At 50.4% G+C, this 69556-nt stretch overlaps 5 protein-coding genes and 2 pseudogenes across 5 annotated transcripts; 4 read left to right on the top strand and 3 right to left on the bottom strand.

The window, feature by feature from the left end:
- The first annotated feature begins 1133 nt into the window (after positions 1-1133).
- Positions 1134-5165, top strand: LOC112903823 (putative serpin-Z5). The gene is made up of 4 exons (XM_025973018.1): positions 1134-1145; positions 2395-2811; positions 4277-4396; positions 4495-5165. The coding sequence occupies exons 1-4, from the start codon at positions 1134-1136 to the stop codon at positions 5122-5124; spliced, it is 1179 nt and encodes a 392-aa protein (XP_025828803.1). The 3' UTR covers positions 5125-5165.
- A 266-nt stretch (positions 5166-5431) lies between these two features.
- On the bottom strand, positions 5432-12948 carry LOC112903822 (annotated as a pseudogene).
- A 3173-nt stretch (positions 12949-16121) lies between these two features.
- Positions 16122-26383, bottom strand: LOC112902708 (annotated as a pseudogene).
- An 18699-nt stretch (positions 26384-45082) lies between these two features.
- On the top strand, positions 45083-48036 carry LOC112903821 (F-box/FBD/LRR-repeat protein At5g56420-like). The gene is made up of 6 exons (XM_025973017.1): positions 45083-45187; positions 45286-45463; positions 45498-46241; positions 46541-46696; positions 46779-46997; positions 47666-48036. Exons 2-5 carry the CDS (start codon positions 45314-45316, stop codon positions 46971-46973), a joined length of 1245 nt encoding a protein of 414 aa, XP_025828802.1. The 5' UTR covers positions 45083-45187; positions 45286-45313; the 3' UTR covers positions 46974-46997; positions 47666-48036.
- An 897-nt stretch (positions 48037-48933) lies between these two features.
- On the top strand, positions 48934-50360 carry LOC112903820 (putative serpin-Z5). The gene is made up of 2 exons (XM_025973016.1): positions 48934-49383; positions 49557-50360. Exons 1-2 carry the CDS (start codon positions 48934-48936, stop codon positions 50358-50360), a joined length of 1254 nt encoding a protein of 417 aa, XP_025828801.1.
- Positions 50361-50907: 547 nt separating this feature from the next.
- On the bottom strand, positions 50908-53604 carry LOC112903200 (protein SINE1). The gene is made up of 3 exons (XM_025972427.1): positions 53496-53604; positions 51651-53081; positions 50908-51539 (listed from the first exon to the last, which is right to left on the bottom strand). Exons 2-3 carry the CDS (start codon positions 53031-53033, stop codon positions 51027-51029), a joined length of 1896 nt encoding a protein of 631 aa, XP_025828212.1. The 5' UTR covers positions 53034-53081; positions 53496-53604; the 3' UTR covers positions 50908-51026.
- A 9295-nt stretch (positions 53605-62899) lies between these two features.
- LOC112902158 (putative pumilio homolog 7, chloroplastic) lies at positions 62900-67058 on the top strand. The gene is made up of 6 exons (XM_025971087.1): positions 62900-63088; positions 63865-65518; positions 65601-65787; positions 66291-66454; positions 66562-66820; positions 66896-67058. Exons 2-6 carry the CDS (start codon positions 63954-63956, stop codon positions 67025-67027), a joined length of 2307 nt encoding a protein of 768 aa, XP_025826872.1. The 5' UTR covers positions 62900-63088; positions 63865-63953; the 3' UTR covers positions 67028-67058.
- Positions 67059-69556: the final 2498 nt, after the last annotated feature.

The raw sequence follows: 69556 nt of genomic DNA, 5'->3' as shown, positions 1-69556 counted from the left end.
TTGTGGATCCTAGGCATGCCTTGAACAGGTCGGGTTAGGAACAAAAGATCAGTAGTAACGCAAGCAGAATTCGTGGTGTGTATGCATAAACTTGAGGTCTGGTCACGGGATGCATGAGCTGCTCTGTAACACTACACCTAGTTGAGATTCTGATCTACTTTTACCTCACTATCTCCTGAAATTACAGGGCTAATTTTCGCAAATCACATGACACATAAGGCACAACCTGTAATAATAACACCCCGTAACAATGTTATTAAGAACACTATTTATATAGTAAAAATGCAAAATATCAATCTAAGTAGCGCGCTGTCGAGAGGTCCGAGTCCGTCGACTGAAGCTAGAGGGTGCACGACAACAGGAGCGCGACGCCAACCAACAGCAAGATCAGCGATGCTGACTCATCACTCGCTTTGGAGGTTGGCGCCGGTGGCGGCGGCGGCGTCGCCTCCGAGGACCCTGCGGTAATGGTACGCCCTGTTTCAGCAGGAGCATCTAGACCAATCTATACGGGCGAATCGATGCAACGCCGATCTCGGTGCCGGTAGACGGTGAGTTACCTGAAGACGGCTGCGACGTCGGAGCGGCGGTGGCGGCCGGAGGCTGCGGCGCGTAGGGAGGGAGCACCAGCCCTTGCACTGCAACACAGAGAACCGACAGATCGTCGAGCAGTCAGTCAGAGAACGCTCAGGTTTCGTGCGTCGCAGAGAGGCCGGAGGTGAAAACGACGAGAGGCCGAGAGGGTAGCTAGATCATGAGCGGCGGCGGCGGCGGGGCGGGGCTACTTACTGCTGCAGAGCTCGATGGGCGGGTCGGCCTGGCCGCAGCCGGCGGGGATCCGGAGCGCGTCGGAGACGCTGACGTCGTACCCCGTGGCGCGCCCGAACGTGCCGTCGGCGACGTAGCAGAGGCAGAAGGGGTCGGCGTCGAAGGCGGCCTCGTACGCTGCGCAGCACGCGGGCGAGGGCGCCGCCGCACCGCCGTACATGAAGCTCCGGCACTCCATCAGGCCGGCCAGCGAGTCGCCGCAGTACTCCTGCAGCTGCGCCTGCGCCGGCGCGGGCACCAACGCCGCGGCGAGGAAGGCCGCCGCGGCGAGGAGGAAGAGGAGGGGAAGCTCGCGAGACGACGCCATGGGATCGCTGGTTTCCGAGATTATTGGAGTCTTGTGAGAGGCTACGTCTGTCTTTTTGCATGGCATGATGGCGTGCCATATCTTATTTATATAGTCAGGATTTAGGGCTTTAAAATGATAAGAGTCTTGTAGAAATAAGGGAGGGAGGAAGGTTTTGGTTTCGGATTTGGAAGTGCAAAGACTCTGCGCCGTGCAAGAAACAGACAACCTCGCTTATTTTCGCGTCTTTTTCGCCACATCGTGATGTAAAAGACGCAATCCTTCACAAAATCATAATTGACTTTTGTTAGAAACTTAGGGCCTGTTTGGATCCACCTCCAAATGGCAAAAGGGCAAATGGTAAAATTTTTACTCCTGTCACATCAGATGTTTGGACGCTAATTAGAAGTATTAAATATAGTTTAATTAAAAAACTAATTACATAGATGAGGACTAAATGACGATACGAATCTATTAAGCCTAATTAATCCATAATTAGCAAAATTACGGTAGCATTTGCCCTTTTGCACTTTGGGGTGTTTGGATCCAAAAGTGAAAAAAAATGCAAAAGAGCAAAAGTTTTGCACTTTCTCTTTCTCTTTCCCATTCATCCGAATGCAGCCTTAGAACATGATCCAGCAAAGAGGTACTTGGGATGCAAATGTAGACTCAAATCAAGTAAACTGATGAAGCTAGTCCCAATCCTTTGCATCATGTCATACTATCCCTAACACACGACATTATTTTTCTACTTCCAGGCAGCGTGCATCTCGAGTGTGGATATCTTCCCAATGCCTATGGTCTTTATCATCATTTTGAAGATATGCTGTAACGTTCTCTCAAAAATATTTATAGGATATAAGTTTGCGTGTGTTTATAGCGTGAGCATATGTTGATGTACGTGCTTCTTCCGTTCTAAAATATAAGATATTTTTATTTATTCTAAGTTAAAATTATTTAAGCGTGACTAAATTTCTAAAGAAGAATACATATCCAACATCAAATAAATAAATTATAAAAATATATTTCATAATAAATTTTATTGTTCTCATTTTATATTTAAAATATTATTACTTTTATATAAATTTGATCAAATTTAAAATAGTTTAAATTAAATATCTTATATTCTAGGATGTAGGAGAGCCTCTGTATACTGTGTTTTATTTTTTTTGTTAGACAGAGATTATAGCCATGTAGGGAAGGAAAGAAACACCTGAGCTCCCGAGCGCCGGTCCCACAGCCACACTAAACGGAACGACTCCCCCGTCTCTCCACTCCAGCCGTCATGGCCGCCGCCGCCGCCGCCCGCGACGGGCAGACGGCCCTCGCGCTCCGCCTCGCCAAGTATCTCGCGCTGCAGCCGGCAGCGGACGACGACGCCGCTGCGGACCCCGGGGCCGCCGGCGGCCGTGCACGCGGCGCTGGCGCTGGTGGCCGCGGGCGCCGCGCGCGGCGCCACGCGGGACCAGCTGCTCGCCTTCCTCGGCGCGCCGTCGACGGCCGCCCTCGCGCGCCGCGTCTCCCAGCGCGTCCTGGGCGACGGCCGCGGATACCGCACCCTCGGCGGGCCGCACGTTCTGTTCGGGGGCGGTGTCTGGGTGGACGACTCCCGCGGCGGGCTCACCGACGCGTTCCGCGGAATCGCCGCCGAGTCCTACAACTCCCAGCGAGTGCAGACCGTGAGTTTCACCGACGAGGTTAGTGCAGTAGTTTCCCCGGCTGATTCAATCTGAATATTTCGTCTTTTTCCTTAATCCCGTTTGCAAAAGGAATCTCTTTTCTGCAAGTCTAATATCGGAATTTTCAATTCCATAATGCTCTAGAAAACATTCAGTAGAAATGCTGAATTTTGGTCTCTGAATTCTAAATTTCAGGGAACATCGTAAATCTATGCTTCAGTTTACAATTTTGTATGTCAGATAATGGAAAACGTTAAAGAGAACATAGGTGTACAGTCGTGCAGATACCGGTCAATTTCTCTTAACCCAGTCCTGTGTGCCACAATATTTTGGAAATCGTGCTAGGGACTTTATAATGTTTATGAAGATAGTCCTTTTGAATGTAAACACTTAGACCCTCCAGTTATAAATCTAACTAAGTAGTATTGGGATGAGATTATTTGATTTCTTCGTCTTTTCCAATTTCATCTCTAGAACAGTTGTTTTCTTACTCCTCCATTTTGCTAAAAGAGAAAAGAGATATGCTTCACATATGGTCCATTGTCAAGCCCCATTTGTACCAAACCCTTTGATTTTTATATAACTAAACAACTGCAAAAATACTTTAAAAGCCTTTGATGTACCGCTTGTAAAGGAGTTATACAAATGAGTTGCATGCATAACAATGGTCTTCTTCTTCATGTCTAAACTCGCAACTTGCCCCTCAATTGTGCAGTAGAAAACATGAATTACTATGTTATGTTGATCCATTCCTTTTTTTTTTGAGACAAATGTTATGATGATCCATTTTTTCCAGAGCCAAATGTTATGTTGATCCATAAACCATAGAAGATCTGATATTTTAATTTTGATGCCAGCTGATCAAACTGTAAACAAGAACATGAGGTGTACACAGATATTTAACTCAATTTATCCTGGGCTGTGAAATACATCTGTGTTTATTAGGTTGATCTCATCTAATATTTTGGACCTTGCAATGGCACCTGTCCAGGAAAGCGTGGGGCGTGGGCACTGAATCGACTATCTGATGATGGCTTACCAAGGCAGAGGCTAGGAACTACTATATCAAGATTACCTTTCAGAAAATCTTTCAATCTTTATGAAGATAACCTTTTAAGCATACATTTAATTTCCTTGATCTTAGGAGGGTATATCCTAATAGACTGGCATATCAAGATTTGATAGAAAAGTTGTATCAATTTTGCCTACCTCCCTCGAATTTACATTCTGTTTCCAGTCCTAAGACACTGGAGGGATACAATTAAACACATGCCATTTTTTAGAAAGATTTTTGTTCTTTTTAACCACTATCTTTTATCCATTTTACTATAAACCGCAGCATGATAATCCGGTGTTTGCTCTGTACCTACAATTTGGAGTTTGCCATAAACAATGATGTCTTATAGTTCTTTGCAAAAGTTATGTTCTGATATGAGTACAGTATGATTTACCATTCTTTTTGATATATTGGTGAGGTGTGAAGCCCATGGAAGCTGTCAAGACGATCAATGAGTCGGTAAAGAAGGCTACGAACAGCCTCATCGACGGCATCATCTGCGAAAGCGATGTAGTCGGCGTTGCGACGGACATTGTGCTCGCCAATGTAGTCTACTTCAAAGGGGTGTGGCAGCATTCGTTCCATCCCCATGGCACGTGGCCAGGAACGTTCTTCTGCCTCGATGGCAGCCATGCTGAGGCGAGCTTCATGAAGGCGTTCGGAACGATATTGATCGCGTGCTTGATGGGTTCAAGGTCCTCAAGCTCCCCTACATGCCGTGGAGGCTGGTGATGTGTGAAGAGGTTCAAGAGTTTCGCAGCTACGAGGCACGCTACTCCATGCTTGTCTTCCTCCCGGACGCGCGTGACGGCATCACGGCCATGTTGGACGTGGTCACCGCAGCACCGGCGTCCCTGCAGGGCATCTTGGACCAGATGACGGAGAGGACTGTCCGTGTCAAGCTGCCCAAGTTCGAGATCTCCTTCAAGTGGGATGACCTCGAGGTGGACCTCCGTCGGCTGGGGCTCTCGCTGCCGTTCTCGACGGAGGAGGCCGACCTGCGGGGCATGTGCGTGGCGGACGACATCATCGCTGAGGGGGACGAGCAGCAGCGCCGCCCTATGTCTCTGAGGAAGGTTGCACACATGGCGGTCGTTAAGGTGAGCGAGGCAGGCAGCGAGGGGGGTGAGCTCAACTCGTACCTGCGCGGCAGGCCTGAGCTCACCCCGGACTTTGTTGAGTTCGTTGCCGACCGTCCCTTCACCTTCCTCATCCAGGAGGAGTGGTCCGGGGTGTTCGTGTTTGCGGGGCACGTCCTGGATCCCACCAAGTGATCGGCGCCAGGATTCAACAAAGTCGCATCCATCTGCAAAGTGCTGAGCGATGAGGTGCTGCTTGCTCTTGACCTATCAGTTACTAGCTGTCTTGTAACATGGAGTTGTGTAACACACGGCCTCACTGGGATAATTTGGTGTTACTTGATTACCTCGCACAATGTTCGTCGTTTCGTCCGTGATCAGAACAGGCTGTGATGACTGCCTCTCTTGCGAATGTGCGTTCTACACATGGCTTTTCTTGTTGTTTTTCAGAATAATCTGGGTTAAACACTAAACTCAATCTTGTGAAGCTCACACACTTTTTTCAGTTCTCCTGCCAGAAAAAGCAGCTGCACAGTGAAATAAGTTCCGACATTTTCATGGCAGCATATTGTGTGCAACTAACCCCATCTTTACCTTTCAAGGTCTGGCCCTGCAACCAGCTGGTTTTGGCTAGGCAAATCAACGTGGAAACAAAGAAGAACACATTGCGATGCAAGACCAACCCTGGAGCAGGGTTTCATTTCCAGTGCGCACAGAACGCGGTGGGCACGTCCAGAACATGTGCAGAGCACGGTCACCACTTGCTGAAGGCGCCTGAGAGCGCGGTCACCGCCACCACGCAGAACAGCCGGCCATGCCGCTCGTTCTGCCCGAGCTCTCACGTACCGCGAGACGTACGTACGGATACACGTGCGTGTTACGCGGGTGGGTATACACACACGCACGAGCGGTCAACGGCCTGGCCGGCCGGCGACACCCTTATTCGTGGCGCATGCGCCCGCGTCACACCACCTGGCGGATGGCTCCGGCGGCTGCTGCTGCTGCTCCATCCTCCTCGTCCTCGACGGCGCCGCTCGCCGGCAGCTGGTACCGGATGCACCGCTGCTTGTTTACCGGGTCGTGGTGGTGCCGGCACTTGATCTCGCACACGCGCCAGCTCCCGCCGAGGCGCCCCTCCTCACCGGCGCTGCCGCCCGCCTCCTCCACACCGCCAGTTGTGGTCGCCGCCGTCAGCAGCGCCCCAGCGGTGGCGAGCAGGAGGATGATCAGCCACCAAACCCCAGCCTTGCGCCCGAACCCCATCGCTGCACACGCACACAAACAGACGGTCGAGCGCCACTGGTATGGTCGCCGGAGTGGAGGACGGGAGCGACGGAGGAGCCGGGCGGAGGCGTGGTATTTATGGACGCGCGCGCGCTCAATGCTCCAGTCGATTTGATCGTCAGCTACAATGAGCTCCTTTGCAGTGGCACCACGCCCTGCCGTCGTTGTTCTTCCGCATCATCACGCTATACGCTGCCAAAAAACATTTCAGAACAAAAACAAAAATGAACACTTGATACATGCATAGAAGTGTCGGCCTTTGGCCATTTGTGAGAATTATATATAAGAGATAAAAATAAGAGAAACTAATAACTGTCGTCCATGCCGAAAAAGGACATGGAAATCTTATAATGAACTAGGGATGCAATAATAGCCATTATCCAACGCCACGACATTTTTTGGTGATTGCCTTTTGCATTGTGTGAAATCGTGTGTTGTTCGTGAAGAAAAAAATGCTACATAGAACGAACTCTTTAGATACGATTTGAATCGAATAATATTATCGAATGTATGCAGAAAAAAAGCTACAAGAACACGATCGACAACGCGGAACGTTGTCGAACGTCATCTGTCAGGAATTACTCAAGATGTATCAGCGACGAAATCCTGAATCACTGTCCGAACGGCCACCGGGATCCTCACCGAGTGGTTGCAGTCAAGCTGCCGAACGTGTAGACGCCCTGCACCCGCGCGAGCGTCACTCTGACCGAAACTGTCGGTCACCGATGCTGAAACAGATCGAGCAACATCATAAGAATATTGCATTTGGTACTACTTGTTGTGACATTGCATTTAGTGTCTACTGTACATAGTGTGTGCTATGAGTGCCTGCCTGTGGTAACAATGGCGGACTTGATCATGGCCGGCGACCAGTCCGGGTGAACCGACATGAGCAGCCCCTCCACGGCGGAGACGCGAGCGCACGCCATGCATTTCCCGGAGGAGAACCGGTACGAGTCGCCCTTGGCTGCCAAGATGCTCACTCCGGGAGCAGCTATGTCAGGCTGTTCAACCACGGACACGTTTGATTTGATCAGTATATATTGTAAATATAAATATCTATATTCAGTGCGCCTGAACATGGAGATGGCATGCACCTTCAGTACGGCGGGGAACTGCGCGCTGGGGCCCCTCGACAGAACGCGGCTGAAACGAACCGGATTCCCAAATCGAGAAATCCGACCCACTGTATCATTGTGATAGTCCCTGAATGAAGCGCTATCACATACAGAACTCATTCCAGAAATAATATCATAGTCATACTCTACTTAAGATCAAATATGAGTTTAATTATTACATAAATCCATAGGATTTGTAGTACGGAATTTATTAAAGCCTCTCGGCTAGAGCGGTTCTGGCAGAAATCGTAAAGCGGTAGCTAGTCTTCGGGCCGTCCTTCATCTCCGAGACCCTCCTCCACAGGCGACTCGAGCGTAGCACGGGCTTCATTCATACTAACTGTCGTTGTTGGGGTCGAACTCTGGATCGGATCCTGCATTATACCAGGCTATCCCCAAGGTATGGGATAGGTTCACGTCACCATCCAAATGCAAGCTTTATTGTGGACTATACTAGGGGTATAACAAAGTTCAAGGGTAAAGCTGGGGTTTTCCTATGCATGTAATATATATATATATATATATATATATATATATATATATATATAAGTATACACATCTTCTTCCATTCTCGACTCGGGCCCTTCCGGCATTCCGGACTCCCGGTCAACGCACACCTTCCAAACCACCAAGTCGATACGAGAACTCCCTCTCCTCGCATCTCAACTTCCTCCTGGCAGGAAGTTATTCTAGAGGGAGGTAAAAGTCATGAGTAACACTAGCTAATAAGAGCAAGAGAGGAGTAGGGATGTCCATAACCGAGGACGCGGCTATACGTATAGTTTTCACCCTGCAGGGGTTGTACACGTGGACCCACTCGAATCGACACTAGCCAGAGATCAGCCGACTAATAGATGAAACACCGGTCTACTGAAACGGAACTAGGAGCCACGGCACCATCCGGCTTTTCCCGGATCTTGAGCGCATCCTCCCACAAGAGGTCGCCCCGGGACTGTGAGGCCTCCCATGCGTCTCGGGGAATGTGAGGTTAACACCTCCTTCCCCTGCACTGATACTCGATCCTCCTACCAGCTTGGTACCGCGCTATCTAGCCCCGGACTGGGCCCACCCTCATAATGGGTAAGTGGCGTGCACGCTTAACAAATTCCCACAAGTCATAGTTAATCTCACTCGGTCCTTAACTGCCGAAGCGGGCATCTTCGTCCTAAAGCGTCTCCACCACGATGGTCCGCGACTGCACCCTTGATGGGTGCCTCCAACACCTCAACCTCATAACCAAAAAGCTGTACCCGCCACAGGTACTCCGTAAGGTGTGCCAAGATACACACCCCAAGTCCTCGATCTACGATCAAGTTAGGTTTGCCCACTCCCGGCTAAAGCCCTAAGCACCAACTCCTGAATAGTATATCTTCACACACGCCAAGACTATCCATCCATTCCCACACATACACATTCAAGGATTGACAAGGTATTTCATACAGTAAACAAGTGTGATAGGATTGCAAGGAATATGGGTACATAAGATAGGCCATGCAGGTTCATCTCGATAAAATTACACAAATAGCGACAGCATATTTAGCAAGCAATGCCTAATAGGTATTCAGATCGTAGGGCATTAACCTGGCGTCTCTTCGAAGTCCTCCTGGGCTTCCGGGTAGTTCTGGCCGTCGGTCAACTCCTTGTAGTCAGGTCCTATTCGTAAATACGAGTAAGAGTAGGGACCAAAGTGCAAAAATGCACAAAACTCTTCAAATAAGATCCAAATCACAACAAAACCTACTCTAATGGGTGGTTTATGATTTTATAGGAATTATGTAACTGGTTTCATAATTTTCGGAGGTCCGGTCGATTTATTATGAATTTTCTAAGGATAAACCTATTTCTGAAATTAATAAAAGAATTTCGGAAAAGAAAATCATTCAGCAATGATGCGTGGCAGCACCAGAGCGTGCCACATGGCATGTTGACGTCAGCATGACGTAACAGGTGGGTTAGGGCTTGCTGATGTCAGCAGTAGAGCCTGCTGACGTCAGCGTTGACCGGTCAACGGTCAACAGTCAAAGCGGGGTCAACGGGTCCCACTGGTCAGCCTCACCCTGAGGCTGACGGGTGGGGCCCTTCGTCAGGCCGGAAAAGGGAAAAGGGAAGGGCCCGGCTCGGTTTTTGGGCCGAAAGAGGTGCTGGGCTGGCTCGAGGTCCAACTAGGCTCGGCTTAGACTTCGTGGGCTAGCTCGGCCTGCGGCTCAGCAGGCCGGCTCGGGCTTACGGCCTGGCTATGCGCAGTGGGCCGGCTCGGCCTAACAGACTGGCCCACGGTCTACTCTCCTCCCTCTCTCTCACTGGCGACACGGGCCCAAGGGCAGCGCCCTACGCTTCCCCCGACAGGTGGGACCCGCCTGTCGGTCACCCACCGGATCTGGTGTGGCCGCCAGATCCGGTGCGGCTCGGGCCAATATGGCCCCGTGTGCGTGTGTGCCAGGGTGTGTGTGTGTGAACGCCCGGAGGGTGTTTGGGGAAGTGCCTCAAAGGCTTGGCCGCGACGCGAACGCGACGTCGCGGCCACATCACGGGGTTGCCGCGCACGGCGAGGCCGTAGCGGGGGCATGGCGAGGCTTGGGGCGTGGCCAGGTCTCGCGGCACGGGTGCGCACGCACGCGCGCGGGTCCTGGCTTCCCAGGGCCGCGGCGTGGCCGTGCCGTGCACGGGGCACGGGCATCCCGGGCCCGCGGCACGATGTGGCGGCGAAGAGGCGACGGCGGCTGCGGGGTGCGGAGGCGGCGCGATGGGCTCCTGCACGAAAGGCGGCACGAAAGCCGGGAGGGAGAGGTGGTCCTACGGCTGGGCTACGGAGGGCTCATCGGCCTTGCTGGCAATAGGGGGATAGAAGGGAGAGGGCGGCGGCGGCGCTCACTGAGGGCTTGCTGGCGGGATCCTCGGCGCGGTGGTGGGCTGGTGCAGGCGGGTCGGGGCCGTGTAGGGTGAGCGGCTGCGTCGGAGTCATCGTGCGGGCGCAGGCGTGGCGGAGCTCCGGTGCGGCGACGGCCTTCCTCTCCTCGCGCAGCTCGACGTCCTCCACCTCCTTGCGCTGCTCCTTCTCCTTCTTTCCTTCTCCTCCTCCTCCTCTGGTATGGCGACGACGGAAGGGAAAAGGGCACGGGCGGCTAGGGTTTCAGGCGGCAGCCTCGAGGGGTTCTTATGGGGCGGCCCTAGGGTTTGCAGCGCGGGCCCGAACAATGAGGGCGGTGATGCCCGGCGTCCGTGCCACGGCCACGCGGCGCGCATCTGGCGATTGCAGGTGCGGGCCTAGGGTTTGCAGCGCGGGCGGCCAGGGCGCGGGGGAAAAGGGAGGGCGCGCGCGGGCGATTACGCTGGGCTGTCGCGGAGCGGGGCGGCGCGCGAGCTGGCTGGTGACGCGAGTGAGCGGGGGCTGCGGTGGAAGGGAAAGGGGAAAAGGAAGGGGCGCGGCGGTTACGGCCTCGTGTCGTGGATCGGGGCGAGCAGCGGAGGGGAGCGAGCGGAGCCGGGGTGGCGGGTGACTGCGGGAGGAAGGGGAAAGCTGGCGGGTGGGTCCCACTCGTCAGTTGCGTCGGGAAAGGGAAGGTGAGGGGTCGCGCGGGTGCAGCCGGTCGGTGGGCCGGGCTGCAGCCCGCAGGGGAAGAAAGGAAGGTGAGGAGGTAAGCTGGGCTGGGCCGCGTGCTCGTGGGCCGTGTTCCGCGGGGAGAAAGGAAAAGGGAGGTGGGCCGGCGTTAGTTGTTGGCCAATGATAAGTTTAAGAGAGTAGAGTTTGGATTTGAATTTGATTGGCCTATTCAAATTCAAATCCCACACAGTTGAATTAGCAAATTTGAAATTCAATCAAGTAAAATCCAACAACACTTTCAAATTAAGATAATTCATAAAAAGTTTTTGAAATTCACGATTTTTGCTATTTGAATACTCTAGGTGCCAACATGGAATGTTACAGCGGCGACCCTCGACGAGAGCACCCCGGAGCCGTGTATCCGCAGCACTGGCCGGCGACCCCGTGCTGCCGGCGTAGCAGGAGATCCTGCGGGCGACCTCGTAGTCCACCAGCACGCAGGGCATGTAGCCCTCGCAGGCGTCCAGGAGCTCGAGCATGTTGGTGGTGTGCTGCGCGAAGATGAGGCCCCTTCCCCCCGCCCCCGACGACGCGGAGGATGATGCCGAACACCGCGTGCGCCGGCGGCGAGGCGGCCGCCTCCACCGGCGCCGAGCACAGCACGACCTTGCCGGTGGTGTTCACCGACGCCAGCGCCGTCTCGCTGCAGCTGCATGATGAGTTTTGGAAATTAGCATTGGTCAAGATCTGCAAAGGCAAGGATAAAATTCGTGTAACAATTTCGTAGATTATTTACCTATGCCCATCAACCAACATCTCAAAATCGCTGCCGTTCGCCGCCATGGCGGCGTCGTGATAGTAAAGAGATTGCCCCTGCATGCGTGTAACTTTTAACCGCCATGGCCGATTCACAACGGAGAGGAGGATTCTAATTATAATGGCATGGAGGAGAGGTCGCTTGTGCTTATTACCACTAGCTTCTCGCTGTTGCCGAGCGATATGGCGGTAGGGAAGGCCCGGTCGATTGTGGCGGCGGCCACGGTGATGACCCACGGCGCGGCATTCTGCACGGTATGCGGCACTCCCCGCCCAGGCACGCCTTGTAGACCGCCAGCCGCGCGCGCGGGGCGCCGCCCCGCGCCACGCCGGCGCCCAGCCGCCCGTCGCCGTGGCACGCGGCCCGCACCCGCCCGCCTGCGGCCGTCGACGCCGTGTGCGTGCCGTGCCTGTGCCCGTCCCTCGGCGACATGTACTCGCCCGCGAGGTCTGCGGCGCTGGCGTTGCCGCCGGGGTGGTACCACCGCGCGCCGATGACCTTCCGGTTGCAGTACGTGGCGTTGAACGCCTCGCCGGCCTGGCACACGCCCCGCCACCGCCTCGGCACGGGGCCGTACCCGTCGTCGTCGAAGCTCCGTGACTCCGGCCAGATGCCCGAGTCCACGACGCCGATGATGACGTCCTCGCCGTAGCTGGCCTTCTTGAGAAGCCCCGATGGCTCGTAGTACTCGAGGCCAAGGAAATCCCAACTCCGAGTCGTCTGAACCTGGCGTTAAGTGTTGGGCTTCACACTGATAACTCCGGGAAATCCTGCATTGTTCATGTATCATGCATGCATCCTGAATCTTGGAAACAAGACTTGAACAAAGCTACTGGTGATTAGATCACCTGCAAGTTCATCGGCTTGGGTCTCGGTGAGCATCGCAGCGAACCCGGAGAAGCTGTGCTTGTAGCTGTAGACTATAGACCTGAGGGCTTCATCCTTGCTCCCAAGAAGGGATGCTAGTGCGGCGTGGTGTGACGCGGTGACCACGGACGGGTCCTCGTGCTGCTTCTCCCCCATGTACACGACGTAGAGCTGAAGCATTCCAAGAAATCAAACGACGGTATCGATCGGCGATCGAACTCGCTAGCGGAAATGAAGAAAGATCCAAGGTCTCCATGGAAGAGGAACAAGCATCTTACTTTGCTCGATGCATTTGCGCAGAGGGGCAGCAGTAGCAGCACTAGTAGAACCAGCATCGTCAGTGCAGAAGAGGAAGCTGGTCCTGTGTAGATCTTGAGCGTGCTCTTGTGATCTTGAGGAGTAGCCATGCATGAGGTGGAAGAAACTAACACTTTGTATTTTTCCTTTCTGGTAGTACTGCAACTAACCACAGTTCAAAGGATCATTATCTCTCACTCTTGTTCACACGTTCAGAGTCAGGTAGTCCACATGGACACACACGTTGTGTTGGTCTCGAGATTTGCGTCCCATTGACTGCAAAAGCTGATAGATAACGAGGTTTTAGATCTATGCATCGGTTTATGCCTCCTCACGTTCTGAGTTTGTACTTAAACAAAAACTTGGCTGCAGGTTTTTTATTACCAGAGCCGCTGCGTCATGTTTCGTTAAGAACTGATGCTTCCTTATGTTGTAATACGTTCGTTTTTATTAGCTCAAATGTCATTAACTTTGATAATCAGTATCTAAAGTTTTATATAGGTACCAGGGACCTACTGCAATTGTGTGGTTTGCACAGAGAACACACTGGAGACAGTTCAACATCTCTTTTTATTCTGCAACTTCTCTCAGCATTGCTGGAACATCATAGGCCTGAACATCCTCCCAGATATGGACATCCTTTATTCCTTAAGATAGCAGATTAATATAATGAGGATTTATTTATGGAAGTCATCATACTTATGGCTTGGAGTATTTGTTCAGTAAGAAATGATACTATTTTCCAGCAAGGTAGGCCTTCCTCGCAGAAGTGTATAGAGATCTTCAGGCAAGAGTTTGCAAATTAAAGCTAGCTTCTCCATACGGCCAAGAAAAAAAAAATAGTTATCCTAGAATCTCTCGGTGGTTTGAATCAGTGCTGTAAACTTGTAATCCTCCCCTCTTCCCTCTTTTCCCTTCCTTTCCTCCTTTTTGTACATACTCTTTTTTTTTCAATACATAAACAGTAGAGGACAAAATTCCCTTCTGTTTCAATAAAAAAAGTTTTAGATAGGTTAACGAAACAATGTTGTTATTATTATGTCCATATGAAAACTAATTTTATAATATACATACTAAAATAATATATTTCTATAAATATTGCCAAAAATTTTAACTTAGGACATACCTATACGGATTAGTATTTATGTGCGAAGGAAGTAAAACATTTGTTATTGCACTTAACTTTTCCTATTTCCTACTCAAGCAGGCACTCACTGATCAACTTAGGTGCAATTTTCAATGCTAATAACAAGCTCTTCGTATCTCCACCCTCTTGATCCAGGAGTGAGGAACATGGACAGCGGTGCCTTCACGGATGAGCAACCACGGGCAGAGCCAGAATTAAACTTAAGAGGGCCAAATCAAGCCAAGTCAAACAAATAGATAAAGGTATGGCGTTGGCAGTTTGACATCCATGAAAAGCTATGGCACCCATACAAAGCTAAGTATGACTAGAGGTGGTAAAAGGTCTTAAATTTTAGCCTAAATAATCTAAAGACCGGGCCCTAAAAGGGCCAAGCTCTAATCCTATACAATTTTAAGCTAAAAAATTAAGGACCAAGTTGGATTGTGAAGGCAGCATTAGAGCCACCCATAAGTATGACACACTTTTCTACACTGAACAACGATTAAGGTGCGAGCTCCAAATGATAAACGTGACAAGCAAGGGAAGGGAGCGCTTCCATATGCGCTCACGCAGAAAGAGATGCCACGTGACACAATTCGCCAAATAGGCTGAATAATAGTTACGGTAGAAGTATACATAGCATGATAATACCTATCTATATTTTGGCATAGCATGAATAACCATATTTGGCCGTGTTAACGGATGGTCAAAAGAGAAATAAATTGAGTATTTTTACCATTTTAGCATAAAGTTTATTCCCTCTGTTCGAAATTATAGGTTATTTTAGCTTCTAAATACATAATTTTTGCTATGTATTTGGATGTACACCATGTCTAATACCTAGCAAAAACTATGTATCTAAAAAACTAAATAAGCTATAATTGAAACAGAGAGAAGCTTATCTGTAGAAATAATGTGTGTAGTAAATATGACATTTAAATCAACCGAGCTCGGTCTAAATGATGAGAAGTTCTAATTGCAACAAAAAATAAGATCTAAATAATTATTGATTAGGTTAAAGAATCAATAATTAAGTAAATTAGATTTTATTTACATGAATCGTGCCCCCCCCCCCCCCCCCAAACACCCCCCGGGGGGTCCGCCAGTGCAACCATGCCCATGCACCCAGGACGTGGAGCAGTCTGCATTCAAATTCCAAAACATGGTGGCCAAGGCGGTTCCGGTCCTGGCAATAGGAAAAGCGTAAGCTCTGATCAACTCGCTCGGATAAACAAATCCTCCGGTTCCATGCATCTGGCTGATGAACATGTCTTAATTTTGGTAGCACTCTGCAGAAAGTTTATCATATATCCAATCAAATACTCTTGTGCCAAAACTATGTGCTGTTCATGAAAATGCTACTTAGAACTCCCTTGAGAAAATTCGAATCCAATAATATGTATCGAATGTCCGCACGTCATCCTTATTATTGGGAAAAGTTACAACGACATGAATGATGAATCAACATTTTACCACCTGCCATGAATTGTTCAAGATGCATCAGTGACAAAGTTACTAATTGTGACCGGCATCCTCAACAAGTGAACGTGGTAGAGTAAAAAATTTTAAGAACTTCTAGGTATGGTTTCTGTGAAGTTTGCATGATCCCTGCTTTTAATTTGAAAATTGTTCCAATAAACAGAGCCGAGTAATCTTAAGAAGAATTGTTCTTGATACAAGTAGTATACAACAAATGCTTTCTCCAGCTTATTAGCGTTCTAGAACCCGAAACCTCATTTTCTTCAGCGGTGTTGTCCATGGAATTTGCACAAGTTTTAGTTTTTGGATATTGCTCCAATAAACAACACTGAATGTTCCAAAAAATTTTTATCTCAGAGAGTTGTGCATCACTATTAGATAGAGCAACAGAAAGGTGTCCTTAGCATAGCCAGAAAAGGAAAAGAAAAGAAAAGGAGCACCTGGGGTACAAAATGCCGAATGTTCTAGACTTTTAAGAATAATTGTCAGAATACAGTAAGCATTTGTTCTAGCTTATTAGGGTTCTAGCACTTGAAACTCATCTTCTCCCTCGGCAGCGGTTTGATGTGTATTGGATACTTATCTTAGAAACTTGAGCTTTATGTACTTGCACAATAATAAACTGCAAAGACATCTCTTGTAGAACCATAAATAAGAATAATGTAACAATCAAAACGTAGTATTATAACTTATAAGAGCTCGGCGAGATGTTGTCAAGAAATGCTTCAAAACCGAACCTTATCGGAGTTTCTCCAATGTTTCGTATTACAAGAACATGAATGAACCAACAATGTGGGGACATGAATATTATTGGAGTAATTCACCAGCAGCAAATTCAAAATGCATCAGCGATGAATTCCTGGATTACGGTGCGAACGGCGATGGGGATCCTCACTGAGTGTGTACGGTCATCTAGCCATGTCAAGCTTCCGAAGGTGTAGCCTCCCTGTACCCTCTGCCTCGCTTTGAACGTTACCTTGAATGTCTTAGCCTGACGACCACCTTTCTTGAAGGTGATCACTGAAGGATCCACAGACATTGTCACACCGGCTGGAGCCTCAACAATCGCCTGGTAAGTCGCCTTCTCTGGGCCGACGTTAGTCACCGTACGCCAGACCATGATAGAGTCCTTGAGATCTGGCACGGCAATGGATGGGAGGTTGAGAAGGTAGAGCTTCCCGATGTCCTGCGTGCAATCTTGGTCGGGGCTAAGAGTGCAGTTGAAGAACTTGGTGTACTCCTTTGGGTTGATGTCATAGACCAGGCCCGGGTCGACGGCCCTTTCCGGGTTTATGTGGCCGCCGCCGAAGTCGAACGGATCAGCTACTTTCCTTGGCACTCCTTCAGCTTGGATGGGCATGCCGAAACGATCAGTCACCGATGCTGCAACGACCATCAAGAATACACAGCTAATTCTGATTAAGCTGCCTTTGGAACGTATTGTTGTGTGGTAATTTTATTTGGAAGCAATTCTGTAACATACCATGTTAACCCCTAGAGGGTTTGTTTAACAAAAATCATGCCAAGCCCTGACCCGCGCTGCAGCCGCCCGATGCCCGCCACGTGGCCGTGGCACGGACGCCGGGCATCGCCGCCCTCGGTGTCCGGGCCCGCGCCGCAAACCCTAGGACCGCCCCCCATAAAACCCCGAGATCGCCGCCCAAAAACCCTAGCCACCCTCGCGTCCCTATTCCATTCCGCCGCCGCCGCACCCGAGAGAGAGAGAGAGAAGGAGGTGGAGGTGAAGAGCCGCGCGGGGAGGAGGACGACGCCACCCGGAGCCGCACGAGGAGAAGGTCGCCGCCGCCCGGAGCTTCACCGAGCCGGCGCCCCGATCGTCTTCACCAACGCTGCGGTTCTTCCTGCACGGCTTCGACCCACCGGCTTCGACCCGCCACCGCACCAGGCCCTTCCCCCTTCAGCCCCACCGGTGAGGATCGCCGCCGCCGTCCCTTCCTTCCCCCTGTGCTGCCGGCGTGAGGCCTAGCGCCGCCGACGAGCCATCCATAGCCGGCCGTAGGACCCCCATCCCCCTCCGGCCGCCGTGCCACCTTTTCTTGCAGGAGCCCGACGCGCCGCTTCAAACCCCGCCCGCGACGCGACCGCGACGTCGCGTTCGCGTCGCGGCCATGCCGTTGAGGCATTTCCCCGAGCGCCCTTCGGGCGCCCACACCCGCACGCGCGCCTCGGCGCCCACACGCACACACTCATGCCCCTTCGCCGCACCGGATCCAACCCGCCGCAGCGGATCCCGCCGTGACCGACACCTGGGCCCGTCCTGTCAGTGTGGAGAAGAAGGGCAGACGCCGCCAGCCCGCAAGGTGGAGAAGGAGGAGGCCCAGCCGCGAGGAGAAGAAGGAAGAAGGCCCGACCCACGGAGGAGGAGGAGCCAGCCCGCGAAGGACCCGAGCCGAGCCGGCCTCACGCCCAGCCAGCCCACCTGCCCGGCTCGGCCTGCTGAGCCGCAGGCCGAGCCGACCCCGAAGCCTAGCCGAGCTTAGCTGGGCCTCGAGCCGGCCCAACCCCCTTTGAGCCCAATGGAAAACCGAACCCTTTTCTTTTTCCGGCCTGACCCGTGGGGCCCGTCTGTCAGCCTCGAGGTGAGGCTGACCGGTGGGGCCCGCTGACCATGGACCCCTGACCGTTGACCGTTGACCGGTCAACGTTGACCGGTCAACGCTGACGTCAGCAGGGCCCACTGCTGACGTCAGCAGACCGGGACCCCCCTGATGACATCATGCTGACGTCAGCATGCCACGTGGCATGCTCTGGTGCTGCCACGTGTCACTGTTTGGTGATTTTCTTTTCCGAAATTCTTTTATTAATTTTAGAAATAGGTTTTTCCTTGGAAAATTCATAATAAATTATCCGGACCTCCGAAAATTATGAAACCAGTTTCATAATTCTTCTAAAATCATGAACCACCCGATAGAGTAGGTTTTGTGGTGATTTGGAATCTTATTTGCAGAGTTTTGTGCATATTTGCACTTTAGTCCCTACTCTTACTCATATTTACGAATAGGACCCGACCGCGAGGAGTGGACCGACGACCAGGACTACCCGGAGACCCAGGAGGACTTCGAAGAGACGCCAGGTTCACGCCCATCTACGATTTGAATACCTATTAGGCATTGCTTGCAGATATGCTATTGCTGTATGTGTGTATATATATATATATACCTCGAGATAAACCTGCATGGCCTCTTTTATGTACCTTGCTCCTTGCCAACCTATCTTGCTTGCTTAATATATGAAATACCTTGTAAATCCTTGAATGTGTATGTGTGGGGTGTGGATGGATAGTCTTGGCGTGTGTGAAGCAGTTCTCCTCAGGAGTTGGTGACTAGGGGCTTAGCCGGGAGTGGGCAACCTAACTCGATCTTCGGATCGAGGGCTTGGGGTGTGTATCTTGGCACACCCTACGGAGTACCTGTGGCGGGTACAGTTTTGGTTACGTGTTTGAGGTGTTTGGAGCGCCTGTTAAGGGTGCAGTTGCGGACCACCGTGGTGGATACGCTTTTGACGAAGATGCCCGCTCCGGCAGATAAGGACCGGGTGAGAGTAACCATGACTTGTGGGAATTTGTTAAGCGTGCACACCACTTACCCATTATGAGGGTGGGCCCGGTCCGGAATTAGCAAGCGCGGTACCAAGCCGGTGGGAGGATCGAGTATCGGTGCAGGGGAAGGAGGTGCTGACCTCCCGTTCCCCGAGACGCATGGGAGGCTTCACAGTCCCGGGGCGACCTTCCGTGGGAGGATGCGCCCAAGACCCGGGAAAGCCGGATGGTGCCGTGGCTCCTAATTTTCGTTTTGTTGACCGGTGTTTCGTATATTAGTCGGCTGATCTCCGGCTAGTGTCGATTCGAGTGGGTCCAGGTGTACAACCCCTGCAGGGTGAAAACTATACGTATAGCCGCGTCCTCGGTTATGGACACCCCTACTCCTCTGTTGCTCTTATTAGTTAGTGTTACTCATGATTTCTACCTCCCTCTAGATTAACTTCCTGCCAGGGGCAGTTGAGATGCGGGGAGAGGGAGTCCTCGCATCGACTTGGTGGTTCTGGAAGGTGTGTGTTGACCGGGAGTCCGGGATGCCGGAAGAGCCCGAGTCGGGAATAAAAGGAGATGCGTATACTTATATATATATATATTGCATGCATAGGGAAACCCCAGCTTTACCTCTTGAACTTGTTAATACCCGTAGTCTAGTCCACAATAAAGCTTGCATTCAGACGGTGACGTGAACCTATCCCATTCCTTGGGGATAGCCTGGTACGATGCAGGATCCGATCCGGAATTCGACCCCAACGACGACGGATGGTACGACTGAGGCCCGAGCTACGCTCAAGTCGCCTGTGGAGGTGGATCCCGAAGACGAAGAACGGCCGAAGACCTAGCTACCGAATTGCGCCTTCTGCTTGTTCGATCTAGCCGAGAGGCTTGTAATAAATTCCGTACTACAGATCCCTTGGATTTATGTAATAATTAAACCCGTGTTTGATCTCTTAATGAGCATGACTGTGATATTATGCCTGAAATGAGATCTGTATGTGATAGCGCTTGATCCAGGGACTATCACGATGATACAGGGAGTCGGATTCCTCGATTCGGGAATCCGGTTCGTTTCAAATTCTGAATGATGTGACATGGTGAGCGCCTACCAGTGGTTACAATGGCAGACTTGATCATGGCAGGCGACCAGCCTGGGTGAACCGATTTGATCAGCGCAGCGACCGCGGAGACGTGAGGGCACGCCATGGATGTCCCGGACATGAACTGATACGAATCGCCCTTGGCTGCCAGGATGCTGACTCCGGGAGCAACTATGTCAGGCTGTTCAAACAGAACAAGGGTTTTGGGGTAGCATTGAGTTAATGACCCAATGGTTGTCTCAGAGTTATCTATAGACAAACAGTTTCGAAATCTCAAGATCAAGATGTCACCTTCAGTACGGCAGGAAACGCCACGCTGGGGCCCCTTCCCGAGAAGACGGCGACCCTTGGTGAAAGCACCCAATCTCCGACCACACTCTTCGCCGGAGATATCTTCACCACCGGCGAGCTGTCAGCGAAAACGAAAGCACGGGGAATGGTCATCTTCAGGGTTACCAATTAATCTGATCAAATGCTACTGACAGTAGACGATGGGTTAACCTCACCTGGCCTTGTCAATGTAGCCGGCGATGACTCTGTAAGCGAGGTGGTAGTCCACCAACACGCAGACCAAGTCGCCTTCGCAGACAAGCTGCACGGTATCCATTTGATTGGCGTTGTACTGCGCAAAGATCATGCCCTTCGCCTTGGCCACGTAGAGGCCGGCAATGGCGGTGATCACCGCGTTGCTCGGCGGCGAGGCTGCCGCCTCCAACGGCGAAAAGCACACGGCGACCTTGCCAGTGACATTGACCTCCGTCAGCGCCTTCTGGTCGCAGCTGCGCGTGACAGGTTGGGCCTCACACAGCGTCACTGAATCAAAGATGTACAACACACACACACACACACACAAAATCTTCTTTGCAAACAAGTGATAATGCACTTTCGTGTCATTACCTAGCTGCATAAACAAGTGAATGGAAGTCGTTGCTGCTCACTGCTGGCACGTCGTCGTGGTAAGCAGATTGCCCCTGCATTCAGAATTGGCATGATGGATGAACTCTCTTCGACCTAGCAGTGCGTGTAAAAAAGAAATTGGCAGGAAGGTGTTGCTCAATGTCACGTGCTCACCACCAGCTTTTCTCCATTGCCGAGCGATATCTCGGTCGGGAAGGACCGATCCATGGTGCCGGCGGCCACCGATATGACCCAGGGATAAGCGTTCAGCACCGTCCCCGGCACGGGGCCCCAGTTCCCGGCGGAGAACACCACGGTGACCCCCCTCGCCGCGAGGTGCAGCGACCCGTGGCTCTCGGTCAGGCCTCCCAGCGACAGCGACAGGACGTCGACGCCGTCGCCCACGGCGTCGTCCATGGCCTTGAGGACCCCGGCGTCGGAGCACGACCCCACGCCGAGGTCGTCGGACCAGCACGCCTTGTAGACCGCCAGCCGCGCGCGCGGCGCCCCGCCGCGGGCCACGCCGGCGCCCAGGCCGCCGCGGCTTGCGCCCCGCACCGGCACGCCGGCGGCCGTCGAGGCGGCGTGCGTGCCGTGGCCGTTGGCGTCCCTCGGCGACATGTGCTCCCTGCTCGATAGAGCCGTGAGGTTGACTGTGGCAGAACCAACCTGAATTATACCGGTTCAAGTACGCGAGTCCACTCCCGAGGGTTCCAACGTGCTTCAAACGGTATAATCCCTTGACCTGTCGGGTAACGTCCCGATAAACCACCGATACATAGGATCAAATAAGGTTACCTCACACGAAGGTGAGTCCAGAGAAACAATCACCAGCACATTTTTACATCACAGGGATTTACATTACAAGAGTTTTCAAAAGCAGTACATTACAAACTGCTAAAGCTATGGTTTTTGGCAGCAGAAAACATACGCGTCAATGTACAACACGTCGTCAAGACGGATGTCATGCTAAGCCCGGGCATGACATCGCTCGGTGTCATCAATGTTGGCCGAGGACGGATCCCATTCCACGGACCAACCTTCTGGAAAAGCACAGGGCCAAGGCAGGGAAGAGTAGGGTTTTCCAGACATTACCTGCAAAACATATAGCTAGCAAGGCTGAGTATACTAATACTCAGCAAGGCTTACCCGGGATTGGGTATACTTTAGCCCATAACTAGACTTATGAAGGCTTGTAATGGTTCTGGGTTTAGTTTCAGCTGAAAAGCAACAAAGAGTAGATCCTTAACTTCCACTTTTACTTTTCAGGTTCTAGTTGATTAACCATTCTAGGTAAGCACCTATAACTACCCAAGCATGGTAAGATCTTTAGCCAAACATCATCTTTGATAATCATAACATTTCTCTTGTTACTCTATGTGGTAAAGGGATCAAGCAGTCTCAATCTTCGTGAGAAGCGGACGATTCTGAATCGAATTTTCAACCTTGCAAGGTAAACCTAACTCACACGCTTGGAACACCAAAGGGTTGTTCCAAAGCAACCGTCTGCCTTTCTTTCCGACTCGCGGACAGGTCCACCACAAGCGACTGCAGGACCATACGCACACCCAATGTGTGCAGGACGTACGTCTGTAGCGCGACTACAAAACCCGTACTCCTGGTTGCCCGTGCAACACGTATTCCCCAGTCGAACCAAGTAACCAGAAGAACCAAATACATGTGGTGGGAGGTATGTCCACTCCTCGGGCCGATTGGCTACTACGCTTACCGCTTACCCATAACTCACGGCATGTGGCTAGTACTTTCAAACGCTTAACCCGCACTACCACATACTGCGGCCTTATCAGATTCATCAACACAGACGGGGTATCATCTCGGCCATGATACCTCACATAACTCCCGTCCGTCATCCTTATAATGATAACAGGAATATAAACATTACAACTCCTATATCGCGCGAGTGACAGGAAATCACTCGACTTCTGCCGGTCCTATTAGCAGAGCATCTAGTCGGTATGACCTCAGGTGCAATACATTGGTTCCTAGGATTCATGCATCTAGGGTTTCAAGCAATTCCTAAGAACTTAATGTATAGAATACGTAAATAGATATAGATTGTAGTGTAATTAAAATAGTGGGTTATGTCCGGGGCTTACCTTTACTGGTGGGGCTGGAGTCAAAGATGTTAGTATTATTATCTTCCGAACTTTAGTTCGGAGCTTCAGATAATCCCTTGGTGACGTTCACTTGGTCTTCAGAAATATCCTTTATAGACTTCTGGGAGATCTCATAAGTATCGCGCGCGGAAGTAGTCGTATCTACATGCAATGCAGTATCACATTCAAAAAGGTGTACACAAGCCATCTTAATTCATGGTAAAGTTGCAATCCAAATAAAAGAACATTACATTTCAACAAACAACCTAACTACCCTGTACTGGGCAGTCATTTATCGGGTATCAACCAAACTAACTAGTCACATTAAGCAACAGGGTGGGTTTAGATTTGAACTATCAGTCCTAATTGAGTCATAGCTATAGCATTAATTTGATTGAAAACAAGAATTGAAATATTTAAAATTAAATTCAAATTTGAAGCTTGGATAATTAAGGTTATAAAGTTTTGAAAATTTAAACACAGCTCTATTGCATACTTAAAAGATTTTGACTAAAAAAAATCTAATTAGATAAGCTTTACTGAAAAGACTTGGCTAATTTTTATATAAAACAAATTGAATTAATCAACTTATAAGAATTAAATTATAAAACAAGATTAAGTTTGAAAATTCCACACCACTTCATACTTAATCAATGGAGATTGCATATCAAAAATCATGATCACAAAGTTAACATGTAGAATCAAAATTGGAACTATGGATAGGATATTACACTCTCATGTCTTAGATTCAACATAGATTCAAAACTATTTGGTTTCGTATCAAACTCACTTAATAGAAGTTGTAGATTTCAAAATCTAGTTTCAAACAAAACTAGTTTTGCAATTTTTGGAATTTCCTACAATTTTCTATTGAATTTACAAGTCAGAAATACCACTCACATAAAATAACAAGCATTCACTTACTTCTATTTCAAATACAGCACAGATCACACACTTTCATAACATGGTCATAAAACAAAAGTGATAGAGTTTGAAATAAAGATTCAAGTCCAACTGGTTTTACATTTTTTTTTATTTTTCTATGATTTTCTAGGAATTTTCAAAGTTCAGCACATTGAAAAGGAAGAAAGGATTGAAAACTTTCATTTGGACCCTTGGGAAGATTTGGGACTTTACAAATGGGTCCTTCTGCCATGGATGGCCGGAGGAGCTCGGTTCCATCTCCAATTCCGGCGATGGGATGGTTAATTAGCAAGGGGAAGGGGGTGGGGAGGAAGAGGGCATCCGGGCGCACCCTTTTGAGACCTTGGCCGGACTTGGGGAGGCCGGGAAGGGGATCGCCGGCGGTGGACAGTACGGCGGCGGAATGGTGGCGCGCGGGAATCGGGCTGCGGCGTGGGAGAGGCGCAAAGGAGTGGGGGAACAGCTTCCAGAGGTCCCGGGGCTGCTATTTATAGAGAAGAGAAGGGAGGGGAGCGGCGCATGGCCGGGCGCCACGGCGGCGGCTCGGGTGAGCGGCACAGGCGGCTCGGACAGGCGGCGGTAGGCGCGTGGCGGCACGGGAATGGGCGGGAAACCAAGGGATAAGGTCGGGGAAGAGATAAGGCGGCGCCTGGGGGTGAGGGGGCGCGAGGGGGGCTGCACTGACGGCCGGAATTCAAGAAACAGCGGCGGCGGCGGCGTGGAACAGAGAAACAGAGGAAAAGAGGGAAGGTTGAAGATGACTGGACCGATTTGTAATTTTCCAAAGTTCCAGGGACCTGTCTGTAAACCAACGATAACTTTTAAGCTAGAGCTCAAAAGGAAAAGTGTTCAAAATGAAAGTTGTAAAACTTTTCAAGATCTACAACTTTGTTTTAGGGTTTGAAATCAAAAACTCGAAGTATGCAACTTTATTTTGAAACTTGGGACTAACTTTAAATTTTATAAAGATTTTGTCCTTGTTACATATTTTACACACAACTTGGGCCTAGATGCAAGTTTTTAAGAACTGTCATGATTTCTTGCATTCTTATAATTTGGCCCCTAGTAACTTTTTAAAAAATTACTTTTATAACTCATGCATCTTGCACAAAAGGACTCATATTCTTATAGAATTACACATAGGGTCTTATTTCTACAAATACATCCAACCTTATACAATCAACACAAGCATTACATTTCATACCTAATGTGATACAAATTGACACCTAAGGTGTCACATTGACGTCCTTGGCGTACCACCGCGCGCCGATGATCTTCCGGTTGCAGCTCGTGGCGTTGAATGATGCGTCGGCGGCCTGGCACACACCTTTCCACCGCTTGGGCACGGGGCCGTACCCACTGTCGTCAAAGCTTCGCGATTCCGGCCATATGCCTGAAACACCAAATCAAGGCAGGCAGAGATCCAAGGACGATGTCACCAGCTAGAACATTGTCAAACCTGAGTAGTCAACGACGCAGGTGAGGATGTCAGCTAGCTAGAACATTGTAACATTACTGTCAAACCTGTGTCAACGATGCCGACGATGACATCTTCGCCGTAGTTTGCCTTGTGAAGAAGCCCTGACGGTTGATTGTAGTTGAGCCCAAGAAAATCCCAGCTCCGGGTGGTATGAACTTCGTGGTAGGTGTTGAGCTTCACACTGATAACTCCGGGGTGTTCTGCATCATCCGGAACTCGTTAATTAGTTCAGTTCGTTCGGATAATGCAAGCAACGCGAGCTTATTCATCATGGGACTGCAGGTTTATATTAGTTTGGTGATGATTACTCTTAAGCTCTTCCACTTGGGAGTTGGTGAGCTTCGCCGCGAAACCGGAGAACCCGTGCTTGTAGCTGTAGACTATAGACTTGAGGGCTTCATCCTTGCTGTCAGCAGTTTAATTTTAGCAATAACAACAAACCATCCTTAATTACTTAATTAACTATCCATCAATCAACCATACTTAATTAGTAAGAACAAAATAAATAAAAGTTTCTTCTGCAAGAGTACCTCCCTAGAATGGAGGCGAGCGTGTCATGGTGCGAAGCGGTGACCATGGCTGGATCATCGTGTTTCTTCTCCCCCATGTACACGATGTAGACCTGAAATTTTAAAGAGAGACGTCATGGTGTCATCAATGACTTTCCTAAACGGAACTGGAGAAATGAAGTTTCCTGATAGAGGAAGAAGCTAGGAGTGTCTCACGTTGCTGGCCGCATTCGCGCAAAAGGGCAGCAACAGAGCGAGAACCAGTAGCAGTGTAGAGGAACAAGAAGCTGGTCTCATATCCATCCTTCGGTTCCGATGAGTCATGAGTTTGTGGTTCGCGATCTGGTGCCCTGGCCTCTTATAGAAGCCCTGAACAAAGCGCAAGAACTTTTCTTTTAATTTCTCTAGCTAGGACTGCAGGAGCGGTCCAAAAGTAACTTTAAGTACTTTATTTGATTCTTGCAAGGTTCACATGGAAAACTTAGCACCATGAATCATGGATCATGTTCATGTTGATGAGAACTGTCGATAGTATTTTAACATCGACACTGACAGATCATCATTTCGTCGCGTGGTAAGTGTGAAGTTTTATTACTAATATAGTTGTTAAGGACCCTAAGTTTTATATTTGTATATTTGTATATGAATGAATGAAACTAGATCTCTCAGTGCCATAGTTGTTAAGGACCCTAAATTTCCTTAGCATTCAAATCAGAGGAGGCTCTTTTGCATTCGTCCATTAAGCTTTCATCATTATATTGGATTATGAAAACTTTCGAATTTGTGTATACATTTAACTTTTAAATGCAAGTTGGGATCTCATTATGAAATTAACACCTTTGATTTTAGGAACTTTGATTTTATGAATAAACTTCTTAATTGAGCAACTGAACCAATAGAGAAGGCTACAACGATTTCGATACCAGCAGAGGCGCCCCCACGCAACCCCAGGAGTGGCTAGGCACAGCTTGGATATTTGCTTACCTAATTAGCCGGTTAGCATAAAATATCATGGCCGAAGAGGATAGTACAAAGGACGCACATGCTTATGCTTTCCCTGCTCACAAATAATTGAAATTTCGAACGTGATCTTCGAAATGTAGCTTTGCCCATTATTTATAAAAATAAAAAAAGTTGTGGTATTGGAAAGTATATATGTTTCAAGAAAGAAAATCGACTCGAATTTTTGCGATATATAGTAGTCAAAGTTTCAAAAGGTTAGACACTAATGCATGTCCAAATGTGACACATTTTACACTTCTTACTTCTCCACCACAGACGATAACTATGGTGGGCAACATTACCATTATTGTACTAGTTTAATGACATCTTTCTTTATTGATGTGCAGAAGTCCTGATGTACTTAGTAGTGATGTACTTGGGTACTTGGAAGCTGTAATCAAAGAGAGCAGCACTGTTGGAGTCTTATTGTAGCTTTATCTAGCCCTACTTGTATTTCTTTGTGTGCTCAATTAAATTTTGAAGCTGGTGCACATGGTTTGCTTCCACTTTTGTCCATTCGTCCATACTTTTTAAACCAAGTTGGTGGACATGATAGGTTCAAACCAATATGAAACACTTGTTTTGGTTTCTCTAGGACTGAAGCAACGGTTCAAAATAAAGGAAATTTGCCTCTTGGCTGGTCGACAATATATATATTGAAATCAAACCTTATCTCTTCCATCAAGGTTAAACAACTTGAAAAGCAGGTGCCGTAGGGTCCCGTCGCATGGATGTATAGATTCCACCTCATGATTTGTCCTAGTTTTTAGTAAAAAAAAAACAGAGTACAGAGAATCATTCATCATTTAAATTTGATCACTGACAATGGTATTGTTTTTGACGGCTAATGCATCATTATTATTTTTTAATAACTGCTACTATAGTGTTTTTTATTACACACTCACTAATGATCAGACTAGTTGCGCTAGGCCTGCTAATAGAATTGTTTGGGCTTAAACGGGTTTAGTGGGCTGGGTTCTTAAATGGCTACCTTTTAGATGGATGTTGATGGTTCATATGTCTAGTGGGTTGGGTTGGGTTGGGTTTACTACAAAATTGGGTTTGGTGCGGTTGAAATGGGTTCTTGTTTTGTGGATTCATACAGGTTGTCCCACGGGTCCAATTCCAGGATCCAGTTTTTTATGTGGATTATGTCACTAATGTATATGAAATATCTTATTGTCAATTGGAGTCATTTCCAACAAGTTTTGTCAATTTCGGGAGAAAAAAAAGGTGTGGACATGAGATTTTAATTCCAGCATCCGACTTTTCACATGGAGTCCATACACTGATCTAGCTACAGTAATTTCTTGAAGTATCTTTTTTCGAAAGAGTGCAATTTAGTAATTTAATAATTGTTTATAATCAAGACGTACAAGCTTATGAATACAAGTAGAAGATTGATCTCTACAGACCGCTGAATGCATATAACGTTTTGCTTACTGGGCTAACTCATGGACTAATTTAATGTGTGAACGTGAGATTTTTAATTCTAGTGGCCGACATGTTGACATGAGGCATACAAGTTAATCTGGCAATACTAATTTGCATGGGGTACCTACTACTATCCCAGGGAGTCATCTCTCACAAATTTCAGTTGATTTTGCTAAATTTTAAGATGCGAACGTGAGATTTTAGTTCCAAGGTATGGCTTTTGATACGAGGCCCACAAGTTACATTGGTCGCACTAATTTGCACAAATTTCCTCTCCTGCATAACATTTGTTATGTTATGCACCAGAGTGGCTGATCGTAAGAATATGAACACATTAACTAGAAATTGCCTAAAAACATATTAACTAGGAATAAGTATACTTTTCCCTCCCCGACCTATTGAGGTTTGTCGACTTGACCCCCTTCGAAACTAGACATACCACCCTCTAAACTATACAAAACCATCTCAATAACACCCTATGGTGCTACTTTTGTGTATTAACCGTCTCAATAATGTAAATAGGTTTGAGGTATATCATTCTTTTGTATTAATACTGAAAATAATTTTTAAGGGCAGGTGATGGCGTCACCTGCCCCTAGAAATTATTTCCACGAGTGGTAACACCATGACCCGCCCCTAGAATTATTTCTCCACTTTTTTTATTTTTTCTTTCAAACTATAGACGTATATGGATATATATTCACATGAAATATATTTCACATTTCTCAAGGCTTTTTTTTTAAAATGATCAAAACTTCGCAACCTCAATACTTATTGCATTCACATTCACATATGAGTTACATTCGTACTATAGAGTCCAACACATATGCATTCGCTTATAACGATTTTTCGAACCACTAAACAATCTCAAATGAAAAGGTTGCCAACAACATAGTTTTAGATCTCGTCGAGCCCTACGATTTTGATATAAAGTTTATCTTCGTCCGAGATTATATGAAAAGTTTATATAATTTTCATGATACTATTTGTAGGGGTGGATCACATCATCACCGCTCCTAAAATATAATTTTCAGAAGTAGGTGATGTCGGTGTTTTACCGCCACGTCCACCGACAGATATCCCCGAGGTGGTGAGTTTGTAGGTAGAGTGTCGCTGAGATGAGGAACTCGAAGGTACAAAGGAACACAAGGTTTAGACAAGTTCGGACCGCCAAGAGCGTAATACCCTACGTCCTGTGTGGTTTGTATTACCTTTGATGATGATTATTGTCCCCAAGGGGGTCCCTGTCCGCCCTTATATAGTCTGGGGGTACACATTTAATATAGTCTGAGGGATGCGTTTACATGGAAATTCTAGTCAGGTATAAACCCAGGAGTCCTACCCGAGTACTTCTCGGGTAGTTTCCTACCGTGTCCGACTAGTTTCACTACTGTACGAGTAATCCTACTGCACTACGAGTAGTTACGATATATGTAAGGCGCGGGCCATGTCCCATCCCGTATCCTAGGAGAAGTGTGCCACGTGGACAGTCTCGTGTTCCCGGGTCTGACAGGTGATGCCATCACACACTCCTAAATATTATCCTTATTTACAACGGCAGTTTACCACACAGTCCGCCTCTGGAAATGCTTATTTTTAGGGTCAAGTGATGTGATCATCCGCTCCTAGAAAATCAAGGCTATTTTTCAGGGATGGTTCAACCCCACCATCCGCCCCTGAAAACATATTTCCACATATGGATCAGAGACTGCAGAACGTCATGGTTTTTTTAGGAGCGGGGAACTTTACAAAAACAAGACGCTTCTACGAATCATTTTTGCAGTAGTCATCATTACTATCTAAATCATCCCCTGCACATGGAAGATGACTTGACGCTAACCCCATCCTAGGAGATGATTTACTAAACACAAGCATGTGCTGCTAGTCACTATTTTTCAGTCATCTCTGCTAGTTACTCCAGCTGATGTGGAAATGCAGAATAAAAGCCAAACATGGTGTGAAATTCAGAAATTGAGTAAGTCATACACTCCAGCTACTAGCCAGTTAAGGAGCTCTGCCCAGGAGCGCGCCCGGAACTTCTCGTGTTGTCCAACCTACTCGACGTAAAAGTAGCCGTGATCACCCTCCGTTCGGACAAACTCTCATGAAACCCAAACTGGGCACATCTCTCATGGATTGATATCCAAACAGAACTAAGGAGTCAGGACGACCCTCCTGCGAAAAGCACGGCAAAACTTTTGTTACTGAGGCTGAATTGCTTTTGTTACGAAGCCCAAACACAACTCATCAAGCTCCTCCGATCCACCAGAAGCGGAGTCGAAGCGGAGTCGTATTAAGGTTCCCTGCGTCGGCGTCCGCGACCGAGTCGGCTTCCTGCGTCGTGCCCCCCACCCGCACGAGCGAACAGATAAATAGACACCGAGCGTGCCTCAGGCCGCACGCGCGCATCAAAGCCATACGCATCGATCGCCGTCGGGACCGCGCGGGAGCCGCCGCGCACGTAGAGTCGTAGAGATGTCTGGCGTCGCCGCCGACTGGCGCCGCGCCGCGCTCGTCGACCGTTTCCTCCGCCCCAGGCTCGCCGCCGGCCAGCAGGGCACCCTCCCGCCCGCCGCCCGCTCCGCCCACGACGCCGACGCCTACTTCACCGGCCAGCAGCTCGCCGGCTTCGCCCGCGACGCGGACGCGTACGCGGTCGGCCTCGCGGGCTTCGTCCAAGACGCCGACGCGTACGCGGCCGCCCCCGCCGAGCTGGCAAAGGCGCACGCGCACGCGCGGGCGCCGGGGCCGAGGCCGGGCTGGTACTTCCTGAGCCCCGGGCGCTGCCGCGGCGGGGCCAGCGTGTGGCCCAGGTGCGGGGCGGCGTCGTGCCGCACGTGCGCCGGCGCCGGCTTCCCCGGCGGGGAGTGGGTGCCGCAGCGCCACGACAGGCGCGTGGAGCCAGGCGGCGCCGTCCGTTACGTGCGGCGCTTCTTCTACGTCGACGCCGAGAAGCCGATGACTCCAGCCGGGTGGGTGATGGTGGAGAACGGCATCATCCCGGAACTCCGGAAGGCACCCGCCGAGAAGAGCTGGTCCTCTGCGAGCTGTACAGATCGCGTCGTTACTGCTAGTCCTACGGATAAATAAATACTCTGTTTTAAATTATACATCATTTTTTATTTTTTATAAATATATAATTTTTACTATGTATCTAAATATATATTATATCTAAAGAAAAATTCTATTCTACATGCACGTGTAGCTACTCTTACGTATATATCTTATGTAGGATATATCTAACTCAGTAAAGGTATATACGTAGAGTATATGATCATACTTGATCATATATAATGATATATACATTGAGATATAGAGTATGTGGACATACTCATTTTATATATGAGTACTGTCGGAGGTATTCTTCAGCCGGGTGGCGGAAAGCACCCGCCTAATCCTAGTTAAGGATGGGTTTGGAAGAGACTTAGGAGCGCTCGATCGGTGGACAGATGAACACGGGAAAGACGCAAGGGTTTTAGAGTGGTTCGGGCCGCCGGAGCGTAATACCCTACGTCCACTTTGGTGTTGTATTGGCTGCGTGAGCCTGAATGGAAAGCAGCCTAAGCTTGTGTGTGTGCCTCCTAGCCCCTTCTAACGAGTACACTCTCCCTTTTATAGTCCAAGGGGAGTGCTTACACTGAGCGGGACCCCGACAGGTGAGCCCAGCCAACAGGAGCTGTTCTACGAGAGATATGGAGGTCATCTCCTCGAGCTCCTCTCCGTAGTCCTCTTGATCGAGAAGTTGATGTGCGTATCTACAGCCAGGATATGGCCGTCTAGAGCCTTGTCTTGTACAGTGTCCGGCGTCAGCGTTACCCAACAGTGAAGCCGTGCTGTCACTGTTGGGATGGGACCTTCGGTCAGGGGGTGAGATGGTGCTGCCCCGTTGCGTGCGCACTGTTACAGCGCACGCCTTGGCTCGTCTATTACAGGCCATCATCACGCGTGCAGCGCCGTGACGGGACTGCACACAGTCCGCGTACTGTGCGCGGTGATACGACGCGCCGCCTTGGAAACAGACGGGCTTACCGTGGTGTCAGCATACCTGCCCCGCGTGCCAGTGGCAGGCCGCTCCTTTTGACTTGGGCGCGCCTAGCTCAGCTACCGCATTTAATGCTGGTAGGTGGGGAGGCGACCCACGGAGAGCCTCCAGCTGCGGGTACGTGGCAGGGCCAGCCCCGCAGCCTCTGTCAAGCGGCACGTGGCGTCACTGGACCCCTTCCCGGGGGAAGGGGAGTCCGGGCCCTTCAAGTCCAGTTGAGGGAGCCTGGCCCGTGATAGTCTGGTTATCACACGTAGCGGCCCGGACCCCCTGGGGGGTCCGGGGCCGCGGGGGGAACCTGAAAGCCGTCCTGCTCTCCTTGGTGCACAGGGGCCCCGGGCTTCCCAGAGCTCGGGGAGGGTCCGGAGACCGTAGCCCCAGCCGTCAGGCCCAGAGCCGTATGCCACGTGACCCAGAGGCGAGGGGGAGCATGGATTATGAGAAGCCAAGGGCCTGGACACCCTAGCAGGAGGTACCCCTATCTGTATGTACCGATAGAGGCCCCCGGGCCCACCTTGGGAGAGGGATGAACCCGCAGGTGGGGCCAAAATCCCAGTATCGCGCCGGGTGGACAGCTTGTTCCCGCCGGGCAAGGGCATGGATGTCCTTTCGCCCGTAGCGGGATCCCCGAGGGGCCCGTCCTCCGCGCGCACCGTGCGCGTCAGACGGTTCAGATTCTTGTCTTATTCGAGCCCGTCGCGCGGCTCGGGCGGTTCGGATTCCGCCCTTCCCACGACCCTCCAGCACCCACGCCAATGACTGGTGGGCCTGAGCCCACTGGTCATAGAGTGTGAGGGAAGGGGAAGGCGGCGCTGGCGACCGCTCGACTTCTCCTCGGTCGCCGCGGAACGCTAAGGTGGGAGCAGCCTTTTGCATAAAAGGTATGCGCCGAAGGGAACGGCTACCTTTCCGCACTTGCCAACAACAGTCGTTGTAGCGCCCCTTCGTCTCCGCATCCCTTCTCGCGATCGGCTTCCTTGCGCCCGGCTCCTCCTTCTTCCTTGCTCCTTCGCAATCCACCCCAATAATCACCATGGCTTCGCTTCCTTTCCCGCGCCGCTTCCAGAGCCAGGAACAGTTGGACGCGGTGCGGCGCCTTCTGGGGTGGACCGCGCCGGCGAACGCCGGGAAGGTCAGGGCCGGCGAGATTCCCCTCCGCGACCTTGCCGCGGGGGAGTTCGTTCTCTTCAATTCGTACATTATGTGCGGGTTGGTTCCTCCGATCTCCTCCTTCTTCCTCCTGCTCCTGGAGGAGTTTGGCCTCCAACTTCATCATCTCACCCCCCACTCCGTTCTCCTCGCGGCGGTCTTCGCCCACTTCATGGAGATGTTCGTAGAGGTGCGCCCCTGCACCACCATCTTCAAACATTTCTACTGCCTGGTTGGGACCGGGAAGAAGCGCGGCGAGATTGGCGCTTATTATTTCCAGCTCCGGCACGGGATGGCGGGCGCCTACATCGCCGCCTTCTCCAGCTCCAAGTGGGAGGACTGGCGTGAAGGCTGGGTCATCGCGGTAACCGACCCCCACGACCGCCTGGAACTGCCGGCAGAGGGTCCCCAGAGCGATCGGAGCACGTGGAAGGCCAGGCCTACAATACCGGTGGAGCTCGACCCGGTACTGAGCCGGATCAAGAAGCTGGCTAGAAGCGGCCTGACTTCCATGATGGTGCTGGGCGACTTCCTGAAGCGGCGAATCGCCCCCCTGCAGCAGCGGTCCCGGATGGCCTACGTGTACACGGGGCTAAACGACTGCTGCAGGATCGCGCGCGGGCCCGGCGGCGACTTCACCAGGGCGGAGCTGGAGGCGGCGATCCGGGCGATGACCGGCGAGGCGTTCGTTCCAGAGTCCCTGGTCCTCCCGAGCGGGGTGAAGGCCCTGTGCGAGGACTAGGCACTGTGGTCATCAGTCCTGGCGTCGATGCCAACCCTGGACGAGGGCGGCCTGGCGGTCCGGCAACTGGGGGGCGATCCCAACCGCGGGCTCCAGATCCCCGGTGGCACACCGGACCGTCAGCAACACGCCGACGAAGGTCCCGGGGGGCCGGGACCCAGAGGTCCGGTCCCCAGCGGGAAAGGGAAGGAGAAGGCGCCGGTGCCAGAGCACTGGCAGAAGGGCAACGCTGGGGCTGCCCCAGCAGAAGGACGCGGTGAGGCCCTGGGGCCAGCACCGGCTCGGAGCAGCCAACCCGAAGGGAGCAAATCCCGGAGGCTCCAGCGAGGTGATGGCTCCTTGGTCGGGGAGCCGGCGCCCAAACGCCAGAAGACCGCGGGGGCGGAGGAGCAGAGCGGGGCTGCACCTCCTCCACCGCAACACCGGCCTCCCCCGGGACAACAGACTCCATCGCCACCACCACCACCGTCCGAGTTTAGGCCACAGCCGCCGCCAGGAGGCTCAAAGGCCGGGGATGCCCCCCAAAGGTCTGGGGGGTCCTCGGCAGGGAGGAAGGTCCCCCCAGCCGCCCGGGGCAGATGGGAGTGGTGCGACTTCCCGTAAGTAGTTTTGTCAAGGTTTTTCATTTCCTTTCTTGGTTGCTGGTCCCTAACCATATAGGTGATACGGCAGGCCGCAATCTTCAGACGTACCAACTGGGGGGACCGGCCCCCAGCCAGCGTCGGGACCCTCAGCGCCGTCCACAGCAGGTCCCCCGCCCGAAGCAGCTCCAGAAGCTACCGGACCCATGGGCCCGGAGCCTGATGCCTCCACCCCGCCACGACCCGAAGCTGCCCCCCAGGAGGAGGCCACCAAGGCCGCTGCTGCAATGGAGGCAGCAGCCGCAGCTTCAGGCGACGGGGCCGGGCCCTCACCAGCCGAGCCGGCGGCTGAGGGGGCTGCTGCCACGGCAAAGGCTGCAGCGCCGGAGGCAGCAGAGGTGGCGGCACCGGAGGTAGCGGAAGAGGCGGAGGGGGCGGCACCAGGGGTCGCCGAAGTTGGCAGCAGTGTCCCCCCACCAGCAGAGGAGGAGGAACCGGAGGTGGTGCTAGGGAGGCGCCTCCTCCCAAGCACAGCGGAGGTCCTACTCCCCCGGCTCATAGCCAAGTGCCACCAAGCTCAGCAGGAGCTAGAGGCTGGCATGCGCCGGGAGTGGGAGAAGCTGGAAGCAGAACGCCACCGACTCTCCGACTGGGAGGTTCGCCTGGGTGACCGCATCAACTCCGCCTCTGCCCGCTACACCGAGGAGCGCGCCAAGCTCGTGCATGGGCGCGAGCTTCTGCAGGAGGAGCTGGAGCAAGCTCGCGTCCGAGAGGCGGCGGCGCTCCAGCGGGAGAAGGCGGCCAGGCGGCGGGAAACGGAAGCCCTTGAGGGGCTGATCGCCGTGGAGGAGATGAAGGTGGCGTTAGCAGACAAGGAGCGGGTCGCCCGGGAGCTGGCGGCCCAGGCCAGGAAGGCGTCAGCAGCAGTCGAGGCGGAAAAGGCCACCCTCGCAGATTTGGTGGCGGCGACAGCAAAGAAAGAAGAAGAGCTGGCCGCCCAAGAAGCAGAGGAGGTGGCCCGGCTGCAGGAGCTCCAGAAGCGGGAAGAGGCCGTGGAGGAGGAGCTGGCAGCCGGGAACCGGAGGCTCCGAGAACGTGAGGCAGCGCTCCAGGAGAGGGAGGCCAAGGTGGAGGGGCTCCTGGCAGAGCAGCGCGCCGGCATCAACCAATTAACAAGATGGCGCCGCACTCCAGCTGCTGGACTCCACCGCCAGGCGGCTACGGGATGCAGAGGCCGGCATACAGGACCTCCTGGAGACAGAGGGGCGGGTAGTTGCTCGGGAGATGGCGGAGTACATCCTCACCAGCTTCCGGAGCCATGATCCAGCCGTCCAGCTGATTCCCGTCCTGGTCGGACCCCTCCGGACGACAGCGGCCGCCGCGCGAGAAGGGGTCCAGGAGGTGGTGGACATGGTCGCGTCTCGCCTCCGGCGACGTCCCGAACCTGCAGAGAGTGGGAGTGCCTCCGGACCCACCAGAGCAGTAGTGCTAGTATCTTTTTATCACTTCTTTTGTAATATAACTTTTGCTATTGTAAGATAACTTTATAATGTTGTGCACATTTTGCGAAAAACTTAGCTGTTTTCTTGGTTGTCGATCTGCAAAGTGCTTCTGGGCACACCGAGGTCCCGTGGCCCCCTGGGAGGTAGTCGCGATAGGTCGGGACTAGCTGCCATAGAACCGAGGTCCTGCACATGACTTAGGATCGACGTTTAGTAGACGTCCCCACAGGTTCCCGGTTGGGCCAGCGAAGGCCTCCTAAGTTGCGTAGCGAGTGAAAGCTCGAGGACCTATGTTCGGGGGCTAAAAGGGGTCCCGGCCCCCGGGTACATGGTTCGAGGTACAACGGCGCTCACCCTAGGAGGGCAGGGCGTGTAGGCTTAGGGTACGGAACCAGGCTAAGCGGCTACACAGCCCTGGACCCCAGCAAAGGGCGAGCGCGTCTCCCTGAAGCCAGTTCTCAGGGGTCCGGTTCCTTTTTTCCTGTGAAACAGAGGTCTCGGGCAGAGACATAGCATAGAAATTTAAGAAGAGCCTTGGGCATGACACAGACGCGGAAAGCATGCGAGGGGTTAGCGTAACTCGAAGCGAAAAAATATAGAATCGCATAGACTTCAAGGACGCATTTGAGAACAAATTTTCACTTAATGAATTGGTACAGAAGAGTTGTGTGACGTATGCCAGGGGCCGGGTTTACGAGGGCGGACCTCGACCGCCCTGGTCCGCACGGTGATGCTACCAATTACAAAGGGAAAATTCCCACTCAATCGGGTCCTTAGGGATAGAACTTACGGAGGTGCTCAATGTTCCATGGATTGGGCAGTTGCATTCCATCCTCCGCAGCCAAACGAACAGATCCGGGTCGGCACACCTTTGTCACCCTGAAGGGCCCCTCCCAGCTGGGGGAGAGCTTGTGCATGCCCTCTCGGTTCAGGATCCGCCTTAGGACTAGGTCCCCGACCCGGAGCTCCCTACTACGCACGAACCGTTGGTGGTAGCGCCGGAGCGCTTGGTTGTACCGTGCGTTTCGGACTGTTGCTCGCCATCTGCGCTCGTCGACGAGGTCCACATCTTGGCGACGCTCCTGTTCCTGCATTTCCTCATCAAAAGATCGGACTCGCAGAGAGCCCATGGTGATCTCCGGGGGAAGGCACGCTTCGGCCCCGTAAACCAAGAAGAAAGGGGTTTCCCCTGTTGCCCGGCTGGGCGTGGTCCGGTTCCCCCATAACACACTTGGAAGCTCTTCAATCCACCTTGCGCCATGCTTCTCAAGGTCACAGTAGGTTCGGATCTTGAGCCCTCTGAGGATTTCGGCATTGGCCCGCTCAACTTGGCCATTGCTCCTGGGATGCGCCACAGAGGCGAAACAGAGCTGGATGCCCATATCCTCACAGTACTCCTGGAAGTACTGGCTCGTGAACTGAGTCCCATTGTCAGTAATGACCCGGTTCGGGACCCCGAACCGGCACACGATTGACCTGAGGAAAGCAGTTGCCGACGCCTTGGTGATGTTGACCACTGGGGTTGCCTCCGGCCACTTAGTGAATTTGTCAATGGCAACATAGAGGTACCGGTACCCGTCTACGGCCCTAGGGAAAGGTCCCAAAATATCCAACCCCCACACGGCAAAGGGCCAAGAGGGAGGAATCATCTGCAGCGCCTGAGCTGGAGTGTGTATCTGCCTTGAATGGAACTGGCACGCTTTGCAGGACCTTACCAACTTAGCTGCATCCTGGAGTGCTGTCGGCCAGTAAAAGCCATGCCGGAAAGCTTTACCAACCAGCGTGCGGGATGAAGAATGACTTCCCCACTCGCCTCCATGGATCTCCGCAAGCAAGTCGTGGCCCTCTTCCTGGGTGATGCACCGCATGAGGACGCCATTGGCGCCACGGCGGTAGAGATCCCCTTCTACCACCGTGTATCGCTTAGCCATCCGGACAATGCGCTCAGCAGATGCTTGATCTTCAGGAAGGTAATTATCTTTCAGGTAGTCCCGGACCTTAGAGATCCATGCATCAGGACTTTCCTGAGAAACTGGGCGTAGCTCCCTGAGGTCTCCGGGACCCGCAAGGGAGCACACAACCCTTGGCGGGCACCACGGATGGATTGCCGCCGGGACCGCTAGCTTCGAGGTGCTAGTCCGACCTCCTTCACCCAGGTCGGCAGACTGGGCGGAAGGCTTCAGCAGACGTCTCAGGAAGACGCCCTCAGGCACGGGTGCCTGAGTCGATGCACTCGCGGAGAGCGCATCAGCTGCTGTGTTGCCTTCGCGTGGAACATGTTGCAGTTCCAGCACATCGAAGTCCTTTTCCAGCCTCTTCACATGAATGAGGTAGGCTGCGAGCTGGGGGTTGTTGCAGCAACACTCCCCCCGGACTTGTCTGATGATGAGTTGGGAGTCCCCTTTGACTAGGAGCTCCCGGACCCCCATGGACAGAGCCACCGTGAGCCCGAAGATTAAGGCCTCATACTCCGCCATGTTGTTGGTGGCCTCAAAATCAAGGTGCACCATATACTTTAACTGCTCGCCACGTGGGCCGATGAGGACCACGCCAGCCCCGGCCCTCTTGCTGCGGGCGGACCCGTCAAAGTAGAGGGTCCAGTGAGGTCCGGTGAAGACCGGAGCCCTGACCTCCAGACGTGGGGGGTCCGTCCCCTGGTGCGGACCCCCGGAGGCGCTTGGTGCCGGCGTCCATTCCGCGATGAAGTCAGTAAGGATCTGGCTCTTGATGGCGTGACGCGGCTGGAAGTCGAGCTGGAACCCAGCGAGCTCTGCCGCCCACTTGGCGATGTTGCCTGTGGCGTTGGAGTTGTGGAGGATGGCCCTCAATGGGTAGGCGGTCACCACCACGACCTTGTGGGCCTGAAAGTAGTGGCGGAGCTTCCTGGATGCAACAAGTATAGCATAAAGGAGCTTATGCGTCTCAGGATACCTGGCCTTTGCCTCGTGAAGGACCTCACTGACATAGTAGACCGGCTTCTGGATGGTCCTGACTCTGCCAGGTGGGTTAGACCCTTCGGCTTCAGCTGGGTACCCGTCGGCCCCCAGGCTGCTTGGCGCTTGTTCGGGTCGGGACCCGGCCGGACCCTCCGAAGTAGGGCCGGTTGCTGGAGTGATGGAGGTCGGACCTCCTTTTCCTGCGGGAGGGTCCACGGAGGCCCCCTGCGGGAGAACTTCGGACCTTTCGGTGACCAGCACCATGCTGATCACTTCGGCCGTTGCTGCAAGATAAAGAAACAGTGTCTCACCTGGGTCCGGTGCGACGAGGACCGGCAAGGAGGTAAGGTACTGCTTCATCTCTTGGAAGGCATGTTCTGCCTCTTCGGTCCATGCAAATGGGCCGGACCCCCTCATCAATTTGAAGAAGGGAAGCGCCCTCTCCGCCAGCCTCGAGATGAAGCGGCTGAGGGCTGCAAGGGACCCTGTTAACCTCTGTACATCCTTGAGGCGCGCAGGGGGCCTCATTGCTTCAATCGCCCGGACCTTATCCGGGTTGGCTTCGATCCCCCGGTGGGAGACTAGGAAACCAAGGAGCTTTCCCGCCGATACGCCAAAGACGCACTTCTCGGGGTTAAGCTTGGTGGAGGTCGCCCGTAACTTGTCGAAGACTTGAGCTAGATTTTCCAATAGGGAGCTCGACTCTCTAGTCTTGACAACGATGTCATCAACATACACCTCGACTATATCTCTAACCAAATCACCTAGAGTGATGTTCATTGCTCGAGCAAAGGTGGGTAGAGCATTAAGCAATCCATAAGGCATCACTATATAGCAATAAAGACCATCCACTATTACAAAAGCTGTATGCTTCCTATCATCACTAGCCATTTTGATTTGGTGGAAACCAGAATAGGCATCTATGAAGGACAGCAAATCACACCCGGAGGTGGAGTCTACAATCTGATCTATAGCGGGAGTGGATAAGGGTCTTTTGGACATGCCTTATTAAGATTGGTGTAGTCGATGCACATCCGAAGCTTCCCGTTGGCCTTTGGGACCACGACCGGGTTGGCCAACCATACGGGATGGTAGACCTCCTCGATGAAACCAGCCTGCAGCAACTTGCGAACCTCTTCACGGATGAAGTTTTGCCGCTCAATGGACTGCTTGCGTGGCTTCTGCCGGACCGGCCTGGCGTTGGGGTGGATCTTCAGATGATGCTCAATCACCTCCCTAGGGATCCCGGGCATCTGCGACGGTTCCCAGGCGAACACGTCGACATTTGCCTGGAGGAAGGCGATGAGCGCGCTTTCCTATTTCTCTCCCAGGTTGCCACCGATGCGGGTGGTCTGGGAGGTCTCCGCTCCGACCTGGACGGTCTTCACGGGAACATCGTCCGTGTCGAACGGACGGACCTTCGGTGCCTTGGCCAGGGCCTTGGCACGTGAGGTCGAGGGGTCGGACCCCTGGGCGCCAGCTGCAGGGGTAAGCCCGGTGGCCAGCGCATGGAGCTTTTCGACTGCCACAACAGCAGCGGCCCGATCGCTCTGGATGGTGAGGACGCCTGCCGGAGAAGGCATCTTCAGGACCAGGTACCCGTAGTGGGCGACGGCCATGAACCGGTACAGGGCCGGTCTGCCGATGATGGCGTTGAAGGGGAGGTTAACTTCCGCAACCTCGAACTGCACGTTCTCGGTACGGAAATTGTCCTCCGTCCCGAATGTAACCGGTAAGGTGATGGTCCCCACCGGGTACACGGGATCCGGGCCCACTCCCGAGAATGGGCGTGATGGAGCCAGCTTGGACTCCGGAATCTGCAGGTGCTTGAACGCTGCATAGCTGATGACGCTGAGGCCGGCGCCTCCGTCGATCAGCACATGGTGAAGGCGAACATTGGCGATGGTGGGTGCCGTGATGAGCGGCAGCACTCCTGCGCCCGCCATGTTCTCTGGGCAATCGGACGGCCCGAAGGAGATGGTGGTGCCCTTCCACCGCTGGTGGGGCGCCGCCCTCGGCACCCCTGGTTTCACCGAGAGGACCTCTCGGCGAAGGGCCTTGACGTCCCGCCGGGAGACGAGCTCCGAACTGCCACCGTACATAACGTACAGCTTCTTGCGGCGCTCGTCCCCGCCGGACTCGGAATCGGACTGCTGGAAAAGTCCCTTGAGGTCTTTATTGGGGGTTTGATACCCCAACTCCCTCTCAGTCGCAGCTGCGTCGGCATCAGAGGCTTTCTCCTTGCCGGACCGCCGCGGAGGGGAGGAGCCTTCCTTGGAGGCTTGGTCTCGCCTCTTGCTGAAGCGCTCCGCGAGCTTCTGGATCTCGCGGCACTCGGTGGCGCTGTGGCGAGCCCCCGGATGAACAGGGCACGACCCGGGGTCGGTGCGCTGCTGTCACGGGCGCTTGCCACGGGAGTTCTGGCCCCCAGTCGTTGCAGCTGCAACGGCCGGACCCCCAATCCGTGACTTGTCAAAGCCACGGTTCTTCTTGTTCTTCTTCTTGCCGCTGCCGGGGGCAGCGACACTGGGTCCACTCGTCTGAGCGGGACCTGCCTGGGTTGCAGTGTGCCATGCACGGCCTTCTGCAGCCCGGGCGCACTTGTCCGCCAGAGCGAACAGGGTGGTGATGGCTTCCACTTGGTGGGTCGCCAGCTTCTCTAGCATCTTCTCGTCCCGGACTCCCTGTCGGAAGGCCGTGATGATAGATGCATCGGAGATACGTGGGATAGTTCCACGTACCTTGGTGAAGCGGGAGATGAAGGTCCGGAGGGTTTCCCCGGGTTGTTGCCTCACGGCGTGGAGGTGGGCCTCCACACCATGCTGCTGGTACGCGCTGGCAAAGTTCGCAGTGAACTGTGCGCAGAGCTCTCCCCAGGACTGGATGGATCCCGGGGTAAGGTTCATGAGCCAGGTCCGGGCTGGTCCGGTCAAGGCTACATGAAAGTAACTTGCCATGACAGCTTCGTTACCTCCAGCCGCCGTGATGGCGGTGATGTAGACCTGCAGGAACTCTGACGGGTTGGAGGACCCGTCATATTTTTCCGGCAGGTGAGGCCGAAACTTGGACGGCCAGGCGACCGCGCGAAGGTGGTCTGCGAGTGCTGCGCAGCCCACGCCCGACATCGGCGCCTGGGTGAGTCCTTGCGGCCTGGCCGCAGCCGCATCGAGCTCAGGCGCAAGGTTCCGACCCTCCATGTTGAGCCGTCGGTTACGTGCTCGCTCGATGGAGATCCTGGCATCCTCTCCCGCATGCCTGCGGTTGAGCTCCGCCCGGAGATCCTCGGTCCGTGCACTCCTCACTGATGGTGAGTGCACAGAACCGGATGCGCCGCCCTGGCGACGGCGCTGCCTGGACACAGACCCCCCAGCTGAGCCTGGGGAAGCCTGTGCCAGGTTGAGGAGGCGGTCGACGTCGTCACGCCATTGTCTGTGCGCGTCTGGCGACGCTGCCTCACCATGGGGGTTGCGGAGCAACTCCCTGGCTGCCATGAGGGGCCCGCTCGGTGGGAGCACCGATTGGGCCACTGAGGCCCGCTCTGCTGCACACAGTGGAGCAGCACGCGGAGCCACTCTGGAGGCGGGATGGCGCGAGGCGTGTGGCGCCGTCGACGCCACTTCTTCACCGATCAGGAGGTCATGGTGACCATTTTCCTGCGCCATTGAGGTCGTGAAGGTCGACCGAGCGCAAACCAAACCTAAGACCCCTACCTGGCGCGCCAAATGTTGGAGGTATTCTCCAGCCGGGTGGCGGAAAGCACCCGCCTAATCCTAGTTAAGGATGGGTTTGGAGGAGACTTAGGAGCGCTCGATCGGTGGACAGATGAACACGGGAAAGACGCAAGGGTTTTAGAGTAGTTCGGGCCGCCGGAGCGTAATACCCTACGTCCACTTTGGTGTTGTATTGGCTGCGTGAGCCTGAATGGAAAGCAGCCTAAGCTTGTGTGTGTGCCTCCTAGCCCCTTCTAACGAGTACACTCTCCCTTTTATAGTCCAAGGGGAGTGCTTACACTGAGCGGGACCCCGACAGGTGGGCCCAGCCAACAGGAGCTGTTCTACGAGAGATATGGAGGTCATCTCCTCGAGCTCCTCTCCGTAGTCCTCTTGATCGAGAAATTGATGTGCGTATCTACAGCCAGGATATGGCCATGTAGAGCCTTGTCTTGTACAGTGTCCGGCGTCAGCGTTACCCAACAGTGAAGCCGTGCTGTCACTGTTGGGATGGGACCTTCGGTCAGGGGGTGAGATGGTGCTGCCCCGTTGCGTGCGCACTGTTACAGCGCACGCCTTGGCTCGTCTATTACAGGCCATCATCACGCGTGCAGCGCCGTGACGGGACTGCACACAGTCCGCGTACTGTGCGCGTTAATACGACGCGCCGCCTTGGAAACAGACAGGCTTACCGTGGTGTCAGCATACCTGCCCCGCGTGCCAGTGGCAGGCCGCTCCTTTTGACTTGGGCGCGCCTGCCTCAGCTACCGCATTTAATGCTGGTAGGTGGGGAGGTGACCCACGGAGAGCCTCCAGCTGCGGGTACGTGGCAGGGCCAGCCCCGCAGCCTCTGTCAAGCGGCACGTGGCGGCACTGGACCCCTTCCCGGGGGAAGGGGAGTCCGGGCCCTTCAAGTCCAGTTGAGGGAGTCTGGCCCGTGATAGTCTGGTTATCACACGTAGCGGCCGCGGACCCCCTGGGGGGTCCGGGGCCGCGGGGGGAACCCGAAAGCCGTCATGCTCTCCTTGGTGCACAGGGGCCCCGGGCTTCCCAGAGCTCGGGGAGGGTCCGGAGACCGTGGCCCCAGCCGTCAGGCCCAGAGGCCGAATGCCACGTGACCCAGAGGCGAGGGGGAGCATGGATTATGAGAAGCCAAGGGCCTGGACACCCTAGCAGGAGGTACCTCTATCTGTATGTACCGACAAGTACTAAGTATAATTATAATATATTTAAAAATATGGATGCTTTTAAAATTTTTCATATATCTCTTTAAAATATCTTAGAATTGGTATATGAACATACTTAAGGTGATAAATGAGTATGCGGATATACGTACGGTGAAATACCGATGGTGAGAGTAGCTACATGCGAATGTAGATAAAACTCGTCCATATCTAAATATATAGAAAACTGTGTATTTAGCTTTATCAAGATGATCTATAATTGAAAAACGGAGGGCTGGAACAAGTGTTGGAGACTACCTCCTGCAAAAAATAAAATAAAATAGAGTTGTTATATACTCTTTCGATTTAATATTTTTTGAAATAATTAGCTTGCTGTAAACATTATATATTTATAAATGGGGACAAAGTATTAGAAGTGTCGAAATATAATGATGTTTCAGTAGGACGACACATCTGCAGTATTTGTGTACTTAGGTTGGCATTCATATAAAATTGTGTTTGCTTGAAACTAGAACATTGCATAAATTTTTTTTTTTTTTTGAGAATAGAACATCTCATACATGAACAAACATCGAAGCCCCTAAAGTAAAAATGGAGGGAGGGCCCAATGTGGTTGTCGTCAAGTTCGTTTTTTGGGAAAACAGCCCACCACCTGTCAGGCCTCGAAGTCAAGCCCAGATGGCCCATGTCTTCCTCTCTCTCTCCCCCTAAGGGCCCACGTCCGTGCCCCAACCGTCTTCCAGCTTCCAGTTCGGTGTTCGGTTCTCCCCTCCCCTCTTCTGCCCGTGCACGCGGCGACCCCTTCCCGCTCGTCCTCGCCAGCGCCGGCGAGGCGAGCAGCAGGAACACCGGCGAGGCGATAGCGCAGTGAGTACCAACGCTCTCTCCCCTTTCTCTCACTCGCACTCCCTTCTCTGGCTCGACGAGACACCTCAGAGCGGCGCGTGTTTTATTTGCTATCCTAGGCCGGACGCCCGCCACGGGCTCGACGGAATGTCTGAGGGGAGCGGGGCCGCGAGGAGCAAGAGGCAGGCTGCGGCCGGCGGTTCCGACCGCCTGGGCGCGCTCCCGGACGGGCTCCTGCAGGACATCCTGTCCTTCCTGCCTTCGCCGGCCGTCGTGCGAACGTGCGTCCTCGCCCACGCTGGCTCGCCCACGCTGGCGCGACCTGTGGAAGGGTGTTCCTGCGCTCCGCATCACCCGCGACGTCGCCAGGCGGTACTGGGGCCCGACCGCCCTGAATGGGTTCGTCAACCACTTGCTGTTCCTCCGCGAACGGTCACCTCTCCGAGTGGCCGAGTTCAACACCAAAGATGGGGGTGATTTTGATGAGGCTGTGCGGTACCTGGAGCTTTGGGTGCGGTACAGCCTGTCCTGCCAGGTCGCCAAACTCCGCGTTGCCTGCGATGACGAGCTAGAACGTTGGCTGCTTCCCAAGGGGCTTATAACCTTCGAGCACTTGACAACGCTTGAGCTTATCCTGGTCATGTCGGAGCACGATGTGGATTTCTCGAGCTGTGTGTCACTGCAGGATCTTAAGATGGAATGTTCTAGCATTTGCTGCAACAGGATCGCATCCCCATCACTAAAGCGTCTCAGAATCTCAGAATGCCGCTTCCTTGGGGATGTCCGTACCCAAATATCTGCCCCAAATCTCATTTCCCTTCTGTTAGATTCCTGCACGCAAAGGACTCCATTGCTTGAGAGCATGCCGGTGCTAGAGGAGGCAGTTGTCAGTCTTCAAAATTGTTCTGATTTTTGTCGAAATGGTTATGAGGTTGGTGATTGTGGTGATGAGTCATGTTGGGGATGCCAAGATAGCAACTATGGAAAGAATACCTGCGTGCTTCTTCAAGGTTTGTCAAGCTGCACGAATCTGGAGTTAATATCTGCAACAGCACCAACAAAACCAACATCATCGGTATGATTTTTGTTACCATTTAGCTATTTCATTTTTGCCTTCCATTCTATCCTTGCATTTGTATCTTTGCATTTATATCTGTAGTTGGAATAGCCATTGGGCAATATGTACCGTGTAGATAAGAGTGGAAAAAACATTTCATGGGTACACATCTTTTCTCTGCTTTCACTAGTCAGTTTTGAATGTTAAATACATACTGAATATCTGAATGCAGAATTCACTTCAAAGCATCCTCCTCGTCATGTTTGTTGTACCACACAAGATGTTGAGTTATTCTTACCCCCTTTTTCCTTTTGCAGTTTATTTTCAGGAAGGATTTGACACAATGCCCTGTATTTAGCAAGTTAAAAACTTTGTTACTCGATGACTGGTGCATTACTACCAACCATGGCGCGTTAATCTGCTTTCTCCAGCACTCACCAGTTCTAGAGAAGCTGATTCTTCATTTTTCTAAGGTGCATGAGTTCTCTATGTGATAAAAGTTTATTTGAAGTTAGCATGTATTATGGATTTAACTTGGCATACATGTTGTTACAGACACATGGGAATTTGGTGGAAATGGGAGCAAGTTATGATCTGAGGAAGCAGCCCCTTGCATTGAAGGACCTTAGTGAAGTTCAATTTGATGAAGGTGATGAGCGGGTTCTCAAAGTCTTAGATGTCTTGTGTTCCTATGGTTTACCTCCTGAGAAAATCAAGATCCAATATCCTCTAGAGCTGATTGGGATCTGATTCATGACACTTGGACTTCTGGAAGTAAGTTTTCTGTTGCCAGTAGTCGTACTTACTCTGAAATGAAATGCCTGGCCATGGTCAAAGTTGGGGCAGTGCCAAAATAAGAGATCAAAGATGTTTGGTTTGTGGCCAAGTCAAAATTGGGCCTGTGGTAAAATTAACGCCAAAAAAGCAGTGTTTTGATTGCAGCCGTGCTAAAAGTTGTCAAAACTATGAGTATGACATGTGGGGGTGGCATGCCATCTATTTGAGTAGGATCCAAATCGAGAGAAAACTAAATAACAGAAATTAGACTCGATCAAAATTGCATACTAGTCCAAAACACCAAAAGTAGCAAGGGTAACTCAAAGCACATCGGACATCAGGTGACTGCAACACATCCATGCCCTCAAGTAACAGTGCCTTCAACCATTAGGAAAGAAAGCCATATTAAACGTCCATTTTATGTTCTCTAAGTAGAATGTTTCGCCTAAGAAACTCTCCGGCTGCTTGAAATATAATTTTGACTCTGATACGCTCTTCCGGTCTACAAGCTACTCTCGGAAAACTACTACTGTGAAAAATGAGATGTGAAAACTTTAGGATTTTTCATATAGCTTTGCAGTGATTGGATCAGGTTTAAGTTGTTTGCCGAGCAATTGAACCCACCTAGCTCTCGCTGCTTAATGTGCCTATTCATGTTTGTGCAGGTTTGAGTTCTGAGCAGAAGATTTAGTTACGCTGTGGATGGAGCTTTGGTCTCTTGACAATTCAGGATGCATATTGATTGAGAAATGTCAGCCATGAGGATAACTGATGTAATGTGTATACTGGGAATTTCGGATCTTATGTCATCAACACAGTTATCACGCCTGGTTTAGCAGCACGCTGCAGCTCTCTCACACATTGTCTTCATGTGCTTATTCGCCGGATGACTCGCTGAATCCATTTTGTTTCCCCTTAGCACTGTAGCCTCTATCGCATGTTCTCATCATGAGCAGATCTGCAGGATGACTAGCTTGCTGAAGCCATTTGGCTTCACTTGCAATGGTGTTTCTGGAACGTAGCCTAACTTCTCTAAGATCGTTCTTTTGCTGTATGCTTTTCAGTACAGGTGACGTTGGTGTAGACTTTGGCAGTTTATGGTGGTCTACTTTTGTTTCTGTGAGATTGGCTGTTATAGTAACCATTAACCTTTTCGGCAAGCTTTTGCCAAAAAAAATCCTTTTCGGCAAGCTTTCGTTTGCGTCCTCTCCGCTCTTGGATGATCGTCAATTTCCATACTATGTACTATCTGTGTCCTGACTCCTGATTGATATTAGCTGTCCCGTAGTTGCATACTTGCATGTGCATTTTACATTGTTTCTCTCCCATTGGAAATGCAATTGTTCATTGTTCCTCGCCAATTTGCTACAGATTATATTGTTCCTCTCCATTCTCAGTAGTATTTTTTCGAACGACGTGATTGCTAAAGAATGAATTTCCCTGCTCAGTAACAAATAGATGTGTACTTGGGTTGAGCACTTCCCCAAAAATGGTTTAGAAGCTAACATTATTGGTAATTTAACTTAATCTTTATAATGGTAAATGTGGGCAATTTAGAAACATTTTAGGTCAAGTGGCAATATTGTTGACAATAATTGTTGAAGTTTGCCACGCCGATTTTTGTAGTTGGATGGAGCAAAGCATTTGGAGCGCACTAAGCGCTTTAATGGAGTATTTTTCATTTAATTGAGTGCCTATATTTAACCACATTATTAAAGGGAAACGAGGCGACAGCCATATGGGTAATTAAGGTCTAGGCAAGGGCAATATCGTCCATTCGCATCCTTGGTGGTCATGTTCATGCACACGTCGGAACGCTCCGTATTCTAGCAACTGCAACGGCGGCTGCTCGTCGAGATCTGCCAGTATATATACACTAGCGCACGTCGCACAGCCGGCCGGCTCCTCGCCTCCTACGACTTCGACCGCCGCCATGGATGACACCGCCGCCGCCGGGGAAGCGGCCGCCCGGGACGGGCAGACAGCCCTCGCGCTCCGCCTCGCCAAGCACCTCGCGCCTCCTCCGCCCGGGGCGGGGGCGGACGACGACGGCTCCGCCGCCAGCAACGCCAACGCCAACGTCGCGTTCTCGCCGGTGTCCGTGCACGCGGCGCTGGCGCTGGCGGCCGCGGCCGCGCGCGGCGCCACGCTGGCGCAGCTGCTCGCCTTCCTCGGCGCGCCGTCGGCCGAGGCGCTCGCCGGCTTCGGCCGCCGCGTCGCGGGCAGCGTCCTCGCCGACCGGTCCGGCGGCGGCGGGCCGCGCGTGCTCTACGGCGGCGGCGTCTGGGTGGACGCCTCCCGCGGCGGGCTCACGGACGCGTTCCGCGACGTCGCTGCCGAGTCCTACAGGTCGGAGGCGCGAACCGTCAGCTTTACCAACAAGGTTAGCTCGAAACGATAAGAAAATATTGAATTAGTGTGGCATTAGAATCTCTGGGCTGTATTTTTTTAGCAAGTTTTTTCTATTTTTTTTTTGCTTTTTGCTCATACACTGTGAATCTGTAATTCATCTTAGTTCACCAAATTTTGCATGTTAAAAAATTTTGACACGTGAAGCCCGAGGCAGCTGTGAAGATGATCAACGATTGGGTGAAGAAGGCCACCAACAACCTCATCGACACCGTCATCTCCGCCAGCGACGTCGACGCCACGACCGACCTCGTGCTCGCCAACGCGGTCTACTATAAGGGCGCGTGGCTGGCGCCGTTCATCCCCGACAACACACGGCGCAGCGCGTTCCACCGCCTCGACGGCGGCGTCGCAGAGACGGAGTTCATGACTGGCCGCCGCCCCTTTATGGACGTGGCGTGCATGGACGGGTTCAAGGTCCTCAAGCTCCCCTACAAGCCCGGCGCCGCTCCACGGACGCGGTACTCCATGTTCGTCTTCCTCCCGGACGCACGCGACGGCCTCTCGACCATGGTGGACGTGGTCACCGCGTCGCCGGCGTATCTGTACGGCATCTTGGCGGAGATGAAGGAGAAGCATGTCAGCATCCAGCTGCCCAAGTTCGAGATCTCCTTCAGCTGGAGTGACCTCAAGCGCGACCTCGGCCGGCTGGGTCTCTCGCTGCCGTTCTCACAGGAGGTCGCCGACCTGCGCGGCATGTGCAAGGGGGACGACGTCGCCGGCGGTGCACGGCGGCCGACGTTCCTGTCCAAGGTCGCGCACAAGGCGGTAGTCAAGGTGAACGAGGCGGGAACGGAGGCAACCGCAGCCACCCTGTCTTTGTGTGGTGGGGGCGGGCCGCCGCCAGACGTCATCGAGTTCACCGCCGACCATCCCTTCACCTTCTTCATCATGGAGGAGCTGTCGGGGGTGATCGTGTTCGCGGGGCACGTCCTCGATCCAACCAAGTGATCAGCATCCGAGGATCAACAAACTCCGCAACGCACGAACTGTTGCTTCTTTGGTAATAAATTCAGACGTACAACCTGCCGAGTACTGTTTCACTGCTGTAACTTTGGTGTTGTGCTGGATTTGATCTGCTGGTTCTTAGTGATTGCATCTCCCGTGCCTGGATTATCTGGGTGGCCAGTAGCCACGGCTGATCTGAAAATACTTCTGCAAGAAAGCGCTCACTTTTCATGTATTTGTGCCAACCAACAAATGGCTGATCTTTCCACTGCCATTTACTGCTCTCCAAGTGAAGATGAATAATGCCATGATAACCAGCACACGCTGAATACACACAAAATTAGATGAACACAGCTCCTGCAAAAATATATCAGGCTCAGTAGATTATTTCATCGCAGGTGGCCACTCTGCTAGTATACTTCACAGAATACAAAGATAGCAAACGGGGTCAGGCTAGACCACGGTCAGTGACAGTGAGTACTTCACCACATCAGTAGAACTGCAGAACACTGTATGAGCACATTCTGAATATCAAAATGACAAACATAGTTAAATTATTTGCAGTCATACATAGATCAATGACTGCAGTGCAGTTCAGAACAGTAACCACGCTATTGTGGTCGAATAACTACAACAACCTGAACAAACTGGGCATAATACCTTTGGACATCAAGTGGGGACAAGGCCCACTGAATCATCATCGCTATCTATCCTAATTAAAACAGCAATCACTGCTAAAACTACAATAATCATGCTCAGAAGGAAAGTGAATTTCGTCCTATATGGCCTGGTCTTCCCTCTGCTGCCTGTAACGCAGACATCAACCTCTTTGCGTTCAATTTCAGGGGATGCCTTGTAGGATGTGTTCTCAGCCTCAATAGCGGACAGTCCTGATTCATCTTTGTTGGACAGAATCTCAATCCTACCATTGCTGTTCTGCATAGCAATGGTTTCATTTTCATCCTTCATCTCGACAGCCTTGTTGTCCAAATGCAGAGATGGCACCTCTTGAGATGTTTCCGCTAGTTCCTCATCTGATGATGACGAGCTGCTGTGTTTTGCAATGGATTGTCCATCATGGCTAGCAGAGTCAGAATCATATGAGCACTGAAGTGATCGAAGAAGCTTCCTTGGCGTAGAGTATAACTTCACATCATCGATACTGATCGGTTTATCATAAGCCTAAGGCAGAAATGAAAAGACATAGTTGGTTACTAGCTCAACGTACACTGGTACAGTACACGAAGCATTCTTTGTGAAATAATAAAATAGCACAGGAACATAAATGTGTACCTTGGGACTGGGAGTCCTGTCTCTTGATATGGCGCCATTGGGGCTTGGTGACAAAAATCCTGCAAATGTGTCAGTGCACTCAAAGTTAGCATCAGTCACATCACTGTCACAGACCTCGCCCAAGTCATCTTCATAATTCTTGGTGTTTGAGCAGAGTTGAATGAATAAGCCATCCTTCAGTGAAACATCCACACCATCATTGTTCCACAACCTCCTGTTCGTGCGCCGACTCTGATCAAAGTTGCAAGAGGACTGCCCCACCGAGACTGGCGATTCAGTGATCGTACTGCCATTCATGATGGATGAATCCACAACATGCGATTCAGGGGATCGGAACTGAACTGGTGAAGCAGCCACTATGGAGCTTGCAGGGCTGCCCTTGGCACTCCAGAGGCTCCTGCAAGGGCTCTTCGCTCTTCTCTTGTGAAAGTTGGAGCCAATCATTGGGCTTGTGCCAACCTCATGCCTTGACCCCTTCTGTGCAGCGATGCTCTTCGCACTCTGAGATGCCTCAAACGCAGCACCACGGACAAATGGCATGCGGTCATTCTGGCATTGCTCCATGACATCAATCACCTTGCCAAGCTCTGAAGATAAGCACCTAGGATCAACAAACTTCATGAAGAAATTGATCATCTGGATCGCCGAGAGGCGCTTCTGTGAGCTGCTCTCCGCTGTATCCCCATCAAGAATCTGCAGCCCGGACCGCACAATGGACCTCGCGTACGCTTCCGCAATCAGGCCATTGTGCTTCACCAGCGCCATCGCGAGGCCCATGTGCGCATTGGACCGCGTCGCCTTGTCGTGCATCGCCCCGGCCACCTTCAGGCAGACCTCGTTCACCATCTCGCCGGACGCGTACCTCCAGTTGCTGGACTCGACAAGCGCCTTGAGGCAGAGCGCCGCGCCCGACGCCGCGCCGTCCTGGCTCCCCATCAGCGCGCCGCAGAGCGGCTTGCAGAGGGAGGCGATGATGCCGGCCTTCTCCGCTTCGGGCGCGACGGGGTCGATGCCGTACCGCGCGATGGCGGGGACCACCTTGGAGCACGCCTGGTGGAGCGGGAAGGAGCCCCCGCTGGAGGAGAGCGTGCACATGATGGTGGCCATGATGTTGCCGATCTGCGGCACGATGTTGCGGCCGTGCACCCGGGCCAGGACCTCGTAGAGCGAGATGGTGAACTCGCCGGCGGGGAGGCCCGCGGCGGCGGCGCCGCCGCCCGCGGCCGCGGTGTCGGAGACCTCGGCGAGGAAGTGCGGGATGGACTTGGAGTCGAGGTGCCTGGCGTAGGACTTGAGCGCCTTCATGGCGGCGCGGCGGCTGTCGGCGTCCTTGTCGAGGTTGTCCAGCTCCTGCCGGAGCAGCGGGCTCAGGCTCCGGCCCATCGGCGGCCGGCGGGGCACGAGAGGCAGCTCCTTCCTCGAATCCTCTCCCTGAAAAACCAACGAAGCACCAATTCATCAGACCCCCCAAAAAAAGGCACCATTTTGATTCTCTGTAACGCGCCTCGGAGCAAAATTAAGCGCAGGAACTACAGGACTAGAAAGCGGCGGCGGCGAATCGGCGGCCGCGTGTCTGGAATCCCGGCGGGCGTCAGATTCGAGCAGCGTGTCTGCAGCCGGAACGCCGCCAATCCGCACACTCGCGCCGCGGCAGAGCTACGGCTTGGGAGAGGAAACGGACGAAATCAACTAACCAAACTAATCCAGAGCAGAGGAACTCTACCGCCGTCAATCGCGCGAGAAGAAAGGGAAAAGGCAAGAGCTTCTCTCAAGAACTGCTAAGACTTGAACAACGGGGTAATCAGACTATCAGAGAGTGTGCCTGCTCGCATTCAATCAACTCACCTGGATTCAAGAACTGGGCCGTCTCTCTCTCTCTCTCTCTCTCTCTCTCTCTCTCTCTCTCTCTCTCTCTCTCTCTCTCGCGTTCAAATTGCAAGATTGGCAGGAGAGGAATGCAAGGCAGCGAATCAATCAGGACCAGCAGCTCAGATCCGCGGCGGGGGAGGAGTGGGGGAACGCGCAGGGTTAAAACGGCCAAGGGTTTTCGCGTCCCCCTCTCGGGAGTGGGGGGGGGGGGGGGGGTTCGAACGGGCAACTGCCCTCTCCGGCTTTTCTCACGCGCGTCCAGCGAGCCACAGAGACGAAGCCGTGGTGCGCGTTCGCGGGACCCGGTTGCAGCGGCTGGCGCGGGTCGGGGTGTGGGTGCGCGAGGGCCGGGGGAGGCGGGGAGCGGGCGCGGAGATGGGGCGGAGCGGCCGCTGGGTTTGAAATTTGGGGCGGCGGAAATGACCGTCCTGCCCCTCCGCCCAACGCTTTGACCGTTCAAATTTTTCCTTGGGCTCGGTGCGGCGTGTGTGAGCTGGGGCGAGTGTGCTGGTGGGTCGAGCCGGGCTGGTATGGCTGGGCTTGGAAGTGACGGTGGGCCGGGCGGCGCCTCTTTTGGGCCTGGATGGGCTTCGATTTCGAGCCAGGCTCTGCACGAACAAAGTCTTTTTTTTAGCAACATGAACAAGAGGCGGTTTCCTTAAAAAACGGGATAACTGAATTTTAAAAAAATTACTTATTCTTTCTTCATATAAACGAGCTAAACAGACATATAGGTTCCTGAGTAGAAGTTGCCAACTTGGCATCGTTTCGTGTGAACTCATGCAGATCCATTAGGGCAGCTCTAGCGTTCGTTTTTTCAAGGTGATAAGATGAGAGAGAATAAGTCTAAGGAGGTGATGCACGTTGGAGGGTAGAGGTGCAATGCTAAATTCTTAGCTCTGGGTGTCCAACTAAGCCGCTGGTGCTCCGACTAAAAAATTATGCTCTCTCTGATCTGGCAAAACCTCCCATGCAGCAGCAACAGCATGCACCAGATGTGCACGTCTCTGGTTTTCTTGGGATAATTGATTGAAGTGATTTTTTACTTCTTCATGGGTCCCACCTTAGAACTATGCAACAAGCTAAACATTGGACCCAATTGTGTTGTATTGCTAAGTGGTGACATGGCTTGGTTTGCACCTTGCTAAGAGAATAAACGTTGTGGCTGCCCTTATCATCCTGCCCAAGTGCCCATCCATCCATCCATCCATCGAGTTCACTTTGCATATGTTTGGTTTGCCACCTAGTGTTTGGTTAAAGGGTTGGGTTGGTACCAGTTTTCTATTTGATTCGAAGTCTACTTATGTGGGTTGCGATGACCATTTGTGTAACATCATTAGGCAGTCTTTTGCGGGACCCACATGTCAATCTCTCAGCTCACCTTCTTCTTCCTCTCCCTTCCACTTCTTCCCACTGGAGCTGTCCAGTGCCATCCGCTCGCGTCGAGCGTGCCCGCCCCGTGCGCCGCGCCGCCGGCCGCCGCACGCCCAATCCGCGTGCCCTGCTCTTCCGTCTCACCCCACTCCTCCGTGAGCCATGCGCCATGGGCCGCGCAACCCCGCACTCCTGCGCTGCAGCTCGCCGCGCCCCCTCGCTGGCGAGCTTGCCCCCCCCCCCCCAACACCGGCCGCCCCCGCAAGCTCGACCTCGCCCACTTCCCGCGAACAGAATCGAGGTGGAGTCCAGGTGGGTTGGGATGGTCCGCTCGACTTGAACGGACCACTCCGACCCGCATATGAGAGGAATATATCCCTTCAGGGTTGAACCCACTACTACAGAATAGGTCAATAATCCCGATCGGAAACATACAATAGTCCCGGTTTTCCAACCGGGACCGTCAGTCCGAGACTAAAGTCCCAACCTTTAGTCACGGTTATATCAACCGGAACTAGAAAAACCTTTAGCCCCGATGATGAGTGGCTAAAACCGGGACCAAACGCTGAAAAAAATAGCTTCACGCCCAGCTTTCGCCGCCACTATGCTCGCCGCCGGCCGCGCACTGCGAGCGCAAGCGCCGCCGCCTCTCGCCGCGGGCCCGAACCGCTGCATCGTGCGCTGCGGGCGCGGCTCGCCCGTGCCCCGCGCCGCCGCCGCCAGACGCGGCCCGCGGTGCCGCGCTCGACGCCGCCCGCGCCGCCGCTGGCGCCGCTCCCCGCGGCTCGCCTGGGCCCCGCGCCGCCGATGCCGCCAGCTGCGGGCGCTGTGCGCGCCGCGGCCCTGCGCCGCCGCCGCCAGACACGGCCCGCACCGCGGCTCGCCCGGTTCCCACGCAGTCGATGCCGCCAGCTGCGGGCGCCGCTCGCCGCGGCCCTGCGCCGCCGCTGCCAGCCGCGAACGCTGCAAGCCGTCGTGCGCTGCGGGCGCGGCTCGCCGCAGCCCCGCACCGCCGCCGCTCGCTGCAGCTCCGGCCGGCTACGCCGCCCTTGGCCGGGCCCCTCCATGCTCTGCTGCTTGTGGTGACTTCACCGGACGCTGAGGGTAGAGGATAAGGGAGAGAGTAGAGGACAGGAGACGAGAGAGATAAGTGGATGTCCCAAATATTTTAGTCTGTGTGTTGATAAGAAAAATTTTTAAGTTTTGATTGGTGCCTCTAATCGGAACTAAAACCCCTCCCCCCTCTGCTGCGCTCTCTAGCAGCTGGATCCGGAACTAATGTTTTTATTAATTTTGAATCTAAATCCATCCGGGACAAATGTAAAAGACGAATAAGAGAATTTATAGTAGTGCCAACCCACATAAACCTCAAACCAAATACGGATCCAACTAGATTAAACCTATTCCAATCCAATTGGACCCTCCAACCAAACATACGCTTTAGATTACGACGTGACGAGGTAATGCAAATGTGCAAGCGAGCTTGTGAAATGTCAGCAGGCCGCGTGTGCGACCGCACTAGCCAACTGCCGGACCGGACCAACAGTGCACAAGGCGTTCGGACGATGTTGTGGTCAGTTGCGGCAACCGGGAAAAGGAGGGGTAGCCGCCACTGGTCACCAGTCCAAAAGACACAGTTCCTAGCGTGTTTAGAACATGGAAGTTTTTTTAGAGAGAGGATATGGAAATTTTCTAGACGCACGCCGTGCGGTGCGGTGACGGTCTAAGTTGAGTCCGTTTGGAACTCAGGAATTTCTTAGGTGATAATCCGTGGCTTACGTGGGGCTATGCTTTGTATCTAAAGTAGATCGACCTACTTTAAAGGTAGGAGTTGTGCTGGCAATTGTGAACTTCTTTTCTCTAAAACAAGCATATGCAATGCACTAATATTCACTCAATAAAGTTGGAGAAGCAGTATGGTTTATGTATCCCTGGAGAAATTTGAACTTCAGATGCACATATTTTTCCCATTAAAAAATGCAGCGGGTGGCTACTTTTCACGTGTTTTTTGCTGGCTGTATATAAAGATTAAACCTTGACTAAAAGTGTGCCCAAGTACAGTGATCATGTCCGTGTCACATGAACAAAGCATCAGTCCATGGGGCTATAGATGCAGTCTCTGCTGCCTCCAGGTGATTTGTGTGGCCCTCTTTTTTGGTTGTGTCAATGGGAGTGAAGTGGTACCCAAAGTTTGCTCTTTACATCTAAGAGAATAGTTTGTGTGAGTGTAATTCGACCAAAACATCAGAGTTACATTATGTGTGTCGTAAAGCCATTTCTTGATGGTCAATTATATACGGAACTATTATAAAGTCGTGTGGATCGATCTTTATTATCCTTGAACTTTCATCCTAGCTACTCATGCAACTGCAATCTAACGGCCACATAGAACTCTTTCTAGGGTTATAGTAGCAAAAAGCTATCATTTATTAAAATATAATGCAATGTAATAACCATCCATCCATTTATCCAACCGAGCTTTACATTCAGCAGTGGCCGGATCGGAAAAGCGTCAGCAAGCACGGACACGGTGAGCGTGTTTGGGACCTTGGAATTTTCAGGCTCGCACGGACGACCCTGCCGTGTGGGGGGCTTCCCTTTCTAAGTTGGACTCATTTTGAGCGCGAGAATTTCTTTGTGATAGAGAGTATGTGCCGTGTGAGGTCGTCTTCTAAAGTGGACCTATTTAGAAGTTGGAACTTTCCTAGAAGTATCGTCGGTCAATGCAGAGGTTCAAATCGTTTGCCTTGCGTGTTTAAGGGAGGTTCAAATTTTGGTCGAGCATGCTTGAGAGCGAGTGGACGAAGAGAACTTCTATTTATTAGAATATTTTCCACGTGTTTTTCTTTTGGGTGGGGAAGGAGGGGTGTGTAGCGTACACGTTGTTCGACTAAGGACCAGTTTGGCTACTTAAGGTTTATTATAAGCACATAAATCTCTCACATGAAGAGGTTTATAATAAGTCTAAATAGATGTTTGGTTGTATGAGCTTTTATAATAAGTGTTTGAAAGTAGCAAATAATCTTTATGCCTCTCATTAATATTCTTAAAGTGGCTGAATGGATAGGGTTGTGGAGGGGTAAGGGTTGGAAAGTGCTGTTTTCCTGATGGGGCCCATAAGAAATAAGCCACATAAGCACATCTTAAAGGGGCTTATAGGTTTATGGGGAGGCTTATAACAAATTTCACCTTTAAGCCTAGATGTTTGGATGAAATTAAGCTTATTTAAAGCTTATTAGGTGGAGGCTTCAGGCGCTACTGCCCTCAGGTGGTTTCTGTGGCGTTCATGTTGTCACTACTAGGTAGGCTTGTCGTGGGGTGATGATGGCGTGGTCTGCCTTCTAACCTTCTAGAGTGTTGACTGTTGACCATAGCTTTCGATGTGACGATGGGAAGAGTTTGTTTGGATTCAAAGATTATTAAGTTTTAGTCAGTTTAAAATTAGCTCTAGATGATCCAAATAGGGGGAGCTAAATATGGACTAAATATTAGCTAGTTCGCAACTAAAGTTTAGTTCATTAAACTCAGCTAATGAGGATTAATTTCCAGCAGTGGATAGCAAAATAATAATAATAAACGTTGCCAAATATTATCCTCTCCAAGCGCACGCTTGGAATGGGGTGTGAGTGAATTTTCTTAGTTCTACAACTAAAGTTTAATTCAGGTATCCAAATAGAACAAGCTAATTTGAGCATGTTAAAATTTAGATGTGTAAACTTTAACCATGACTAAGAATATATTTGGATGGACTATATACTACCGCTTTTAACTTTTCATTCCTTTTGGTAGTTATACATCAGTCAGAACGTATTATACTAATACAAGTAATAGCATCATCACTCATCAGCCATCTGAAAGGAGGCCATGATGCAGCTTGTTTGTTCCTGCCGTGCAATGCGTTGAACTTTCTACTCATGGGGTAGTCCGAAAGCGTAAAGGGCATGCGTGACCGGATCAGAGGAGTCGTCAATAAAAGAACAAATATACCAACAGGTCAAATTGTGGGGGCATAATTTGAATAGCAAAATAGGCGTATTTGTCCCTCAACTATCGTCCGAGGTTCAATTTCGTCCCTCAACTTTCAATTAGATCAATTTAGTCCAAAAGCTTTCAGGTCAATCTCATCCCTCGTCCTAGTTGGTCGTCCAAGTTATCATGCCGCATCACCCTAGGCATGTTTTTTTTCTAACTCATCACTAGCAAATGTCATATATGTCTCCTCCATCCACCTTATTCTCTCTCATCTTGCACTCAGCCTAACATTGAGTAAATTGGAGAGCAAACCATATTTTCAGAGAAAATACAGGATAAGAGGTGGCCTCAACAATAGATGAAGGAGAGATGGGATGCAAACAAGAGGTAAGAGGTATATAGGATATTTAGTATTGATAACTTCACCTAACATTTAGTATTGATAACTTCACGTGACACTCGGAGAACCTCGGTGCACTCAGGGGAAATGTTTTTTTTTGTAGTTTTTATCTCCAAAACTTGAGTGAAGTTGAAAATTAAAGTAGGTTTGTTTGGAACATGAAAAATTCTAGGGAGCTTTGTTGTTTAACTCTTGAACAAATGTCATTCTCTCTCTCTACCAATTTAATTACTCTACACGTGGAAAAAACCATTCTGATCGATATTTATTATTCTTAAACTTTGATCTTACAGCTACTCCTGCAGTTGCAACCTAACCGCCACACAGAACTCTTTCCAGGTTTCTAGTAGCAAAAAGGTATCGACTATTAAAATATAATGCAATGTAACCACCCATCCATGTATCCAACTAACATCCGTCTAGCTCATTTCACGTCGAAGGTGACGTGACAATGCGATGTAACCGAGCTTTAGAGCTTGCAATGCGTCAGCAAGCCGTGTGTACTGTGTGTGACCGCACTAGCCAACGATTGGACCAGCAGTGCAGCAGGGGTTCGGAAGATGTTGCGGTCGCTGGTCATCAGGCCAGCTCCAACAGCCGGCGACGTCGCCATCTCAGTCAGCCCTTTTCTGACGTGGAGGAGCGAGGGAGAAGTGAGAGAGTACTCACCAGCGACTAGTTCGTCAGCAATAGATTTCTCATCATCCGAGGGGACGTACGTGAGTGCAGCAGATGGATGCCACGGCCTTCATTCAGGAGAGAGAATCCAACGACTGGGCATGTGGTTGAAGGACATGAAAATTTCCAGTATATTCGGAGTTAGGGTGTTTTCGTTTTCCAGGATCTAAAGTTTAGACCCGTCACATCAAAGAGAATCTTATCATTTAGAAGTATTAAATAAAATCTAATTACAAAACTAATTACAGAACCACAGGGCTAATTCGCGAGACGAATCTAATGAGGTATATTAGTCCATGATTAGCGGATGATTACTGTAGCATCACTGTGGCAAATTATGGATTAATTAGGCTCATATTATCTCGCGAATTAGCACCCATCGGTGCAAAAATTTTATAATTAGACTTTATTTAATACTTCTAAATGATAAGATTCTCTTTGATGTGATGGGTCTAAATTTTAGAGGGAAGGAAACGAACACAACCTTAGACCTATAGAAATTATTTCTTAGGATTGTTAGTCTCGTGTACATGTGGTTTATTTGCGTCCCTTGAGCCTTCCTAAGGTGAAAATCTCCAGAAAGATGCGTTGTTTATCAATGCAGACGTGAAATCTTTACGGTAAAAACAATGCTCCAGAAAGAGGCTATTGAGAAAGTTTGTAGTTTCGCTCTCTTTTTCCTTAAAAAGTAATTCCTTTTAGTGCACATGAAATACGCAAAAAGTTTTCATTATGAATTGATGATGAGTTAGAAAAAAACCAAGGAGAAGAAGAAATTAGGCCGCATTGTGCTCAAACCGGCCAGTCGTCAAGCCAACTAACTGATCATGGCAGGTGATTTCTGTGGCCCTCTTGTTGGCACTGGCACGTTTCCAGGCTGCCAGCCATGCAACAGGCCGGCAGCCGAGTCAAGCAGGGCTAGGCACGGCCGTTGACGATGGTGACATGGCCTGACCCTTTTCCTTTGACTGCAAGTTGCCTGGCAGGTCGCCAAGCAGCGTTGAAGAACTTACAGCTAGCAAGGCAGCATTGCAACAACACAAACTTCTCACTTCTGTCCTCCACTGCAAGTTGCTCCCGTTTTTTGGGAAATCAGGAGCTTCATGGATGATGCTTCCACAGTCAAACGCGCATGTATTGCTCAAGGGCAGGACGACGACGCCGACCATAAAGTTTGATCCAGAATCTTTGACTTAGCATGGATCCAACAATATTAATTATGATAACAATAAAAGTGGCTCATGCAAATAAAGTGGTCAATAAAAGTATTCCTTATGGTATGGCGAGTATCTAAGCATTAACTTAAGGCATAAGTAAACCTAAATGTCATATAGGTATATTATGTGTGCCACAAAAGTTAGTCCCCAAATAAAATGGTCAGTAAAGCTATTCCTAAATGCCGAAGATCCATCTAACTAGTACTCTCTTATTCTAAATTGTAGATTATTTTAATTTTTCTAAGTATTATGCTTTAGACATAACATAAAACTGCTTCCAAAACTTAGAAAAGATCAGTAGATGTGTAGCAAAAACTATGAATCAAAAAAGTTAAAACAGCCTATAGTTTAGAACGTAGGTAGTACTAGAATATTATGGGCCGATTCAAACCAGCACACACTATTTATCTATAAATTAAACACCACCCTCATGCCGGGCCAATAAAACATTTTACTAGCATTCTATCTATATGTCGTCAATCCTCGTAGGTCCGCTTATGCTCTCTTTTCGATCTTCATTCCTTTTGTTAAGTTAGACATAAAGTAAGCTTGAGTAGCTCACATGGCGCCATAATAATATTGTTAGAAGCAACCAAATTAGCAAGTAACATCATCCTCATTCTTGAGATGGAGACTACGTGCCATGCAATTTGCTTGTTCCTACCGTGCAATTTTTTAAACCTTGTACTCTCATGGGCAAGTCCAAAAGCTCACGCGTGACCGAATCAGAGGTCAACTATTATAATATATAGTTATATTATATATTGAGCACCTGTGGATCCACCGAGAAAACTTGGTTATGTCTTTCGGAAAATAAAAAAAACTTGGGTATGCTAATTCTGTTTTAAATTAGTTATGTCGATGTTAGCTTTGTACACATTCATTTGTTTTTGTATGTGCCAAAGTTTAAACCATTTTACATTTTACTTTTTCTTGAACCGGATAACAATTTTATTAAACCATGGTACTAGGCAAATTGCTAGCAACCAGAGAACTTACAAAGTCAGGGGCACCCTCAGCAAGAAGAGGAGAGTCCATCGGGGCTACTTAACTGTATTTTCCTGCAAAAAAAAACACAAGTTATCATCAGTCAAAGTTTAAAAAATTAGGCCACACCTAAATTCATAAATGCTCTTATGTTACCAATAAAGGAGAGCACATCTCTTGCCCTCTCTTCTTCCCAACGTGCACGAATAGTTGTTATATATGTAATGTTCGTGCATCTTTAATGACATCACCGATCTCGGAAAATATTATATCTTAGAAAAAGCATGAGAAATTAGCCAACCAATTTCCCATGCTATAAGCATACGACTCCGATTACATATGCAGGAAACACATTTTTCTCCAATGTAATGTGAAATCTAAGGAAAAAAAGGTAAAAGTTCACACAAAATGAGAGCTTAATCTTTGGTCTACAATATGCGCCTTCCATCTGAATGTAAAAAAAATGTATTTCCATATGGAAGTATTACTATGTCTCAAATTTGACAATTCGTTACAATTTAAACACGCCATCTCGGACCCAAATACGTATATATTGATTACTAATAAATCTTTTTTGAATTGATTACTAAGAAATCTTGAAAGATCATAGGAAGGATATCCCTTCTACGTGTTTGGGAGATTATAAAAGGCAGGGATAGAAGTGTCCTTTGCGTTAAGGGGAGAGAGAGAAAGAGAGTCTAGAGAGAGAGAGGGGGGAAGGGGAGGCCGCAGCAGAGAGTCCAAGGGTGGTAAGCACCGGCGCCACCTGCGGAAACGCCCCCCCTCTTTCCATCTCCTTCCCCTCCAAGCCTCCGCCTCCGCCTCCTAAAATCTCAATCGCCTCCGGGTTTCTCCAACCTCCGCCTTCCCCCCACCCGATTCTCCGCGTCGACTTCCCTGGCCCTGACCTCTAGAATCACCCGTCGCGATCTCGCATTAAGGTACCAGACTCCCCTGATGCTCAGTGCCTTCTTTTTTTTTCTTTCCGCTGGCAATTTCGTTCGGCTTTACTGCTGGATGCGCGATCGGGTTAGATCGGCTAGTTCGTCGTCCCGATCGGTTTCGTTGGCCGCTTCGTCGAAAGGCTTGGTCTTTTGTAGGTGGGGTTCCGTCGGTTCGCCTTCTTGGCCGGGGGATTGCGGGTGATCGGGGGGTTTTCTTGGGGTTTTGGCGTGTTGCGATCTTAGCGCGCTTTGGGTTGCGAGATGATGCCCCGGCGGGTGGACAGGTAGGCTTCGATTCCCCTGCACTAGGCGAGATTTTGGTGAGCTCTCGGCAGCAGAATTGCGGATTATTTTGGTTTTTCTACCCTGCTAGTGTTACGATTTCGGTATCCGTATGGATTGCTTGGAATATATTTGTGGGAGTGATTGGGGATAAAATTATTCCCTTGTTTAGTTGTTTTTACGTTGCTCGATTGCCAAAATTCAGCCTTAACACTGGGATACTGCGATCTAGGAACTGTTTGGTCGCCGGAATTTGATTTACATGCACAGAATTCGGTGCGTCGGTCACAACGATTCATCTCTTTGGTTTGTTGGGCTGGCTGTCTTGCGTAAAGCTATTTGTTCTTTTTACGTGTGGGGTTTGGCCTCATCTGCTTTTCTGTGGGTGCATTGGCTGTTCCAAGTTTCCGAAAAAGATCTGACTTTATACATGTCTGTTTCATGGGAATTTCGTGATTACTGATTGCAACATTGGCTTGGTTGTGTTGTAGGGCCAGTGAAGTAACCTGCATTGTGTGGTTGATTCGGCACCGCCCATCAGCTGCTGCCTGGGTGTTCAGCTAATCATCCTGTTTCTGACATGGAGGAATCACATGGTAGTCAGGAAGCTTCAAGGTTCAGAGCTCTTGGCAACGGGGTCTCTGGTGCTGCTCAGGAGAGTGCTGGTGACAGGGAGCTCCACAATGTGGGGATTGCTTCTCAGGCTGCAGGAGCTTATCTGAATGGTAGAGCGTTGTTCCCTTCTGAGTCTGCCATGTACAGCTCATCCGAGGCTGGAAGCAATCAGCATTTTCAGGGGTTCTCTCGCAGTGGCAGTCTGTATGATGAGCAGTCCCTCACATCTGCTTTTGAGGACATGACTCTCGGTTTCAAGACCCGTGCAGATGATCCGCCTACCCGCCATCACAATGTGGCACTGACAAACGGACACCATCCATCTGGACCTGTGGATGTTACCCTAAACCAGCAACATGTGCCTGCAACACGCCAAGATGATTCCCTGACTCTACAGTTTAGTGTGCCACATGCCAAGCAAAAGTCTGATGTTGAACACCAAGAACAAGGTTATGGGTTTCCAGCGCACTCAGGGAAATTTTCAAGAACCTCTGGGCTGCAAAGCTTGAATAGCAATTTTGGTGTTCCTTACCACCCATCAACTGCATCTGCTTCCCCCTTCCAGCAACAATGTTATGTTGATGAGCAATCTCAGATGTACAGGCCCCATGATCAGAATGTTAGATCAAACGTCATATGGCCACATGGCGTACAACCATACTCTGTTGTGCAACCACATTATCTCTGTCCACAAATGCGACAAGTTTCTGGTTTTGATGTTTATCAACATAGAAGCAACGAGCATGCTACAGTTTGCAATCCTGCAAATGTCCCATCCTCGCATATTGGAACACCAAATTCTCATGGGCTGGAAAATGGGTATTCTTACTTCAATGCTGCTGCTTTTCAGAAGAGAAATAACTGGCTGAATAATACATTCACAGACAGCTTACCCAGTACATCTTACACTGACAGTTCATGTGGCAGCGGTGATTTTCGCCATTCTCAGCAAGCTGAAAAGTATTTCCATCCATCTGGACAAGGTTTTTCATATCATCAGCAAACAGATAACCTTGATCCTCCATATAGACTAGGTTTCTCGCATCATCAGACATCTGGTAGATTGAACACAGGCAGTTATCCAGAAAGCTTCCTGAGGAGTCATGATGTTGGAAATTCAATTAGAGCTATCAATTTTGCTCCCTCAGTTAATGGCTATGCTGATATGGACCACAGGATTAATGGTTATGGTCATGACCACCTTGGCATTCAGAGTAATAATTCCATGCCCCAGTTTTTGTCATCAAAAACTGAGCTGACAGTTGATGAAGTTGTTGGAAGAATATGTATCCTGGCGAAGGAGCAGAAAAACTGCCACTTTCTGCTGAAAATATTAACAGAAGGCACTCAAGAGGATGCTGATAAAGTCTTTTATGAAATACTTGATCATATTGGTGAACTTATGGTGGATCCAGTTGCCAACTATTTGGTGCAGAATATTCTTGGAATCAATGATCGAAGGATGCGCATAATTTATGAAATCACCAAAGCACCTGCAGAGCTTATTAAAATTTGTTGCAGCGTGCATGGGTATGAACACAATCTGATCTTTGCTATTTCATCACTAATATTTATTGCTTTCATCTCTTATCTTTTAGAGATAAAATTTCAGGACCCGTGTAATGCAAAAGGTCATAGAGACTATAGCTACCACAGAGGGAGCTTCAATGGTTGTGACAGAGGCGGCTTCGATGGTTGTTGCTGCGTTGAGCCATGGAACAATTCGTTTGATGACAGATCCTAATGGATACCATGTTATGAGCCTCTGCTTGGATAAATTATTACCTGAACACAAGGCGGTAAGCTGTCTGCCACATCATATGATTTAGCTATTATTCTTGTGTACCTTAGACACTATGCATATGCATGTTGATTGTATTAAACTGTGATGTGTGTATAGGTATAGTTTGTTCTTTGTACGCAATGCCTGTCTCTGTAATGTTGTGACTCTGCTGGATACAGAAAAACGTATCCAATATTAGAGAATGTGTACCCTGCAGCCAAAATATTAGTGTAGGTAAACACTCGTCTATATGACTCTCCAAGCAGTGCATCAATTCAATATTGTACTAGATAATTTGTTCTTTGTACACGACGTCTGTCTCTGCAATGTTTGTGACACTGCTGGATACAGCAAAGTATCCAACATTAGAGAATGTGTACCCTGCAGACTGAACTTTTCCAGTAGAGAATATTAGTGTAGGTAAACACTAGCATATATGACTCTCCAAGCAGTGCATCAATTCATTAACAAACCAGCCTGCATTTTAACACAGTTTGGATGTCTGTATAACTGTTGCAGTTCATTATTGAGGCTGCTGCATCACGCTATCTTCAACTAGCAAGGGATCGTCATGGCTGTTGTGTCCTTCAGAAATGTATTGAACATTCAAATGATGAACAGAGGAATGATTTGTTGAGCAAGATTACATCCAGTGCCCTTAGGCTTTCAGAAGATCAGTATGGGTATGCTTGTTCTTTTTCCATCTTAAATCTGTTTTTATCTAATCTGAATGATACTGCTGTTACTATGCTTTTTTGCATAATACACGATATAATTTCGGTTCTGGCAGGAACTATGTTATTCAGTTTATTCTTGGCCTCAAAATTGAATGGGCAACAGCCAGAGTAGTGGATGAGCTGGCGGGTCACATTGGAAATCTGTCCATGCAAAAATGTGGTAGCCACGTTGTGGAGCATTGCCTTGACCAGGCACCACAGTTGATGTGTGATAGGATCATCAACGAACTCATGAATGATCCTAAATTGCCTCAGATCATAATTGATCAGTACGGGAACTTTGTGATTCAAACAGCACTTAAACAGTGCCAGGTAAAGATTCAACTCCATCCTCAGCCAAAAGAATTCCATGTGCAATCCTTACCCAACGGTTGTTTAATGTTGCAGGGTGAACAATATGTTGCCTTTGTCGAAGCTATCAGACCGTATATTGCTACACTGCAGAGCAACATGTATGGAAAGAGGGTTCTCTCAAGGACATACTTGAAGAAAAAGCACTACCGATTTGGCTTCTGTTAACCTGCCATTTTTGCCGAATGTATCCTCAGGGACAGCCAGAATCCTATAGATAGAATGTATCTTTGCAAAACGGCAGAAGATCTTTTGTTTCCAGGGAAATTTTGCTTAGGGGAAGGATTCACCCTTTTTGGTGTGTTCTCATATGCAGAACAAGTAGAGTTTCATCTGGCTGTTGAATTTGCCAGGATCCTTTTCAGTTTGTAGTTTATTGTACCTGTCAAACTGTAATAATATCGTGTAATCTGTTAGTTGTATTATCTGGTAAAAGCTAAAGTGGTACCATATAGTTTGGTCTTGTGTTTTCTAGTTCAGCTGAAACAATATTTAGCATGTTGTTGGGGCCAACAAAAGATGTACAATCATGTGATTTTTTTAGCATGTTATTTGCACGCACTTCATTTTTTTCTCAAGTAGTTTACACATGAGTGCTGCAATGTTTCTTGCGAATTTTGCTCATATTCAGGATGATCTACTGCTTGAATCAAACAAACTTTGGCTTTCATATAGAGAGAATGTTGTAAAAACTTACCTCTGTTGAAAGAAACACTGGAAGATTCAGTTTGTAGCAGGATTTGAATGTATTCTGCTCAAGTATTCACCTCAGTAATCTATGGTTAAACTCAAGATGGGAATGGGCCGGCCTGGACCTGACCTTGAACCTGGCCCTATGTCTTCGGGGCCAATTTTAAGGGCCACAGGCTGACCCAATCTAGGCCTTGGCTGCGGCCTTGATGGTCCAATGGGCAGCACGGTCGGTCCTGGTCAACATTTACATTATGCTTATGCAATCACTTGATACATGAGATGCAAGATGTAAGCACTCAGGCAAGCATGAGTACACGTAATGAATATAAGAGTTTAACTTCCATGTCCATTAGCAATTAATAATCAGAAGTTTATCTCTATCATCACAATTCAACATCAACGATTGGATAGTTTTTGCCATCAGTTGTTGATTCATCTCTGCCATTACACATAACTCATCTTTTTGCTAGTGATTACTCATAGATAACATTTAACTCTCAGTTTTCACCATATTTTGCTTCATCACATATTGGACGTTACTGGATCAAACAGTTCTCACAACCATCACGAACCTTATTATCCCTCCGTGGCCTCATCACCTGTGTTCAGGGAAATTGAATTGGTGAATTTCAGTGCATATGTATATATTCAGATGCAACAATAAAAAACAGAACAAGGGACAGTAGCTATACACCACAAAAGAAGAAAAATAGTCCGATCATAATTAAGTAGAATATCTCTATCAATTAGTAGTATATCTCTTCCCCTCAAAAAGAAGTAGTATATCTCCAAGTTCTACTCCTAGCTGGTATTTTGATGTCAACAAAATACTCCACTACCATCCAGTAGATGTGATATGGTCCATGGCATTCAACAGAACAATTTTGCAGCTTTTCATTTTATTGGCAAGGCAGCCATTGGCAGGGCAGCCATCATGTTCTGCAGTCGGCTGATTACTGCTATATGCTACTTGAGGTTAGATCGCAATCATTGGTCACCATGTGTTAACAGGAATAACATATGCTACAAGAATTTCCATACTGCAACATGTCTACTTGAGGTTAGACATATATTCTTAACAGAAATGAGATGAAAAAGTAGTAGGAAAAAAGTACCTTCCAAAATTGAGATAATGTCATGAACCGAGTCCATGCGGCGCTGACTATGAGCTGCACAAAACAAGAGCAAATTTTATGACTTTGTGAAATTGAAGCATTAGTGAGAAATGCAATTAACATATGTCTCATAATTTTGCCATTTTCCCTCATCCAGTCTTGCAGACACACTAGAGCTTCAACGGGTTTCTAGGGTCATTCGACTTTGAAAATCTGATAGTTTCTGCAAATCATCTTAAATCTTGGGTTTAGACTGGAGACAAACCTTCTGAAGCCATCATATTCCACAAGTGAGAAAGGTAACTCGTGCAACACAATCATACTCATGAGCTCTTTGCATGACACTGCCTGATTAAATGTCCAAGGCTCTAATGCAACTCTATCAGGGGTCATGATAGAGGCATTTAACTGACCAGCAACTCTAAGAGCCTTCTTCTTTTTATTGCACCTTTTCAAGTGCTTGCGCAATGAAGACTTGATGAGAAAAGGGCATAAGGAGTTAATGTGATAGCTACTGGATAAAAGCTCTGCAAAGCTAAACAAAATCAAAGTGAAAAATGCTCAATACTGCTATAAGCTCCGCAGAGGTTTACAATTGAAGGAGACAACACTGGTGATTGTGGAGCCCTTATCCTGGGTTCATCATGCATGAACAATAAGCTAGCCCCTTCTTCCTCTTCCATATTTTTGAACTATTAAAAAGATTAATAGATGGGATACAGTTTATTAGCTCAGTGGGTACAGAACAGCTGAGTGGTAAACTAAAAGAGAATTATTATAGAAATATGTATTAGTCAGCAATACAATCTCTTAGATACATAACAATAACACAAGCAAGGCAGCCGATGAACCAGAATCAGAGCTGCTGCTAGTTAGTATTCAGTAATCA

The sequence above is a fragment of the Panicum hallii genome, chromosome 8 (genome assembly GCF_002211085.1).
Source record: "Panicum hallii strain FIL2 chromosome 8, PHallii_v3.1, whole genome shotgun sequence".
In the NCBI taxonomy this organism is placed as follows: Eukaryota; Viridiplantae; Streptophyta; class Magnoliopsida; order Poales; family Poaceae; genus Panicum; species Panicum hallii.
Note: the sequence above shows the minus strand (reverse complement) of the source record. Positions and strands in the feature narration are given on the sequence as shown.

What these genes read in the sequence shown, in the direction of transcription:
- LOC112903823 (XM_025973018.1), top strand. An exon ending in CCGTGAGTTTCACCGACGAG is followed by an intron (nt 2,812 to 4,276) that starts GTTAGTGCAGTA and finishes TGAGGTGTGAAG; the next exon opens with CCCATGGAAGCTGTCAAGAC. An exon ending in CGGACATTGTGCTCGCCAAT is followed by an intron (nt 4,397 to 4,494) that starts GTAGTCTACTTC and finishes TGCTGAGGCGAG; the next exon opens with CTTCATGAAGGCGTTCGGAA.
- LOC112903821 (XM_025973017.1), top strand. Translation starts at nt 45,314, where the DNA reads ATGTCTGAGGGGAGCGGGGCCGCGAGGAGCAAGAGGCAGGCTGCGGCC. An exon ending in GAACGTGCGTCCTCGCCCAC is followed by an intron (nt 45,464 to 45,497) that starts GCTGGCTCGCCC and finishes GACCTGTGGAAG; the next exon opens with GGTGTTCCTGCGCTCCGCAT. An exon ending in CAACAAAACCAACATCATCG is followed by an intron (nt 46,242 to 46,540) that starts GTATGATTTTTG and finishes TTCCTTTTGCAG; the next exon opens with TTTATTTTCAGGAAGGATTT.
- LOC112903820 (XM_025973016.1), top strand. Translation starts at nt 48,934, where the DNA reads ATGGATGACACCGCCGCCGCCGGGGAAGCGGCCGCCCGGGACGGGCAG. An exon ending in CCGTCAGCTTTACCAACAAG is followed by an intron (nt 49,384 to 49,556) that starts GTTAGCTCGAAA and finishes TGACACGTGAAG; the next exon opens with CCCGAGGCAGCTGTGAAGAT.
- LOC112903200 (XM_025972427.1), bottom strand. Translation starts at nt 53,033, where the DNA reads ATGGGCCGGAGCCTGAGCCCGCTGCTCCGGCAGGAGCTGGACAACCTC. An exon ending in ACAGGACTCCCAGTCCCAAG is followed by an intron (nt 51,540 to 51,650) that starts GTACACATTTAT and finishes TTTCTGCCTTAG; the next exon opens with GCTTATGATAAACCGATCAG.
- LOC112902158 (XM_025971087.1), top strand. Translation starts at nt 63,954, where the DNA reads ATGGAGGAATCACATGGTAGTCAGGAAGCTTCAAGGTTCAGAGCTCTT. An exon ending in CTTTCAGAAGATCAGTATGG is followed by an intron (nt 66,455 to 66,561) that starts GTATGCTTGTTC and finishes CGGTTCTGGCAG; the next exon opens with GAACTATGTTATTCAGTTTA. An exon ending in CAGCACTTAAACAGTGCCAG is followed by an intron (nt 66,821 to 66,895) that starts GTAAAGATTCAA and finishes TTAATGTTGCAG; the next exon opens with GGTGAACAATATGTTGCCTT.